The 72,089-nt window shown below is 45.2% G+C and overlaps 1 long non-coding RNA gene across 2 annotated transcripts; it reads left to right on the top strand.

Annotated features, from left to right (window-relative positions):
• The first annotated feature begins 19,898 nt into the window (after positions 1-19,898).
• On the top strand, positions 19,899-51,315 carry LOC106729427. 2 transcript variants are annotated; one of them, XR_004323775.1, is made up of 4 exons: positions 19,899-20,150; positions 34,167-34,350; positions 46,095-46,193; positions 46,831-51,315. It is a non-coding gene; the product is annotated as an uncharacterized LOC106729427 (long non-coding RNA). The 2 variants fall into 2 exon arrangements; XR_001365833.2 differs by lacking the exons at positions 46,095-46,193; positions 46,831-51,315 and adding an exon at positions 42,110-44,436.
• Positions 51,316-72,089: the final 20,774 nt, after the last annotated feature.

Genomic DNA, 72,089 nt, shown 5'->3' with positions numbered 1-72,089 from the left:
CCCCCCCGGGAGTGGCAGTGAAGCTGTCAGTCTCCATCAGAACTTCCTTTCTGGGAGCGGTTTCCTTCGTGTCACAAACTTGGCACAGTTCAAACCTCTGCTTCAAGAGTTATTTTCTTTGGGTTTTGCAAATCCTCTTTCACCCGGAGGAGACATAAATCTCCACATTTCTTTCTACCTGGAAATCACCACGGTTCTAAGGCTGTCCTTGTTTTCCCTGCTAAAGACATATTTGTGTGTCTACACCCCACAATTTTCTCATGTAACTTTCATTGAAGTTAATTGGCGTCACAAGATTAAGGCAGGCAGCAAGAGACAAAGAAGTCAGCACCAAATGAGGCCTGGCCGAGGTACTCCCTGCGCAAGGTTTAGGGCTGGAGGAGACTTCGTTCTAATGCAAACTGGCCTGGAAGGTATTTTGACTCCGTTCTCTTTCCTATGGTAATCAATACGGTCATAGTAACACGTAATACAGTCACTGAGAGCCACCGATCATGGGGCGTCTAGGATGCTCATCTCTGCACTTGTGCTTGGATTCTCACAGCCCCTCTGTGAAGGGTGTGGTGATCTGCATCTTAGAGATGCGAAACCCAAGGCTCAGAGAGGTTCCACGATTTGCCTGAGTGTGCGAACAGTACAGAGCAGAGTGAGCACTCAGGCCCCTGTCACCCGAGTGCACGGCAGGACGCTGGCTGAAGTGGGTGGGAAGGGAAGCCTTCCTGCCTGGGACTATTTCTGGCTGATGCCAAACCACTTGGAGAGCCCCTCCCAGGCCACCTGTTTTTGGGCTGGCTGGGCATCTGGGACCCATCCTGTGGGAGCCTGGTGTGAATGGTCCTAGTGCTCCTGGGAAGTGGGAGTTCAGCCCTGGCCACCTTCTGCAGTAGGGGGCAGGCTTTCCAGAGCCCGCAGCCCACAGAATCCACCAGTTCTTAACCCTTTTATGTACAAAGACCCATTTAACATTCCGAATATTTTTAGTATCTAATTGACAAAAACCAAACTGATAAAAAAGATGCTCTCTATTTAATAATACTTGGAAATAGGTCTATATTTTATACATCCCAACATCTATGCAAATTAATAATAATGATAGAGATATAAATAGGTAATTCCCAGAGGAAATACAAGTGGTCAATAAGTATATGAAAACATGATCAATCTGACTAATAATCAGGGAAATGCAAATTAAAACAACAATAAGACATCATTTCATTCATCAGATAGGGAAAAATTAAAAGTTTGATACTATCTAGTGTTAGCTGGGGTGTGGAGAAGTGGTTACTTTCAACTGTTTTCTGTTCACAGGAGTATAAACTGATGCAGCCAGTCTGGAGGAGAATGCAGCAGTGATTATTAAAATATAACACACACATACACACATTGGGGTTTGGCAAGTTTGCTTCTTGGTAATTCTTCTAGTGTACAAGATGAGATGAACTTTTAAGCACTATTAAATAGCAAAAACATTGGAAGTAAATTAAATGTCTGTCGATGGAGGAGTGATGACACAAACTGTGGAATAGTCATGCAATGGAATAGTACGCAGCCTTTAAAATGAGTGACCAGGTCAACATATGCTGACAGGGGGAGATTTCCAAAATACAGAGTTGAATGAAATAAACCAGCAAAGTGCAGGGTAGTAACATTTCCTGTGACGTTATGTGGCGGCCCTGAGAATGAGCTTCACACGCTTCCAGGTCGCATCACCGACTGGGGATCCTGATTGTGCACTTTGAGAGCCACGGCTGTGTTTGAGTTGAGGCCATGTTTCCTACGGGCTGCTGCCCGACAATGACTGAGTGTGAGAAGAAAACTAAAGGGAACCTGTTGCTGGGAGACATGGGACTTCTTTATTGGCCAACTTTGAGCTCAAGGATTCCCCAAAGGCACTGTACCTGCTCCCAGCTAACCTTTTCTCCCTGTCCTTCCTGGGGGTTAGACGGACATCATTGCCTGATGGTTATCTCAGCCTTCTTTCTATTTCCTTTTCATTCCCATCCTGCATATCTCCCTCCCTATGGCCCCTCATACAGGAATTTCCCTGAAAGAGGTTCCTACAGGCTTCATCCTATTTTGGTGTCTACTTCTTGGATGACCCGGTCTGGTGCACACCGTTCATGTAGTGGTTCTCAAACTTCAGCCTGTATTCAAATCACTTAGAGGATTTGTTAAACCAGAGATGGCTGGGCCCCAGACCTAGAATGTCTGATTCAGTAGGTCTTGGGTGGGGTCTGGGAATTTGCATTTTAACAAATATCCAGTGGTACTGATTGCAGAGGCCCACACTTTGAGAACCACTCTGGTAATGTATAACGCAAGCTGTTTTAAAAATATTTTTTATAGATTTGCCTGTATATGGAAACATGTATGGAAACATGATACCCAGGAGGCATCACAGGAAAGTTACAGCAGTGTCTTTCGCCGGGAGGTCGACAGATTGAAATCAGCATGTTGTGGTGTGTAGGAGCATGGACTCCGAAGCCAGACAGCCTGGGTTCAAACCCTCGTTTCACAACATGCTAGCTGTATAATCTCAGGCTGATTTTTAACTTCCCTGTGCCTCAGGTTTCTCACTGCAACATGCTGAGAAGTAATAGCACCAATCTCTAGAGTTGTCTGGAGACAAATATAAGGTGATGCATGGAAAGCGCTTAGAACAATGTCTGGGACAGAGAAAGAAAACGACGAGGTCAATTATTTTATTCTTTTTTTAATGAAATGAATGGTGAAGGCATCTTTAACTCTGAACTTTTTGCAACAAGAATTACTTGTATTGCTTGTATAATTAAATTTTTTTCAATAAAAAGGTGAAGAAAAATAGTCGTGTATGTATGTGTGTTTGAAGCATATTCTGTTTTCAATCTACATGCAATGTTTGGTGAACAAATGAAGGAAGAGCGTTCTTGCCAGGTTTTTGTTTACCCTCCACTCCCTGGGGGCCCCAAACCCATAAATTCTGACCCTTTAAATAAGGCACCTGCCACTGCCTTGCTGGATGAGTTTTTAAAAATTAGTGTAACCCAAATATAAGTTAGTCCCTATGTGACCCAGTCTACCTAGGGTCATGTTCAAAGAAATGCTATCCATCAGCCAAAACTAATTAAAGAGGAATTCCAAATCTGACTTACATCATCCCCACAAACAAGGGGGAGATCCATCGAATAACCTCACCAATAGTTCTTAAAATGCCCTTTTCGCTCTCTCCCCAGGGAAAGCTTGAGGGCACTTGCATGTTGTTAGCTGTGTTGGTCCCTGTCACCCTGGATTTATCAAGAAATCAGTTTAATTAAGCATGACTCTTAACAGGCCTCCTGTTTTTAATGTGAGCCACTGCTACTATAAAAGGTTCCTTTTCCTTGGGCACATAATCCTATTTTAACATAGAATTATTGGCCGTGAATCCTTCCTGTCTTAGGCAGATTATTAAGTAAATCATGTCCCATTCTGCCAAAGAAGAGGGGTTGTCAGGGAGTGAAAAGTTAGAATGGTCTTTTTTTGGGGGGAGGAGGGGTTGTTTTCTAAATTTTTCATACATTTATCTATTTAACACTTCTTAAAAGACATATTCTATTCTGGATCCAAAGCTAGGGGATATACATATAGTATCTTATTCTATTCCCAAGACTCTCCCTTTGAAGCATAATTATATCCATTTTTCCAATGAGCAACCTGAGATTTAAGGAAGTCAGATAAAAGCTTATTTCATTCACTCAGCTGGCCAGTGGCTGAGCTTCTGTGGTCGTTTCACCGTGGTAGCTCTTTTGCTGGACTAGGACAGAGCGGAAGAAAGCTCAGCTCCACCATTCTCTCTCTATACAATGTTGAGAAGTTTTCTTAACATCCCTAAGCCTCAGTTTTCTCATCTGCAGATGAGGTGGTGCACATCTAGCTAAGGGGCTTTTTGTGGAAATTAAATTAGTTTAGACATGAAAGCATTACTGAGCATGGATACAGTGTGGGTTTATTGTGAGCCTCATAGCATCCGTGTTAGTTTTTACGAGAAGAAAACCATGACCAGCGTTGCTGTGGCTGATTTTGCCCATTAGCTTACTTATTGCTCATCCCAACTCCCTTCTAGCCTATCTTTTTGTATTATAGAGGTTCTGGAGCTGAAAACAAATTTAAAAAGTACATTTCTCAGATTCCCTTGCAGCTAGGAATTTGCATACGGTGGCGAGCAGATGTGCCACACAAATCTTGGAAGTGAAGTGAGCAGTAGAAGATGGTAGCTGCATGCAGGAAGATCAGATGTGCCAGTGAGTTGGGTGTAGGCGTCCGTGTTTGGAGCTGGCTGTGCTGGGGTTTGTGGAGCTCACAGTTCAGGATCATAGGTTCCAATCAGTGGGCCACAGAGACCACAGGTTTCATAGCACAACAGCCCCATGGGAAGGGTTGGTGTTTCTCCTAGCAAAGTGGCCCTTTAGTTGCAATATTTCTTATAGCATCGAAATCTGGTTCTCAGCACTTCTGGAGTTTCTGTGAGCTACTTTATCTTCCTTAATAAATCCCTTTCTGCTTAAGCTGACTGGTATAGATTCTATTGTCCAGAAATAATATTCAAAGACTGACATGGTATCATCCAGGAATATGGAGCTGAAACTGTCAACTTTGAGTGTTCAGTTGTCCATTGGCATGTGGCCGGTGCTCTGAACTAAAACATTTTCAAATACATAAATATGACTCCAGGTTGCTCTAACAAGGCAAGGAGTATAAAATTGATGGGGAACAGAGATAGAGTCTGAATTTTCTCTGGATTTTTCATTTGATGAATTATTTTAACAATCTATAGTGTTTCCAAACTAATAGTACTCATGCACTGGGAGCTGATGACTGCACAGCTAATATGGGTATTTTAAATTTTAAAAACCAAGTTATAATTTGGCAACAAAGTAAAGGAAATTTCCATGTCCCTGAACACAAATCATTTTTACAGTGTTGTTCTCACTGCTAGTTTTAAGTGGAAAACCAAAATATGATATTTGGACCAAATTAAAAATATCTGCACGACAAAGAGATAGGGCGCACCATCCCATCGACAGCTAGAGCAGAGAGAGGGAACGGGGTGTGCAGTCAGCTAGTGCCCAGTCCCAGCTCTGCCACATCCTGGGTCACCCTGAGCAAGTTAAGGACAGACTATCCATATGGTCCTACTGTGTGGTGAGAATGAATTGAGACAGTGTCTGGGAATAGCTACCACATAATAAAAACCAAGCTGATCATGGGTCCCTCTTCCTGTCTTCCCCTTACTGATTTCAGCACGTAGAGAGGTATAACACAATCAGTTGCTACTTTTCTGAAATATTGTGTGGATTGAATTTTGTCAATATCAAGTCATCTTGACGTATGTCGGGGGACTCTGGAAGGAGCCATTGTAAATCTTGTAAAATAGAGCTCCTTTTGCGATGTGAGAAACGCTGCATGTTAATTTTTTACCTTTCCACGTTTGGATTTCTGCTTGGAGTTTCATTTTTTTTCTGTAAGGACAGGGTGTACTTTTCCCACAAGCTTCAAGATGAAAGTGTCCTTAAGAATGTTCATTGTTAGGTTTGGAGACTCAGGATTAGAGTCTGAGGGTGAGAAAAGCAGGCTGATCAAAGGAGAACTAGACCCAAAGTCTGCTCCATGGTGGCCCCTTTTTATAAGGGTACTGTGTGAGCACCTACCAGGGTGTTGGTCTGTCTCTGAAACCCATCCACCCCACCTCCTGCTTCACCCATTCTCTCTTCTGCAGTTCTTGGTTCTCTGTTAACTCTCCACCTTCACACCAGATTGTCCCTTCTGCCACTGTTCACTTTGGTGACCATTTTTTGACATGTCCTCCATTCTGACCTGACACTCCCTTTAGGCTTGATGACACCCTTGCCTTCCAGCTCCATGCAGTGGACTGGGGTCAGAGTCACTCCAAGCACACTGGGTGTTGGTCCTTGGGATGTGCTGGGTGGGGGTGCTGGGTACTTTCTCTGAAGTACTGTGTGGTAGACACCACTGGTTTTCCTCCAATGTACAATTTCCTTTACCTCCCCTAAAGACTTCACTTCCAAGCCTCCCTTGCAGCTAGGCATGGCCGTGTAACTAAATTTTGGTCTTTAATGTGTAAGGTCTTCTGGAGAATATATTTAGAAAAGGGAGCATGCTCTCTCCACCACTCTCCCCTTTGCCTTTTTTTTTTGCTAACTAGGGATGAGGATGTGATGTCTGGAGCAGGGGCAGCCATCTGGGACCATGTGATAGAAAAGAGCAATGAGGGATATGAAGCCTGGGGTTCTGATGATTTTGTGCTGCCACTTAGTCCTGACTGCTGCTCTGTGGACCTCATTTCTTCCTACTTAAGTCACTATTATTTTTAGTTTCTTGTTGCTAACAATTGAATAAAATCCTAATTGGTAAATAAACAGCAACTCCAGCACACCATGCAATGAGAGACCACAAGATCAGAAGTCTGGAGGTAGAATTTTTAGCCACTGTCCATCCATCATCTTGAGAATCATAGCATTCAGCCCCTCTGCTTTCCCATTAATAAAAGGGGTACAAAAGTGGTTCTTAATTCATTTTGAGCTATAGAGCCCATAAGAATGCTAGTGAAAGCTGTGGGTCATCTCCTCAAAAAAAGACAATACATTCAAGTAGACTAAGATTTGTGGACAATACTGGGAGAATTCTGGAGGACTCTGAAGCTAGTCAATGAACTCCATAGCAGTCTGAGCATCTGGAGTTAAGAACTAGCTAGAAGATTTCTCAGCTTTAGGATTGGAGAATAACTTTCAGTTTTTTGGTTGTAGATTATTGTTTTAAAATAGTTTTTGATGTCTTTCAAAAAGGAACAAAATCAAAATGCATCTGAAAAAAATTCAACCTCAAATGTCCCAAAGTAGATTTCTGGATATGCATATCTGTACAAAATATATCAATATATAAATATATATTAAAAACTATAGATGTGTATATATGTATAATTGTGTGCATATATACATAAACACACACACATATAGTTGTGGGTCTTTTTGTTTTTTGGGGGTTTTTTTTTGCTTCAAGGAATTTAGAGACGTATATGATGAGCAGGGGACCTTCTGCCTCTGTGTGTCTGGAAAGGGTCCTTATCACCGTGTTAGTCCCAATCTCTAACCCTTCAGGTTGACTCCTAATTGGCACCTTTCTGGCCGACTAAGCCAGGAGGCCATGGAGCGAATGGATTACACATGCTAAGTGACCCATTAAGCAAATCCCCCTGCTCTGGGTCTGGGTGCGTGGAGGAAGGAGAAAGGGACCCTTAGCACTTCTACCACCTAAACTGTATTTCTTCTTTAGGTAAACAGAGGTAAATCTCTGTCGTTGTCCGTATAAGATATTTTTAACAGGACTGCTGGTTGAGTGAAGTGAGCACTAAAGAGGAAATAAACAAAGAGAAGAGAAAGAAAGAGAGACGATCAAGGGTAAATGACAGAGATGACCACGTTTTGCCAGTTAGAGGTTGCTCAGATTTTGCAAAAACTCCATCTTCCTCATTTAGTTAGCTCTTTCTACACTGGAACAAACAGATCTTTCAAAAAAATAAAAGCTGAGTAAGAAGCTTGGCAGTATTCTTAGACCCAAGTGTTCCGTGGGTTAGGTTAGCTATAAATTAACCAGTCTGCAAAATATATAAATAAATGAATTGCTTTGTTCCGAGCTATCTCCAATAGGGCTTTGGCTGCTCGTGCTGAAGCCTGGTGGACGTTCCACTGCCCAGCGCTTTTATAAATACTAATGAGTGACATATTGAGAAAAATTGTACCTACAAAAGCAAAGACTTCTTCCATGCAAATCAGGCCCCAATTCCCCACAGATAAGGATCTTTTTGATGGAACACATGCAAAATCTCCAGCTCTTAATTCTTTCATTAGTATTCCAGGCAGATGGCTGCCAAATAACAGAGAAAACTGTCTGAATTGCTGTGTCTGAAACCTAATATTGATTTGTTTAATAGTGTCAGGAAGTCAAAATTCACAAATCTCCTGTCGATTGTTTATGAGGCAGTTAGCAGAGAATTGGTTGCCCCTGCTTAATTAATAACTCATTACTGAAATTTGATTATATGCTTGAATGCTTTAAATGGGTTCTGACACAGCATCTGCAGAGTGGTGCAGCGATGAGGTAAGGAGGCTCTGGAAGCTTCCCTTTTTAGGCTTTTGCCCTTAGGACCCAGGCTGTTTTCGACTTTCCTTCCAGGGTCAACCTCCCTCGTGTTAATATGTTGGTTGAAAAGGTGTTCTCGGGTCACATGGACTGAGTAGAGGGTGGGTCTGAAATTTGGGATGGAGACATTTCTAGGAAAAACACTGCTGTGAACATAATTTATTGGCCACTTGCTCAGAAGAGATATATGTGTGGTATTGTCTAAGAGAACACCAATTCTGAAGGTAGGAGCTCCTGGCGTTAGGGGTGGGGGGCAGGCGGTGATTAACTGAGGAAGAGATCGAAAACATTATCCCTTAAATGTTGCTGTTTCGAAAAATAGAAATCCAGGGTGTCTAGTCACCAGGTGTAGACAGACGGGCAGGATCAGAGCTCGGGGGTCCCAGCATTAACTGACCTTGTGCTCTGAGGCTGGGGGCAGGAGAGGGGTGCTGCTCCACGTGGCCCAGTGCCAAGGACAGAAGGGGAAAGATGAGAGCCCTAGTTAAGGTTACATCAGAGCACACGAGTGTCTCTGCTGTTTCTCCTGCTTAAAATAATGCCTTTGGGAGATAACATGTCTGAGGGCTGGGCTTGGGACTGCTCGGAGAGGCGGTGCTCCACAGATCTGTGATGTAGGTGCTGCCCCTCATGGTGAGTGTGCTTTCTACCAAAGCACTTCCCTTTAGTGGATAATGGGGTCAAGTTCCCGGACTAGCCCATAAAAATTATTTAGCTCCCAGTGGACTGACACTGTTAATTGGAGCATGTCTGTTGAATAGTATTGCAGTTGTGTTGGAGGCTAAATAGGACTTTGTAGGCTAGCCTGGGACCTAGCCGCCACCAGAAGATTATTGCATCATTTTAGAACATTGTTACTTTGGAAGAAATAAAGGAGGACATTCTAAATTCCAAACTACTGACTCACAAATGAACTTTTGAAAGCTAACCCTTTGTCATCAAGGGCTGCCTGTTTGCAGGCTTGCTCAGAGGTTATCTTCAGTCAGTGATGAGGGTGTGCTCAGGCAGGCCATGTCCTGTGGCCAGGAGCCTCAGGGAGCTTGTAGTCTGACTGATTGTAAGTGGATGAAGAGCAGCTTAAGATAAAATTCTGAGTGAAGGGCCACACAATATGGCTGCAAGATCTCAGAGGGAAGAAAGGTCACTGCCAGCTGGTCGGCCCAAGGGAGGCTTCTGGGATGAGGCAGGAGCAGAACGAGGCCTTGACGGGTGGTCAGATTTCATCAAGGGGTGGAGGAGCATTCCAGGCAGGCACAGGAGTGGTCAAAGGTAGGTTGCGGGGACGGCGACTGGCCAGGCCGACTGGAAAGGAGGGTAATATGACCAGCCCGTCTCCTGCCTGTGATCTTAATTGAAGCAGTCAAGCTTTCAAAATGAACAGTTGATCATTTGATTAAGAAGGGCCTTTGACTCTTTCGAGACCCACGGAGACTGATTTTTATCACCGTAGATCAGAAAGGTTTGCATGGAGGAATGCTGACCAGATTCAGGAGGGACGTTCTTTGCCGCTCCGAGGGGCAGCCTGAACTGCTCCTTCCGGATGCCGATGCCCGGGTCCCTCGGTGGTCGGGTGGGCGTTTCAGGGCGGAGACCGGAAATTGCCGGCCGCCCGCCTGCTCAGGGTGGCTGGGTCCCCGGGCAGCGCTCACCCCTGCCAGCACCAGGAACTTTATGGAGCCCGGCTTCAGAAGTAAAACCTGGGTTTCTCCCGACAGCTTCCAATCAGGAATGTCTCCGATGGCTTCAGCTTGGCCTAGCCAGCTCCAGTGCAAGGAAAGTTCTTCGGCGTCTGCCATGAAGCCGATTTGTCAAAGTGCTATTAAGGATTTTCAGTTATAAAAAAAAAAGGAGTCAACTTTTTTTTTAAAAACTCTAATTTATTATGCTTGATTACGCAGCTGGAATGGGAAGGTAGCTGCTGTTTGTAGTTAAATAACTCCTCGCAATTTCTTAAAGAAATGATCTTCAAAGCTTTAACGGGTCAGTGGCTCAAGTACAAAGGAAAGATTGATTTTCTTCCTCCCACCCTTTGTTCCCAGAGTTTAAAACAGACACGTTTGGGTAAATTAGTTTGTCTATGTTATTAATGGAAGAAGTTATTAAACTCCCATAAATATACGGTGGTATCTCGCTTAAGAGGCCAAATTTGCTTTCAGGAAAAAAAAAATCTCAAGAAGAAAATGTGGAGAAGTTCTGCTGGTTCCTTGATTCTCAGTGTTTTAAAATTTTCATTTCTAGATTTGAATTTGGATCACTAAGCTGGAGACAGGGGGCTGGCTCCAGATATCCCCTAAGTGGTGGAATAAATACCCAAGGATGGAGACCCTTGCACATTTAAAAAAAATAGTTGAATTTAATGGAAAACATTCAGAGGCCCGATTGTGGTAGGGGTGGGAGGTGTGTGTGGGTGGGATGCTGCGGGAAAGATACTCTTTCCACCAGGAAGGGGATGATAAAGGACTATGCGGCTTTTAAACCTGAGGGGCTGAGAGCATTTGATGGCTGAAGGGGGGAACGTTTCCCCCGCTCAAGGGGCCTTTGGGGGAGGGGGCTCAGAGAGGACTCAGGAGTCAGGGGGGCAGCCCCCAACCCAGATCCAGGGCCAGGATGTGAGGAAGGCCCAGCCGCAAGACCCACCCATGGGGGGCCAGGCCCAAAGAGCTGGAGGTTTGAGGCTCCGGTGTGCTTATACAGGTATTCCCCAGCTGTATACAGCACTTCACTGTTTATAGACCCTGAATTCAGTGTCTTCTTGAACTTTACAGTGACCCTGTGGGGCTTGTGGAACAAAGCTTGGGATCCTGATTTTACAGATGATCAAAATCGAACACGCAGCACTTTCCTCAGAGTAGAGAAGTAAAACAAAGAAAATTATTTGCAAAGTAAAGAAAAGCATGAAGAAGAAAACCCAAATCACTGCCAGAAGACATTTAGCGTTTCGGATTTTTTTTGTTTGAACTTTTCTCAGTGGCCACACCCACACTCACAGGCAGGCGCGTGTGCGCGCACACACATGCATGCACAGGAATGCTCAGTGTGCCAGGCACTATTATAGGTGCTTTTTATGTACTAATTAATCTGCAACTCCAAACAACTCTATCCAGTAGGTACTATTATTATGTTTATTTTACAGATGAGAAAACAGAGGTACAGAGAGGTTTTGACTTGCCTGAGGCCATGCAGAGGGAGGTGGTGGGAGATAAGGTTTGAGCCCAGACAGAAGGACTGGCTCCAGCACCGGCCACGTTTTCCTAACCAGCCTGCATTTGGCCTTTTTGTACACCTGTTGGCTTATTTAATATGGGTGAAATCATGCCATATCTGTTATATGCCTCACGAGCCTTTCTGATGCAATTAGAATTCTTCTAAAATGATTTTCAGTGGCTGCAACAGCAGGTGGGGAAGTTTAGGCCACAGTTAGCTGTTTTGCGTGGGATCCCACAACCCAGGACTGGACCTGGGGTCCTCAGGCTCACAGTTCAGCTCTCTTCCCACTGTGCACACTATGGAGATAGTCACAGCACAAAGCAGAAAGTATGAATCCAAAATCAGCCAGGAGGCACTGTCAGATTCAGAAGTGGCCTGGTGATCTGCAGGGGCTTCTGAGTCTGGATGAGCCCTGGGACAAGACTACTTTTCCTGTCACCTAGTGTCCCTATCTTAAACCACATGTGAGAAATTTTGAAATTCAAGACTAGGAAGAGCTCTATGTCCCTTGAGAAGCTGAAATGCTTCTTGGCTTTTCTGCTTCATAAATTTTCCCCTTTTCACTTTTGCCACCAGGAGGCTCAGCTTTAAATCTGAAGCTAAACTAGGGCAATTGTGTGATCCCTTATGACCTGCATGCTCTTCTTTTGCCCTACTTAGTCTTGATAGTCTACTCTTGTTTGCATTTTTCTCAGTTTCATGTTTTTAAAAAAATTTTTTATTGAAGTGTAATCAATTTACAATGTTAATTTCAGGTGTACAGCAAAGTGATTCAATTATAATTAGGGATTGGGGATTAACAGACACACATTACTATATATAAAATAGATAAACAACAAGGATCTACTGTCTAGCACAGGGAATTATATTCAATTTCTTGTAAATATATATAATGGAAAAGAATCTAGAAAGAAAAAATATATATGTATATGTATATGTTTTATGTTTACAGGTGCGTGACACACATTACAAGGTTTCCTAGAACAGCACCCTCCCTTGTGCAACCACCTGTATTTGCCCAGGCCTGGCAGCCTCACACGGTGGGGAGAACTGAGAACAATAATCGTGAGCATTCAATTTTGTGCTGTGTCACTGTTTATAAAGCTCACAAATAGCCACAATCCTACTTACTTGTCCTCTTAAAGGTCCTGGAAGGAAAGAACGATCATGCTCAGCCTCACTTGTGGAGCTGAAGAAACTGAGCTTGAAATAGAATTGGCTTACCCAAGGCTGTGTCCAAGCCTCCCTCCGATCCCTGGGATTTCTCTGGAAAGCACGGTGCAGCCTCAGTGCAGACATGGGCACCCTTCCCTCTCACCCTCTCCTAGTCTCACCTTGCCAGTTGTGTTGGTGTTTCTATGTGCACTCTGTGTCATGCTGATGGCACCTGAGCTGGTTGGAGTTATTGCACTGAATAACGTTTGTATATTTTAAAAGTTATCTATTGGTTTTTAACAAATTACAGTAAGTGAAACTGGTTTTCCATTTCCAATAGTAGCATGTTTTTTTCGAATACATGTATTAAAGTTATTAATAAAAATGAATTAACTGAAAGTAAAATTTTGAGTAAACAGTAAATGAACAGGCATGTGGGTATGACCAAACTGGTGAGAAGACCCTATTCTTGGCTCCTGCCAACTTGTGATCACATTTGCAGATAAAGGTACTTATCTCACAGGTAAGACTCTTGATGATTGAGTGATTGAGTGATTGAGCCATTCTTCCCATCCAAAGAAATGAATCTCTAAGATAAGAATTTCAGGCCAGCAGCAAAAGAGAGTCCTTAAATCTGAGAGACAATCAACACTTCCAATCAAATATCCAAGGACCATGTGGAGTCAGGAAGTTCAGGTTAGGTCCCCTTGGCTACCAAGGCAGGTCAGTTAACCTCGCTGCACCTCCGTTTGTTCATCTAAAGAATGAGTGAGCCCTGCCTGGTTAGGTTAAAGCTGAGGTTACTTCCTCCAAGACAGCTTGGGCTTGTTTCACCAAAAGTTGCAAATTTCCTCTCTTTTATTCTCAGCAAGCCCAGCCATACAAAGCAGTTCAGTCTCAGGTAGCAGATAGCTGCAAAGGGGCCATGAAGAATGATTTCTGTGAAGCACTGCGAGTGCTGCAAACCCTCCATATGCCAAAGGGAGGCTACTGTCTGAGCCTCAGTCTGCTCATCTCTAGGATGAAGGGGGTGGATGAAGTCACATCCTGCAAATAAATGGATGCATGGAGTGCTGTGTGTGGGATGCTGGGGCGATACCCAGGCTCTGTGAAAGTAAAGGGACCAATGATTGACCTGTAGCATTTGTAGCTGATGGCATGATTGCTGACGTAGAAGCGGCCCCAACAGCCAAGATCCTCTGGGCCACTGTGGTCTTGGGGACTATGCCCGTGGTTCTCTAATTCTAGTTGTTTCTAATTGTCTAAGAGGCAGAGCCAAGAGAAAGCCTGCTCGTCTGTCTCCTTTCCTTCCTTCTCTCTTTCCTTCCTTCCTCTCATCCATTCTTCCTCCCTCCCTCCTGGCTTCCTTCCTTCCCTCCCTTTTTCTAGCCAGTCTCCATGGTGGTAATACAATCCTCATCTCTTAGAAAGGCTTAGGCTTATGTGAGCCTTTTTTGGGGACCATTACAATTTACTATCCATTCTGAGATACTTTTGAGAATGAAAGGGGCACTCTCGATAATTCTCACATTTATAACCTGGGACCCTCCTGGGGAAGTGGCATCACTTGAGTTGACAGTTTGAAGTTTTCAAACTTCCCCATGCAGAAGGATTGCCAAAGGATAGTCCTGGGCTCTGCCTTCAGAGATTCTGATTCAGCAGGGCTAGGGCCTGAGAATTTGCCCCGTTCCCAGGTGGTGCTGATGCTGCCCATCTACGGACCACACTTTGAGAAGTTTAACTTGGAGCAAAAGTGTTCACAGAACAGTTCACAGAACTCATTTGCAATGTGAGCTAATCCTCACAAAGAGCCCAAGAGGCTTGGAAAGTTGTTATCAAAATTTCCGTGCTAAACTGAGGAACTGAGACTCAGAGAGGTTAAGTGATGGGCCTAAGGACACCCAGCTGCACTGGGAGAAGCCCTTGTTCAAATTCAGGTTCGCCAGCTCCCAGGCTCTGCTCTGACTCACCAGGTGCTGAGCATCCCAGCTCACAAGTGTGTTCAGAGCTGGTTTTGCTGTAATGCCTCCCTCTGGGTAAGTACTCTGACCCAAATTAAAACTGGCTCTTTTAAAGATAAATAAGTCACAGGTATATAATGTACAGCACAGGGAATATAGTCAATATTTCATAATAACTTTGTATGGTGTGTAATCTATAAAAATCTCAAATCATTATGTTGTACCACCTGAAGCTAATATAATATTGTAAGTCAACCATACTTCAATTTTAAAAACGCTCTTTTTGCTTTATAAATACCATTTCAGGTCAGCCAAGAGGTCAGAGATTTGGTTTAAGAAATTACTTTAGCATTCCTTTTGTCTATATGTTTAATTAATATTTTAGAGTTTTAATCATTTTGATTTAACAAGATTTAAAATATTTAGATAATCAAGTGTAGGGTATCTTCTACATTTTACATCACTAAAATGGTATTCCATTTTTATCACATCGGTCTATACTCAACTTCCATGCATTTAATTCTCATGTGTATTTTCAGAAATGCAAAGGAGGAAAGCCTGTATCATTCAACCTCTCTATGCCTTAGTTTTCTCATCTACAATATGGGACACGTAATAATGCCTGCATGATTAGGTAGATGTGAGAATTAAGTAAATTAATGCATGTTAGAGAAACTGGAAGTGTATGTCCTTGGAAGATACTGAATGTTTATAAATATCAGCTATTCTAATTTTTTAAAATATATTTTTATTGACGTATAGTCAGTTTACAATGTTGTGTCAATTTCTGGTGTACAGCACAACGCTTCAGTCATAAAGGAACATATATATATTTGTTTTCATATTCTTTTGAACCATAAGTTATTCTTGGCTGATTTTATTCCACTCATCAATGTCTTTTGTCATTTTTATTCCTGCCCATCAGTGAGATCTCTCCAAACTTAGGTCTCTTTTCTCCCTTTCTTTATCTCTCCAAATCTTGCCCGCACGTAGTAGGTATCTAAAACTTCCTTATTGAATGAATGTAGAGTTTAAAATGCTTAGGAATTCCCAGAACTAATAGAGCAAAACTGTGAAACCCAAAACACAAGTGATGGAACATTTCCTTGAGGCTCCATGGAGTTTGCTGGAACAGCCGCACTTGGCCACCACCGAGCTTCCAGCATCTCCCTTTCAGCTGCGTGGAATGTGTTGTGGGCTCTGTAGCACCGTTTGAAACATGAGGTCTTATGGGATTTCCCATGTGAGTTCCATCCTGGGCTTGGGAAGGCCTGGAATCCATGGATGAGATGGGAAAATGGAAAATGGGCTGGGTGAGTCTCATTCAGCCCTGCAGGCTGCTGATGGATTTGGGAGAGCTAAACATTTTCCTCTGGATGCCTGGCTATGAAAGGAAAGAAAATAAAAGCAAGAATCTCAGTGGATGTGGGAGATTTTGTGGTTTGGTCCAAAATCAGAACCAAAAGTGGGCATGAATCTCATGTAGGACAGCCACAATTAGACTTTTTAAAATAAAAATTCACATTTGCCAGTTGCTTACTGAGCAAAGAGGTTTCATGGTGTTCCGAACTGGTGACGAGGAATGCCCCTGACTCTCACCAGGCTGATGGGTTTCAGGGTCTCCAGCAGAAGCTCTGACATAGCCATAAACATGAGCAGACATTTAAAGGGGAAACCCTATCTGGCTACACGGGTGGCTGTACTTAGAACCGGCTGTGAAACGAACCACCCCCAAATAGAGGGGCTTCACAGGCATCATTTCTCTATGATTACATAGGTCAGCATATTTGGTTGGGCTCAGCTGGGCAGTTCTTCTTTCCTAAGTAAGTTTCCTCAAGCAGCTGTGGTCAGCTGCAGGTCCCCGAGTGGCTTTACTTCGGGGGATTGGTTGGACATCAGCAGGGCAGTGGGGACAACTGGGCCATTTATCTCTTATTATCCCAGCAGGCTAGCCTGGGCTCATGCTCATGTAGGTGCTGGTGGCAAGAGTGTGTGTGTGTGTGTGTGTGTGTATGAGAGAGAGAGAGAGACAGAGAGAGAGAGAAGCAGGGGGGAGAGAGAGAGAGAGAGGGAGAGAATACAATACCTTTTAAGACCCACTCTCAGAATTGGTACAGTGTTGCTCCTGCCACGTTTTATTGGCCAAATCAAGTCACAAGGCCAATCTTTATTCAGAAATACACTTGGCAAAATGCATTCCACCTCTTGAGGGAAGGAGTTGCAAAATCCCATTGCAAAGGAGGCATGGGTGTGAGGAGAGTGGAAAACTGGGGCCATTTTTGAAACCAGCACGGACTGGGAGGGCTGATCAATGGACAGCTGTTGGCGGAGTGAAGCCGATAAGGAAACTGCATGCTGAGGACTTGGAAAGCTCCACACTCTGCTTAGCCTCTTGGCTGCCTGTTGGGAGCAGAGACGGCTCCTAGGAGACTGAGGAATAGGCCCGTGTGTGCGGAAATGGGGTGAGGTTTGGATCCTGATCCACTGCTGACTAGCCATGTGGCTCTGTGGGAATCAGGGAATCTATCAAGCCTTAGTTTTCCCATCTATAAAATGGGATCACAATTTCTACTTCATAGGATTTTGTAAGGATTGGAGAGGCAATTGGTCTGGCGTATGGTTGGCACTGGAAAAACCTGCTGCCATAATGAGTTATGTATAATATCAATCAAGGAGCAAATAATAGCATGCATAATTGAAGGTAATAAATAATGAGTAATTAGAATTTCTCCCTGGAATTTCTTACCCTGGAAGGCAGAGGGACATCCCAGGTTTATACCAGTGAAGGCTGGCATCTTTATGATGAAGAGGCCAATCTGGCCAAGTTGCTTAAGGCCACCATGGCCCCAGTCGCCTCCCAGGGCTCTGTGGGTCTGGAGCTTTTGTTCCCAAGAGGAATCCCAGCAAGTGCCTACTGAGCTCTGGGTAACACACTCAGCCTGGGGTCTGACCTTGACTCTGCACAAAAGGCCAGATATGGTCAGAAGAGGTGATACTGACAAGGCAAGGCAGCTTCCTCGTGGCCTCAGGAAAACCACTCTGGTTTTGTCCTTTGACTCCCTATATGCCAGTGTCCCAGAGCAGGGACAGACCAGGACAGATAGCAGAGAATTACGTAGAGTTCTAGAACAACCATCTTGAACAGATTCTGTGTCTGTGCTACCCATATGGTGGCCACCAGCCATGCACGGCTACTGAGCACTTGAAATGTGGCTAATGACACCAAGAAACGGAATCTTTAATTTTAGTTAAGTAGTTCTATAGCCACCTATGGCTAGTGGTTGCCGTATTAGAAAGTGCATTCTAGATGGATGAGCCTCGGCAAAGACAAGGTTTTGAGGAGGCTGAACCACATGGCCATTGAATCTCAAGCCAGGCCAGGGTCTGGGTGTGGGTCAGCTGAGCAGCGGGGCCTTGGCAGACCCTCCGAGGTTGCTGGCTGGTTTCTTTCTATTTTTAAGTAGGGCTGAGAAAAGAGGAAAGCTTGCGACTCTGTGGGAGCTCAGGATCCAGGAGGGATTTAGCCTCTCTGTCCCCCTTGCTCTGTTCTGAGTGGCCACTTCTAGCTCCCAGAAAGGCCATGACCCTGTATACAGTGTCACCCTTTCCTGTGCCAAGGAAAAGACCTCAGTGGTCCAGTCAAGGGTACCTTCCAAGAAGAGAAGGGTCCTTCCCATCTGGATAGTTGCTTTTGAACAAAAAGGATCACGTAGTCCAATGTGGCTTTTGAAGACATTAAATTAGTGGATACGTGTGTACACACACACACACACACACACACACACACACAAGGTTTGTTTGTGAAGGAAGGTGCTTTGTAGACTTGGACAAGATGCCCCTGTCTGGAAGAACGGAAGGTTTTGCTTCTGCTTTAATTGGGTTCAAAAAGATGACAAACCAAATCTGCCGCAGGGTTAGCTCTGGAAACTCACACTGGAATTTATTTTAGGAAATTCCCCTCGTCACAGCGCAATGCTGCTTGCGGAACGGACGGTGGATTTTGTCTAGAGATTTTTTTTTTTTTCCCAATTGCTTTTCAACTCCAGCAGCAATAAATGACCCATGCCAATCAGTCTCTGTATGAGAGCTGAATGAGGGAGACTGCTCTCTGCCCACCTCACCCGTCTCTCAATCCCCTGAGAGTTCTGAAAGTTGAGACTCTGTTGTAGGCAAACATTCTAGTTTCCTTTAAAGGATAGACTCTTTCTGGATCCTTCGATTAATTGCGGTGGATACCAGCAGCTCCCGCATGAGCTTTTTGCAGTGGCGTGGGCGAGATTAGTTTTCTGCTATTGCCATAATTTACAAGGTTCACATAACCATGTAACGACTCGGTGATTACATGGAAAATATCGTATAAATACATAGTAATTACAAGTTCATGCAGATTACTTGGTATATACATTTGAAGTTCCCGAGTAGTTCAAAGATTAATTATCCTGTAACTGGCAGTATTTAAATCATTTTTTTCTCGTCTACGAATACGTTGAGGCGGACTTCAAGGCTGGCGAGGATGGGGATGTGATGAGTATGATCTGAAAAGAAAAAATGAAATTTGACAGGCATGGATTATTTAAAGCATGCATCTGTGAGCTGAACAGCCAGGACACTTTGATGCAAATCGTGGGGGAAAGAGCAGGGGGATGGTGTGTAGAGAAAGGTGCTGAGCAAAGTAAGGATTTCCTGCTGGCGACTTGAAATTTAAACAAATAATCATTTAAATGGCGGCCCGGCATTACGTTCCGAGTTGTGTGCATTAATGTCAACATCTGGTACCAACATTTTGACAATTCTATTAAAATGCCCCAGCATTCCCTATCTAACACCTGTTAGCTCTAATTTTCTTTCCTGAGAAGCACACCAGTAGACAGGGTAGATTCCAAATCATTTATCACTTTTAAAGTGCTTCCATATGCGTGTTGGACCCAGCCTGGCCCTAGGCAAACGTTTTCTGAATGCATTAAAATTCAGGACTATTTTTTTTTTTAAAGTGTAGACACCAATGTTTCATTGAATTCATGTCTGGTAATTATTAGCTTAAATTATGGCTCACACATGACTTGACAAAGTAGACCATGAATTAAAACACGCGCGCACACACGCACACACCCCAGAACTCTTCAATAGATGTGACCAACTCTTCCTTTGCTTGTTATTGAGATGTCAGTCAGTAATCATTAGGCAAACACTCTTCATGGAGGGAAATGCGAAGAGGCCCAGGAGTCCCAAGAGACGATCTAAAAATGTCAAAAATGTTACAGTATAAATGAATGACACCAACAAGAGAACATGTGGTAGAGATGCAACCAATTAGTTAATATATTACAAGTTTCAACCTCTGAGCAAAACAGGCAACAAAAATTTCCTGACAAAAGGCTACAGATAAGATCAGGTTGATTCCCAGACAATACCATCTCCCTGAACTGGAGCAACCCTCCAGCAGGCTGGGAGGGAGGGATGATCGGGGCGGTGGGTGGGTGGTTCTGGGGTCTGTAGGGTGTGAATCCTTAGGAAAGGACTGGCTGGACTGCCGGGCTCTCGCGAGGAGAAGCTGAGTCTGAAATGAAGGAAGACATCCGGTGTCCCCGCATCCGGCTCACCGTGAAGCCAGCCGCCTGCTCCTTGCTGGGGCTTCAGAATGAAAGTTAGAAGGTAGAATGACATCTTACTGCTGTTTTCAAAGGAAAAGAGGTGCTTGTGAAAGCTGACGGGATGGGGACTTTGTACGGGCAAGTGCTTGTTTGTTGCTTTTCAGAGGAGATTTTAAAAACTAAATATTGTCTATTACATAGTTTCTCTCTCTTTCCTTATACACACACACACACAGACATAAAGAAAAGATGTTTCAAGCAAAAAATCTGCCAACATACATACACATACAGAAAATATGTTTTAGGCAAAAACACACGATATGCACTTGGCTAAGGATTTGAGTAGGTCCTTTAGAAATACCAAAGAAACACAGAACACAAGAAAGAAGGCATGAAAACCTGAGTTCACCAACTCTAAATGTAAAAAAATTTGTAGACAGTTAAAAATGTCTGCCCCTGTACACACGCGCACCTACACTTTCACACTTCCTCTGTTTACTAAATAACATTTCAGCACAGTTTTCATCTTATAAGGAAAGTGTTTGAAACTTGGAATAAGTGCACTTAATTAAAGGAAGGCTGTGAAAATGTGCACTAATCTGATATGACTAATAGCAAAGTGCATGAAATTGCTAATTAGAATTTCATTAAAGGTGCTGCTTTATCAGACTGTGAATATCACAACCTTTAAAATTCTTTCAGGAGAGCTTAATTCCTTTTCAAACAGAAATATTCTTTAAAGACATTTGATTTGTTCTGAAGGAATTTGTGGTTTAGGCTGGAACTTAAAATGTTGCCGATATTCCAGGAGGTGATATCAGAAAAGGAATACAGATCAGGGACTTTGTTTCATTTGCCTGATGAATCCCTTTCTACCCCACCTCTGTGGATTATTGTTCAAAAACCCAGTCATGAAAATAGAGTCGAGTCCTTGGTTTATTCCGCATGTAATTTGTTTTCTGCTGCAGCCAAACGTTTATCCTCTCCCGAAAGAATAAAGGAAACAGTCCTTTATAAAATTTTAGTCATTAAAAGTAAAATTAAACATTATCATTTTCACACGCATTTAAAAAATAAAAAGGAGCAGACGGTAAAATATTTTTTTCTTTAAAAGACTACTCATTAAAGAAGAAAAAGAAGACAGCAGCTTTTACTCTTTCTTTAAAAAAAATCCTCTTAAAATATTAATAACATTTCAATCATAAAATCGCACTTTTTAAAATTAGACAAGTCCACTGTTACCGATAGCAAATGCAGTTTTACTCTGACTTGCTTTCCTAGGTTACAGGGTTTAATTTCCTAGGTTTTCACAGTTTAATTATCCCGGGCACTAAATCAGCATTTCAGCTTGCTTTTTACCACTCGGATTAAAAAAAAAATTACCTTTTTATTCTTTAATCTTCTCTATTTTCAGGTTTATTTATAGATTTATAGATATGAAATAGATCACCTCTATTTTCATATCCATAAAGCCATATAACATTTTTTCTCTCTGAACACAGTTCCCAATGTTACCAATTATATTTTTTAATTTGCAGTTTTGCCTTGTTTTTCAAGGGTTCTTACAATTAGTAACTGGGTTCTTTTTAATATTCAAGCTTGATTGAACAGTTACATTTTGTTACTGAAAAACCATTAACGTTAATGGAAACTACAGCTCACTGAAAGCAGCGGTTTACTTTTACAGAAGTTGTTAAAAACCTAGCTGGGCTTCAAATTTGCTGAACACACCAGTTAACAGTGATGTAATCTTGCAGAATTGAATATTTTAAATACACTTTAAAAGCCTTGGTTGAAAAGCTAATCAGTCATATTTACCTGATGACCATATCTGAAAGGAGAGAAAATGAGAACAGAAGTAACTTTATTTGAAAAACAGTGTGATTTCTTTGGACATTTAAACAAATCTCAAGTGGCTTAATTACAGTTTTCTCTGATTTTAGCTCCAGCAGGAGGAATTTTCACGGCATTTAGATAATTTATCAACTGGGCTAGGTAACAGACAAAAGATTACATTTTCCTTTCTAACATTTGGGAGGTACATTTCTACAATAAATGCAACGATTTTAAAAGATCGGTCTAGACTTAAATGAATGAAAATTATGCTCGTTAACTGTAATGTCTGGCGTCCGAGGTGGGGTGTCAGTCTTGCCTATCGGTGGGCCACCGTGGTCAAACAAAGCTGCTTAATTCGACTGTTTTAAGTTTCAAATTGAGAAATATTGTCCTAATATGGCAACAATGGGGCTGTTGTCCTTTCAAGCACTCAGCGATTGCAGCCTCCTTACGGCTCGTTTTATGCAAAACGAATGGCAGGTAATTGAGATTTAATTCTTTTCAAGTAAATTACAGTGAGTGCGTGACACAAAGCCGCGGCGGACCCTCCTTTCTCTGTCAATAGTTGAATTAACGATGGCAGGAGTAAAAACAGCAATTCGGCACCACAGCCCTCCCTCGGCCCCGACCCTTGACAAAGGAGGACCTGCCAATCAGGCCGCGCCACCTCGAGGCTGGGAATCCTCGGGGCGCCGAGGTTCCGGGATGGAATGTTCCGGTGTCTCGGAGCAGGGGTCGAGAAAGCCGAGGCGCCCGCGGGGGTCAGCGTGCGCGCTCCACCGGCCGGGTGCCCACCGCGTGGTCACCGCGGACACCAGGGGCTTATGGTGCTGGACCCGCGCGGCCGAGCTGATGGCACAAAGGCTTCCCCGGGGGGCTGGTGATCCTGGCGCTCTAATTACAGGTTAACCTGGCCAGGCTGGCCTCCCCGAGAAACACCCGGGAGGGCTTCCGGAGGAGGCGGCGCCTCCGAGCGAGAGGCAGGTCTGACAGCCGGGTTTGCCAGCGGCGCGGGGTGGCTGCGCTCTGCGCGCTGGGGTCCGAGGGGCCGAGACCAGAGCGCCAGTTCCGACCCTGGTGAGAAGGCAGCGGATGGGGTAGGCCTGAGGGGCGGGTCGGGAAGGGACGGTCGCCAGAGAGGGCGCATGCCTAGTGTTTGTTGCCTGCGACCCCAGGATCTCCGTAGGCTGCCTGGGCGCAGGAAGGGGTTTGGCTCCTGGTACACACTAGGTGCTCAGTAATCACTGAACTGGCCACTGACGTATGTTGTGACTGATCACTTCCCATTGTATTTGAACGAAATCCCAACTCCTTTCTGAGGCCCACGGGGTCTGTGTCCCCTAGCTTTTGCCTGGGTTTGGAATGCCAGGAAGGGAATTCTGCCCGGTGGGTCTTAAATGGGTAATTTTGGGTGGGTTAACCTCTCTGGCCTCAGTTTCCACAGCTGTAAATGGAGTTAATAATGGAACCCTACCTTCAGGGGTCCTTATGAGCATTTAATAAGCTACCAGTAAAATGCTTAAAATGGTGCCTGGCATAAAGAGCCCAATAAATGTTAGCAGGGCTTACTCGCCTCAGTCACATCTACGTTTCCCTTTTCCTGGACCTCCATAAATGAACCTGTGCCTCAGGGCCTTTGCACTTGCAGGCAGAGCTCTTCCTCTGCCCTTGTCATGGCTTCTGCTTCAGGCCTCAGCTCGGCTGTCACCTCTGAGAGAGCTTCATAATCACCTGGCAGTCTTGTCCATCACTATCACAAAGCAGTTTGCTTTCTTCCTAATTTTTATCCTTTCTCCATATATCTTTCTCTAGTCACTTATCATATATTGTCTGTTTCCTCCCCAAAGTGCAAGTTCCATGAGAATGGGGCCCTAGTTTGTCATGTTGTCTGCAGGTCCCAGCACCTCGATCAGTGCCTGCTCTGCAGTAGGTGCTCAGTAAATCCTGCAGAATGGATGGATGGAGTCACAGCCTCTGACCGGTACATCAGAGTGGTTGAACTGTGTCATCTCTAAGTGCCCAGTTCTGTCATTTGAGATTATAAGTGATGTCATTGGCATGGAAGTTGTATTTTCAAAATTAAAAACATAGTAGTAATTTTCTAAAGTGATCTAGGTTTTTAGGAAGGGCACTAGACAATTGGAGACTTTTCTTGATGTCACCATCTTTCTACCCTGACCAGTTTTGACCATGAGGCTGGAGCCAGTCTCTGGGAGCTCTCCCCATGGCTCCCTGATCCTGGGAGGTGATGGAGGTACCTTCCAGATTCTTCCCTAGTCTACGCCCAGGAACCCTGTAGACCTCCGCCTCCCAGCACAGCAATGCCCACCTTACAGCTACCTGCCCTTCAGTGCCACCCACCAATGGCTACATCATTTCGCACTGGCCTTTTGTCCCCAAACCCCCCTAGCCAGAGCTTTTCTGCTCTGATTGCCCTCTTTGGCAGTAATCACAGATTCACACCTGCTTTTCCTTCTTGCTGGAGCTAGCTGCTTTAGACTGGCTCCTGCTGGGCTTGCCAGACCATCTGAAGGAGCCAGCGAGGCCGAAAGCTCAGCCCATGTTTGGGGAGATGAGTCAACTGGCAAGGATCACAGGGTCACTGCGTCTCTGTGTCCAGGCTGGAGCCAGGGACAGAGTATTTCTGGAAGCCCTGGCCTGCCTTCCCATCTCACACTGTTTATTTACTCAGTGAGATTATAAACAATGAGTATCTTGGACCTGGTGTGACCATCCTTGGTGGCCAGCGCCTGTTCCAGCATCTTACCTTTGGGAGAGAATTTGGAGAAGACCTCTCTGGCTATCCGGAGGACAAGAAGGATAAATACTCAGCTCATTCACAGATGCAAAACGAGTTGCTTAGCACCACTGGATCGGGAGCTGGGGACATAGATACAGTGATAGCGGACACTTGTTTAGCACTTTCCGTGTGCCAGGAACGGTTCTAGGTGCTTCATGTGTGTTACATCATTAACGAAATACTCGCATCTCTATGAAATCGATTCTATCATTATCATTTTTATGCAGGAGGAAACAAACTCAGAGCAGACAGAGAGGTCGCTGAGGTTACATGGCCAGAAGTGATGGATCTGAACTTAACCAGAGCCTGCAGGTCTAACCAGCACACTGCATGGCCTCTCTGTCTTAGTCTCCAAGATGGATAAGTTGCAGCCCCGGTTGTCCAGGGGCACCAGAAGCAAATGGAAGGTAGCTGGGTGGGTGGGTGTGGTTTCCCATACAGGGGGTCAGTAGTGATGCATAATGGTTCTTTCTACACACCTGGCCCTGTTCTAATTGCGTTACACATGTTATCAGCTCTTTAAGTCCTCGCAGCGCCCTAGGAGGCAGGAAGGAACGTCACCCTCATTCTACAGATGAGATGCAGGGAGATCCAGCAGCTTCTCAAGGTCTCAGGGCTTGTAGAGGGCAGCGCTAGGATTGGAACCCACAGGGCCTCTCTCCAGGGCCCGTGCTCTTACCTCTGCCTTGTGCCTGGCCTCTGCCTGGTAGACCTGGGGCCCCTGTGCTGGTCCTCAGGCAGTGAAGAGGGTGCTGAGCCCCTTCGGTGTCACCAGGAACACCCTGAGCTTGGAGCCCAGAGCTGCTGCTCATTCCCGGAAACTCTTGGGGAGACTCCGTGACCTTGTCTGTGAAATGGGGTCATGAGGTCAGCTCTACCTACCTCCCAGGGCTGCTTCGGGGAGTGAGGAAGAGAACGGACTGTGAAGAACGCTGTGGAGTGTGAACGCTGGCCAGAAACACTCAGTTCTGTGGGCCTGGTCTGAGCTGGGCAGCCTGGGGAGGGACACAGGTGACTGATCTACCTTCACGCTACCTTCATGCAGGCCCATGAGAAACGAGGAGGTGATTATTTTAATTACAAAACAAATGACTATAAATGAGGTGTCTCCTTTGATGATGCAAATGATTAGAGAATTGTCTGCTCCTTCCACCCCTCTTTTGTCATTTTCTAAGAGGTCTGTATTCAAAGGCCCCTGGGCCAACACACGTGCCAAGCCTGGTGCTCAGAGATTTATGTGCTCCATCCCCCCAGGCCCTCCTCGTTGCATCCATTTTACAGGCTGAGAAACTGAGGGTTTGGAGGGCGAATGGATGAGCTGGGCTCTGACCCAAGTCCAGCTGGCTCTAGTCCTGGCACCTTTACTTCAGCACTGGAGGGTCCCGGCACAGACCGGTGTGGCTGCCCCTCTTCTCTGTTCTGAGCTTTCGGCTTTAGTTGCACTTTTGTCTGAGGGTCTCCCTCCCTTGATCTCAGTACTTTTATGTCCTTCACCCTTCCTCAGTCTTGGGGGCCCACCACCCACACAATACCTCTGTTGAGTGCCTGAGGGATGATTCCACACCCCCTCCACCCACCCACCCACCCACCCACCAGCTTGCTGCTAGTGGGTAAGAGCTTGAAGTTCAACACAAGGCACACGAGGCACAAGGTGAGGAGACGTCTGTCCATCCCCAGGACCTCACCTTGTGTGAAGCGGCACCCCAGAGTGCCAGGGGGCCCTGAGTACAGACCAGGCTGCCTTGGTTCCCTCTACGTTCACTCCAGGCCTCCTTCTGGCCCCAGTAGCTGCATTTATTTTGGCTTAAATGACTGAGTGGTCAGGGATAGTAAAATTGTAACTTCATGAAACCATCAGGCGGATTGAAAGGGGTTGTGAAGGGGATGCCAGCTGCTTGTGGGCTTGCAGGGCCCACTCTGCATGGGCTGGTGGGCTTTGCTGTGGGAATACAAGTTTGCAAGTGGCTGGTGACTCTACTGGTATGTCAGCGTGCCCATGGGCGGATGCTGGCCAGCCTCAGGAGGTGACTTCCGACAGGGAGAATCAGGCTTGGGCTGCAAGGTGGTGGCATGAGGATGAGGGAGACACATTCTCTGTTTGCCTTGAACCCATGGGGTGGCCAAGGGCGGCTGCAGGCTGTGAGCATGTACAGGAAGGAGTGTTTGCCTTTGGAACTGGCATAGCCACTGGGGATAGAGTCCCGGTTCCCCCACTTACTAGCTGTGGGGCCTTGGGCAAACTACACAGCTCCTCTGCACTCCATTTCCTCGTCGGTAAGGCTGGGATAATAGCTGCATGTAGCTCAGAGGGTTATTGGTAGGGGGTAATTATTCAGTACGTGGAAAAGCGTTTTGAATGGTGTCTGGCACAGAGTAAGCAGTCAATAAATGTTAGCTGATCTTCAAAATACAAGCTCAAGATTATCTTCTCCCTTCCCAGCTGCTTTCCCAATCAAAATACACAATATGCAAAAGTTGTAAAATGGGATGCCTTTAAAGCTGTATGTTGTCAAGAGACAATACTGATGTGTCTTCTCGGCCCCACCACTCACTCCTGTGTCATCCTTTGTAAGTGACAGTTTTCTGAACTCACAGTTTTCTTCTCTATAAAATGGATATAAAATTTAAAAAAAATCTAGTATTAATTGTGGGAATTTTGTGAATAATGTACATAAAGCAAATGGCACTTGTCATCCTTCTTCATCCCCTGCGCTTTTTCCCCTCTGTGCGAGTTCTTTCGGAAGCCTATGAGATATGTTCTCCAAATCAGTTTTCCTTCCCTCCTGGGGACACGAGAAGACTACATTTCCCAACTTCCTTTGCAATCAGGGGCCTCACGGGACTGAGTTCTGGCCAATGGAACGTGGGCAGGAGTAATGCATTGTACTTCCAGGCCTGGCCCCTAAAATTTCTTGCAAGATCTTTCGTGCTTGTTTTCTCCTCCACCTGCCAAGAGAATGTGGCCCAGGGTGACCTTGGGGGCTACAATTTGAAGATGGTGGAGCTCCCCAGCAGAGCTCTGCCCTTCACTGCATACTCCTTATCAGCCTGCTTGGACTGGGACGTGTGTATTAAACCTTTGAGATTTAGGGGTTATTTGTTACTGCAGCTAGCAGTTAGCCTATCCTGACGTATACAGAATTTTATAGAACCCCTACCTAGTGTATATCCCTGCATACATTTATATAAGATTTTGTACATATTTTAGACTTCCTGGCTCCAGCCCCCTTAAATGCATCTATATGACCCAAGGTAAAGACCTTAATGCCTTAAAGAACCAAACACAGCTGTTGTTATTTGTGACGGTGATGACATAATTCCTGAGAGCTTCTTGGCTTCAGAGCCTCCCTATAGCAGAGAGATTCGGAAGACAACTCCTTACCTAAGGGATTTTAGTAACAGCCTCCCCTCTCAGGGCAGAAGTCTCCTAAGAGGACATTGCTAATCATGCAGACACTCTTGTCCATGCTGCAGTTACCAAAGTGCCTGCTCTCCTCCTCATGGCATGTCCACCACTATCTGATGGGTCATGGGTTATGGGATCAGGCAGCCACTCCTCTCTGGAGCCCCTAAGACTAGGCTCAGGCCCCCTGGCATCTCTGCCCTCCTTCTGCCTGGGGTGAGATGGGCTCCTCTGCAGCCTCCCTGCATTAAATCGAGCGCCCCCTGCAGGCCAGGGCTGGGCTGCATCCATCCCCTTTCTCAGAGCCTGCTGCAAGGTTGGGGTGCAGCAGATACCATTTGTTTTGCACAGGATTGTTGATCTCAGGGGTCAGGCACCATCTTTACATGTCCAGGAAAAAAAAATCCTCAGCTTGGGTAAAGTTTATAAGAATTAAAAATAATAATGACTTTAATATATTGAGCATCTGTTCTATTCCAGGCCTCCTGTTATTTCTTTAAGTCCTTTTTCATAATCCTGTGAGGTGAGTTTTAAATAGCCCATGGTCCGGGTGAGGGAGTGGAGGTGTAGAGATGCCAGGCCCAGGGTCTCAGGGCTGCAGGGGGTGGGTTGGAGACTCCAGCTAGGCTCACTCCAATGGTAAGAACAGCTAACTTTTCCTGAGCCTTTACTGTGTGCCAGCAACCATGTGCCATAAGGGCGTTATATGAATTATTTCATTTAATTTTGATAATTTTCTTTATGGAGAAGAGACTACCATTATTTTCACTTTCCAGGTGAGAAAACCAAGGTTCAGTGAGGTGAATTATCTGTTTTTCCCAAGGTTTCATGGTTAAAAGAGGTGGTGCCCAGATTCAAGTTCAAATCATTCTTCCTTTAGAACTTGCACCTTCACTCACTCGGCACTTTGCTGAAGTGGAAAAGTGTGATAGGAACCAGGAGAACTCCTCCAGGGGTTGTGCCTTTGGGTTGACAGCCTGCTGAGTCTGCAAAGTCTGACTACGTGCAAAGTCTGACTCTGTGCCCTGCTGTGACACAAGGGGCCCAGACTGTCCCAATGTGTTGGCGTGCTGGGAGAGAAGAAAGCTGGGATGCCTATACCTGCAACCTGAATAAGTCAGTGCCCTGGAAAGGGTAGATTTTGCAAACCTCAGAGGAGAAAGAGAGCACCCAGGTAGGGGCACGGATGGCTTTACCAAGCAAGTGGAATTAAATGAGCCTGATCTACCTGAATTTGAATCCCAGCTAGCTGAGTGACCTTGAAGAAGTTATCTATCTTCTCTGAACCTGAATTTTGCCATGTGTAAAATGGAGATAATGAAATAATAATATATAAAGTGCTTAGAACACAGGAAGCCCTATATTATATACTTACTTACTCTTTTCATGATCAAGGACTGGTGGACTTTCAATAGTTGAAGACGGGAAGCTTAAGGCACCAAGTGAATGTCAAGAGCAAAGCTTCTGAGTCCAGAAAACAGAGGGTGTTTTCTGAAATGATAAATAGCTCAGCTTGGCTGGTTCATATGGGAGCAACAGAAGATGAGGCTGAAAAGAGAGGCCAGGTTGATGAGCACATGCTTAACTCAGTAGGCAATAGGGAGTCCTTGAGGGTTTTTGAGCAGGGGAGTGTCATAGCTGGAGCTGGATTTTAGAAAGATATCTTGGCTGCAGAGTGTACAGTGGATTGGAATGGGACTTATGGGGGAAATCCCAGTCGAAAACGATTGTCATCAGCCAGGGGAGAAGGTGGTGGCAGCTGGCAGGGCAGGAAAGTGTGAATTGGCACTCGTGGCAGGGGAGGTCCTCTGGAGCTTGGCGCTCTGTAGACTCGGCGCTGCTTGGGGTGTGTACGACACACACCCTTGGCCGAGGGCAGTGCGGCCCTGGTGCTCATGCAGGTCTGAGTGAGTGGCTGGGTTTTCCCTTTGCAGGCCCAGGCTTGGGAGGCTGTCCCTCCGGGCATCATGTCAGCACTGGTATCTTTGTTCCAAGAAAGAGACAAAAGAAAGGTAGAGAAAGGGCAGACCAGCCTCCTTTCAGTCCTGAGAACCCGGGGTCCCTGGTGTCCTCAGAGAGGAAAAGCCCTTTGATGGTCCAAAAACAGGTTCCAGAAGACTCACTCGGAAGGGAAAAAGGAGGCAGGCTCCTTTTGGGTTTTCATTTAGGCTTTTGAAAAGCAAAGCAGACTGGCGAGAGCCGCCTGTCTGAGGCGTGTTTTATCTTAACCTTTCCATGTAATCCTGAAAGCCCACCTAATCAATTGAAAATCATAAAATATTAGACTTAATGCTGCAAAGTGCTGCTTTTTAATTCACATAACAAGCTCCTAAATAATTCAAATAGCAAACAGACCCGGCAAGTCAATGGTGGGAGGCTGCTTGGATCAGCGGGAGAGTGTCAACACATGCCACATTTCCCGGATCGACTCCATTTCAAGAACCCTATTAAGTTAATTGCCAGGTTTCTGACAGCAGAGAGCATGCTGGGAGCACAGCAAGCTTTATTAGCCTCCGTGGCATCTGGAGACATCAGCCATTTTGCCCCTACTTGCAGGCACTGGGAGCCGCATGGAAAAAAGTAAATCAAATTATGAGACAATAAATGCTTTTGGCAACACGTGGGCATCAGATTCATTGGCGAATCCAGGAGTTTGGGTGTCAGTTGTAGGCTTGTTAAATTTTTTACAGCAACACCGTCTATCTGTTGCAAAAGTCTCAGAGGATGCCACAGAGTGGTTACATCATTTGGCACCAACTGCATGGCCGATGCAGGTAAATATTAGTGCAGTTGAGAGGACCCCACCCCCTAAATAAACTCGTGGGTGGAGACAGTCTTTATTAGAGCGGGAGTTGGGGTGGGCATTTAGAGAGGCCTCAAATACCCCAGCTGTCCCCTGTAGCCCACAAGTTACACATGCAGGTTTGTTAGCAGACCTGCCTGGATTTGGAGACCCAGTGGAGACACCCGCAGGGTTCTGGTGATGGTCGGAGATGGGCAGGGAAGAGAGGATGTGTGAAGTCAAGTCCCCACCTTCTGTCCAACTGGACGTTCCCAAGCAGGGCATTGCTTCCATGGCTTCCTGCTCTCCCCTTGGCCGTCCTGATATACACTGAGTGTGGAGTTGTGGGAGGGCATCCTGGCAGCTTGGAGATCCATCAACAGGTACCACGCAGCAGGGTGGGGCTCTGATACCTCCAATACCATTTTTGATACATGAGAAAACACAGGCAGAGAGAGATTCTGCGACTGTCCCAAGGTCACTCAGCCAGCCGGTTCTCTTCTGTTGCCTGACATCATCCCGTTTCATGCTGTATCTTTTTCAAGTGTTGTGGTGCCCACCTAGATTAGATCTATGTTATAATCCTGGTTCAACCATTTACGGTCTGTGTGACCTTAACTTGAGCAAAATATATAAATTTACTTATCTCTCAACCTTGTTGGCAGAATGAAGACGGGGTGCTTACCAGATGGGAATTTTATGGAGAGGATTGAATTAATGATGTATGTTAAGCGTTAAAGCTGCAAGCTCTGTAACCAAGCTCTCAGCGTACTCTCCTCCCATCATCTGTGCCGGGGCCGCATCTGAGTGAGACACAGATGAGTAAGATTATTCGTGCTTCTAGGCTATTCTTTACAAACCAGCACTCTTCCAATTGATTGGCTTTGCACATCTGAATTCTTACATCGTTTACATACAGGGAGGCAGGTCTTTTTCTTTCTCATTCTCATCTCTCCTTGCCCCAGTCCTGAGATCCAGCCTCAGTGTCTGCAGAAATGACACTTCTTCTGGAATCAGGCCCTTGATAAGATGGAAATACAGTGGGAAAGACCCTTTGTGAATGATGGTGTGAGGAGGCTGGAGGCAAAACTGACAGCAGGTAGAGAAGTACAGCAAGTAGACTGACAGTTTGGATCCTGGTTCTCAGGCTCCCCTGAATTCATGGGGTTGCTGCGCTTTGATGCCAGAAGGGGTGTCAGAGATGGACACCCCCATTTCATTGGTGACGAAACTGAGGCTCAGAAAGAGGTGGAGACTAGTCTGAGATCACACAGCTAGTTAGTGGTGAAGCCAGCGGTCGGAGGTGGGTCTCCTCCCTCCCAATCCTGTCCTCTTTCCAATTCTCAGACTGTCAGGATCGACTTTCCGGGCATTTGTGCTGATTCCACCTTACTTGGGAAGACATAGAGTGAGGCCATTGGCCCGAGCCTTTATGAGGCTTTACCTCCTGCCTTTATAAGGAGAGGATGTGCCATTGCCCCAAGACATCTCTCTCTGAAAATGATATCAATTCATAACGATTTGGCAATAATCACACCTATCATACCTGAGGGCTGAATTCCAGGTACTTTTTTTATAGATCCATGGAGCCCTTTGGGGTAGGAGTTACTGCAACCCCCATTTTTCAGAGAAGGAAACTGAGGCTCAAGGGTTAAGTGGTTTGCCTGAAGTTACACAGCTCTTAAAAGTCAGAGGTAGGACTTGGACCAGGGTTCCTTTTGACTCACGTCCTTTTCCTGTGGCAGCATCCGCCCTCTGCCACTGGATTTTGGCTTAGGCTGGAGGTCTCTAGATGGTAACGCAGGGACAGATGGATAGACCCAGGGTCTAGCACTAGCCAAGATGGGTAAGCATTAGCGAGAAGGTGCTGTTGGATGCACATCCTGCACCATGAGGTTCTGCCCCCTTTCTCCTCGGTTCTGCCCCCTTTCTCCTCCTCCTACTTGTGTACCCTGCCAAGAATAGTTTGGTAGCCAAGGACCCAGAGCTTCCCTTTCACACAGTCCCTAACTAAACATAAATATTAGGATTAGGTTCAGCTGCATCAAACAGAGAAGTCCAGTAACAGTGGCTTAGATGTACAAAGGTTTCCCTCTGACGTATAAGAAGTCCTGGATAGGCTGGTGTGGTAGCTTCATGATCACCTGGGGCCCAAGCTATGTCTCTCTTCTTGCTCTGCCACTCACAACATTTGGCTTCCATCCTCAGTGTTTCAAGATGCCTGCTGGAGGTCCAGCCATTGTGTCCACATTCCAGGCAGCAGGAAGGAAGGAAGAGGGTAGAGCAAAGGAGGTCTTTTGCCTGTCGTCCTTTCCCCCTTTCAGAGACCCTTCCCTGAAGTCCCTCCCTATGAACTTCTCTTGTTTCAGTGGCCAGAACTTAGTCATGCGGCCACACCTTGCTGTAAGGCTGGGAGTGGGGTCTGGGCACATTGCTACCTTAATAATACAGAGGCTCGTGAGTGAGGAATTATGGGAGAAGCAGCAGGCAGACTCTGCCACAGCCCCATTCTGTGGCACCTCTCCCGCTTGCCAGCATGCTGATGACTGAGAATGATGACTTTTTGAATCAGAGAAAACTAGAGTTCGCTTTGGTCAGAGTTTTGTAACACACTTGGAGATAATTGGAAACGCCCCGGGATGCCGCAGGCCTAGGGTTGGAACCACCGTGCTGTCTGGGGCTCTTCGTTCGGGGATGGCAGCAGCTGATGAAATCAACAGTAATTCACACTGTCAGCGACTTGCGTCCCACATTGTCCCCTTTCAAAATATGGATATGTTTTATTTCTCTGGGTTTCTTCTGTTCATGACACACTTATTCTGTGAGTCTTCCGAGGTTGACTGGAGGATAGCTGTCCTGTGCTGGAGAATTCAGATGACTCCTGGGCTGTAGAAACAAACACAGACACCACCCATGTTGCAGGCCCTGTACACGTGGCAGGTCATGTGATCCTCACAACAAGGAGAGGGATTATGATCCCATTTTTAGATAAAAAGTAGAGGCTCAGAGAGACCAAGCAACTTGCCCAGGACCACACAGCTAGTGCTATGGGCTGAATGTTTATGTCCCCTCCTCCCCACCCCACATACACTGTAATTCATATATTGTAGCCCCAAACCCCACTGTGATGGTGTTTGGAGGTGAGCCTTTGGGAGGTAATTAGGTTTGAATGAGGTCATGAGGGTGGGGCCCCCATGATGGGACTGGTGCCCTTATAAGGGGACGAAGGTTGCAGAGCCCTCTCTTTCTCTGCCAGGTGAGGACACAGTGAGAAGGTGGCCATCTGCAAGCCAGGAAAACAGCTCTCATAAGACACAGGCCCTGCTGGCACCCTGATCTTGGACTTCCAGGCTCCAGACTGCGAGAAATAAGTGGCTGTGGTTTAAACCCTCAGTTTGTGGTGTTTTTGTTGTTGCAGCCCAAGGGGATGAAGACAGCTGGTAAGTGTGAGAGCTGGGGGTCGTGCTTTCCATCACACCACGGGGCGCTTGGTGGCTCCCAGCCGTCACACTCAACCCCCATTGCAGACCATGGCTCCTTGTGACAACAGGTGTCCTGGAGACCTCCAAGCATATGTTGTCTTCTAAAGTCTTTTCTTTTCTCCGCCTCCTCCTTCTTTCGCCTCAAGACCCTCCTCTCATCTTGGAAAGACCCCTGCAAAGTTGATGCAGAAATCCAGGCCCATCACCTGCCCTCCACACAGGCTCAGCCAATCCCGTCTCCTTGCTGGGCCCCATGTGGTTCATGCTGTGGTCCAGCCCCCGTGTTACCCCATCTCCGCCCATCAAGTTATGACCCACATCATCTGCAAACTAGGACCAGGGTCTGTAAATTGGAACAAAACCTAGGCTGTCCCCACCCCTGGCACGGGTCCCCAGCTCCGTGAGTGAAACCACGGACTCTGAGGATAGGAAGAAAAGCTCTCTTCTCACAGCCCTGGGAGGCAGGATGAGCTGTGTGCAGCAGCTGAGGCCCAGCCTCGCTCGGAGTTTCATATACATAATCTAAATATATACTTTGAAAATTGAAAAGTGCTCACGTATAGACTGTGGCTGCAGGGAGGGAGAGCTCTCTTTGAACATGTCTCTTTAAAGACAAAACTTGCCAAGTGTTTTCTTGCCCTCAAGGAGACACTTGAACGTGGCACCAGATGTAAAATGGAAATTGAAGTGTCTCTCCCAGGCCACCGTACACGTATAAAACGGGCATGGTCTATTCTGAGCACTCATTAATAGCTGGTCTCTGAGGGCCCTGGCAGCAGCCAGAGGCTTTTACTCATTAAAAAGGTGGCGAGGTAGAGTTTTGTGGCTTCCCCGCTTCTCGCTGTTTGATCCTGGCGTTTAGATGTCGCCAGCAGGCCCCAGATGAGCGCCCCTCAATTGCCGGCATGAGTGACAATTTTCTGAAGGGTTCAGGAGTGCCACCCACTCATGGATGGGGCAAGAAACCCTTGCTGTTTATCAAGTGGATGTGTCTTTCCTCCAGGTGGGCCCACAACAACATTATCTCAGGACAGACCCAGAGAGGACAAAGCTTTAGCTTGTCAGCTAGTACAAGATATTGGCGATTCTCAGCAGAGCATCGTGGTCCTCTCAGCACCACCGTAAATGACACAGACTCCCCCCCCCCCCCCACCGGGCATGGTCCTGGCAGGGAGGCCTGGGGTCCTCAGATGGGTCTGGAAGGAACCAGACCCTTAGAATTGCAGGTGCTGACTGACAGCCCCCGGGCCTCACGCCCAGCAATGCCCACTTGTGGGAGCCGCTGGTTTATTTTAGAAAAAGAGGATCCCTGGCTTCTTTTTTACACCCCACCTCCCTCTTTGTTCTTTGTTTTGACTCTCCCACTGTTAGGATCAGCATTTTGTCCTCTTCTCCCACTCTTGTGAGGGGAGTGACACTGTCTTGTCCCCATCAGCACACCTGTGAGGACGCTGGACAGTTTTCCAGCATCCTGAGGGCTGCCTCTCACCCCAAAACCTCCAGGTGGAGGCAGGAAGCCTCACTGGCCTCCACAGTTCTGCCTCTTCCACGTCCACGTCTTCTCCTGCTCTGGACCTTTGCTTCTGGTCTCCTTGACTTGCTGCCACTGTGCTTCTTGCGGCAGGCTCAGATGTCACCTCCTCTGAGAGGCCTTTCTTAATATGTCCCCTCCCTCCTCCCCCCTCTGCTCACTGTTACATTAAAACAATTCGAAATGGCCTTGTTGACTTGTAGCTCCCTTGTTTTTTGTGGTCTCCGCACACTCCGAGGGTAGATCCGGGAGGGCAGGAACTTCCTGTCGTGTTCACCTGTGTCCCCAGGTGCTCAGGGCCGTGCCTGATCCCCCAGAGGTACTTGCTTCATTGAATGGGCCAAGAAACAAAGGAATGAATTGAAGGGTCCTTCTGTCCCCAAACCTGGTTCTTCATCAGTCTCCTGGAGCAGCCCTTCGGGGACTTTCGTTGTGACCCTTAGTAGCTTTCTGGGCTGTGGTCCCCAACTCTTGCGGAGTTTCCTGCAGGAGTGCTACAGGGCTGTCCTACATGGCGCACAAAGTCAGGGTCGCCCCAAGGGACCAGAGCGGAGATGAAGACAAGACGAAGGTCATGGTATCGAGTTCCTGTAGGGAATGTCTCCTTGTCTGTTTTTAATGGCTCAATTTCCAAACTGTGTTGAGAAATTCATTAATTTTTATCCTTTATCATTAGCAGGTAGAAAATTATTATTTTTGAAATGTTAATAATAAATTGAGTTGTTTAAATTGAACTAAATTTCAAAGCTTTACAGCCTGATGTGTTTTCTGAGGGGCAGGAACAGGGTGATAATAATGGAAACCAGCTGGGCTGAGGCTGGGGTGCAACTGTAGGGGGCAGGGCTAGGGGAATCCACTCTCGTGGAAATGTTATATGAAGGATGGGGAAGTTGCCATGTGAACAGCAGGGAAGAGCATTCCTCGGGGGGGAACAGCATGTGCAAAGGCCCCTTGATGTGCTGGAGGACTGGAGAAAAGCTGTGTGGCCGAGAACACTGTAAACAGGAGGAGGGTCAGACAAGATTAATGTTGGAGAGGTAGGCAGGGGCTAGCTCCGTGGTTCCCAAGGGGAGTGGTATTGCCGCTAGAGTTCATTTGGGATATTTGTTGCTGGGAGGTACCATATATTCAGTGAGTAGGCACCAAGGGAGCAAGACTTCAATTAGGGCATCTAACAGTCCTACAGAAAGATGGACTGGCCAGGGTCCTGCTGATTTGAGGATGTCCCAGGAGATACTCAAGTAGGTGAATTTCCAATGATCTGAGTCTGGTCATAACTCTCTATTCATAGAAACAGAAAGTCATTTTAGCACAGTGTTAATTATATATTGAATTTTCTAGGAATGGAATTACTGTATAAATTAAGGGATGATTGCTCTGTGTTTTGTTTGGATCGTTACCAAGCGGTGTTCGCCATGTTGGGAAAATCACGTCACCCATGGCAACATCACCCTTGGTATCTGAGTCTCCAAAACAACACCCCTGTTGTCAGTCTGTGTTTCTAGCTGTGGCATTCACTATGGTTTTACACACAAATACAAGCCTTTGTGTTAATTAGTGAAGTCCTGTCGGAGACCTTACCTGAAATACAAGATGAAATACATCTTGTTTTATTACGAATTACTTTTCCCCCCCTTTATATTAAAGTTAATATATTATTATGGTGAGGAAAACATCTTGTGTGTAGATAGATTATATTACCCCTGAATTCTGTTTTAGGATAGCAAAGGACCATGACAAAATATTGTCTGAGAGAAGTCCCAGGGCTGGATCCCAAAATTTTGTGTGACTCTTGATACAGAGTTTGGATTTTATGCTGAGAAGCCTCAGGAGCCATGGCAAGATTTTCAGAAGTGATGGGTTCTTTCAGGGCCGGTGACAATGACATCTCCTCTTTTCCTCTTTGATCTTCCATTCCTCTCCTTCTGGCACCTGGCACAATGCTGGGTACCCAGCAGGCACTCTGTAAATTAAAGTGCTACCAGCCAGAACAACCTCGGCCCATGAGCTAAGCAGGTCTGTACTCCTCCCATACAAATGAGATCGCTGAGGCCAGGAGGGGTGGAGCTGCTTGCCTGGACCAGGTAATATCTGGTAAATGATATCAGGTAGATAGGGGTGTATGTGTGTGTTTGGGTTGGGGGTACCTGCCTCCTTTTCCTGTCCCCACCAGCAGTTCTGTATGATGTCCCTGCTGGCCAGTCTACTGCTAACCACTCAGCCACCTGCCCAGGCCCAGCCCTGCTCATGGGCCTTCCTGTCTCGCTCCTGTGACTTGACCGAGGCTGCTGGCATCACTGTGTCCCAGGAGCCAGCTTCTCAACCTCTAGACCCCAGGCCAGGATCTAAGAATATCTCCGAGAGTATTCTCCACTCCTGCAACAGATGTGCCCACAAATTACCTGGTCCCAGGGGGCTGGGGAGCAGGCGAGGAAAGGGCAGCGTTTTCCTAAAAGCATTTCACAGTTAATGTGCAAAGTTACATCACACATTCACGCACAGGTCCACATTCTGGGAGCTTATTTCAAAACCAGAGGCAGGTCAGGGATCTCGAGTGTGTCCTTTACAGAGAAGGCAGTGGGGGGATGTAGACACCCATGAGAGTCAGATGCTTTCACACATGCAAGGGCAGATGGGGAGCGATGGATATTCGAGGGACCCCTGCTCTGCAAGGGCCCAGTGGGTGCCTCCACGAAAGTCTTCTCACTTCTTACCAAGCAAAACCCTGCCCAGTGCACATGAGCAAGCATGTCCTCATCTGACAGGTGTGGAAAATGAGGCCAAACAAGGTCATGTGTCTTCCCATCACTTATAGACCATGTGACGTGGGCAGAGCCTGAACTTGAACCCAGGTTGCTGGACTCCTAATCCCACATCTTCCCCACCACCCAATGCAGTGAGAGATGTGAATGGGTGTGATGTACACTGTATGTATAGAGTGTGGATGTATAGACACACCTAGCTACACTTCTAAAAGATTTTATTAAAGTGTATATATATTCTTTTTCAGATTCTTTTCCATTATAGGTGATTACAAGATATTGACTATAGTTCCCTGTGCTATATAGTAAATAAACTTACTTACAAAACAGAAACAGACTCACAGACATAGAAAACAAAATTATGGTTACCAAAGGGGAAAAGGATGGGGAAATAAATTAGGAGTATGGAATTAACAGATCCTACTAGACATAAAGTAGATAAAAAGAATTTACTTAGGTACATTTTTTTTTTTTTAATTTGATGGGTCTGGGTACTTTATTTCTAAGAGCCACAGAAAAAGCTCTGGAACCTATGTGAGATTGCAGCCAGTAGACAAAGAACTGTCCACAGAACCTGTGAAATAACAAGTTGTAAAAATGAATAAGATTGAGTTCACTCCACAGTCCTATCGAGTTTAGCTCATTCAATTGACGAATTAATTGTCTTGAATTATTGTTGGTAATTTTAGGGTTTTTAAAAATTAACTCGAGGGTGTTTTCACATTCAGAGACCATTTAGAAGTCTATTTGGTTTCATAGCACAGGGAACTATGGTCAATATCTTGTAATAACCTTTAATGAAAAAAAAAACGAAAATGAATATATGTATGTATACTGCATAACTCGGACATTGTGCTGTACACCAGAAATCGACACATTGTAACTAACGGTACTTCAGTTAAAAAAAATTTGAAAAAAAGAAGTCTATTTGTTTTCTAAATTTAATATTGGAGACATGACAGTTATAAAGTTAAAACCCTAGTTCTTCCTTATGCGTTTAAATTCTGCTTATAAAATGTATTGTTCTATTTATTTTCCTAGTAGTTTTTTATTGTGGTAAAATATGCAAAACATAAAATATATCATTTTAATCATGTTTAACTGTATAATCCAGTGGCATTAAGTCTATTCACACTGTTGTACATATCTGCACTTTTTTAAGAAACCTAAGAAATCTCTTCTGAAAATTCTAGCCAAGAACAAACGGATCAAAGGCTTCTGGGAGACAAGCCAGCCCCACGTGCCCCCGTGTCCACATCCCAGGGTCCAGGGAGCACTTGTAAGCACGTCTCTCCTTGTCTAGTAAGGTGTGTATTTCTGCCGGGTTCTCTCGGTCACTGAGGTCACGTGGCTTGTTACCACCGAGAGAGCATCTCAAAGCCAAGCTGCCTCTTCCTCCCTCTCTATTTCAAAGCAATGTTTCCACAACCAGATTTACATTTTCAAAAACCCTTCAGATAATCACAAACCCAAGAAACTTCCACTCCTCTGAGGTTTAATTAGGAGAAACTGTCTTTCTGGTACTTCTGAGAGCCCGGCTCTGAATTTCTCAGCAGAAAGGGAAGGTTCACGGCAGATGAGTGGGAGCAAGGGGGACCTGTGAACAGCCTCCCCCTCGCCCCCCTCTCTTCCCTGCAATGGAGAAAAAGATGTGTTGCAGGTCATGAAATCCCATTGCGAGTGTGCCCTGTATCATTAGGACCCAGAGAATGGGGACGATCAGAACGCAGGATAACACATTAGCGATAGATAATAGAGTCTAAATAAACATAATCAGCTTTCCTCTACGTCTCCGGACCAAAGCTTATCTATAAATACCCTAATGACGCCCAACCAGCCAATTACTCGTTTCTTGGAAGAGCCCCTTATTAATGGCGTTGCAGTGAGGGAAAAACATTAATTATTGGACACAGTGGGATCTTTTACGTTCTGTCTGGTCCGGACAGCACCAATTAATGCAACAATTATTATCAATGACCGTGGCAGCCTACTGAGTGCAGCCAGCCCGGGCCGACTCGATGGGGTGGGAGAACACGTGTGCTGGGGGACCAGTCACCCACGCTCACTTCACGGAGCCTGCTGCTTCATCACTGTGGAGACTGCTGGAACAAAGCAGACGGTGGCCAGAGTGTGTTGGCTTTTCCTTTTAAGCCTCAGGATTGTGCTCCTGGAGTGCTAAGTAGGGGAGAGGAGGAGGAGTCAGGAACTAGTCTGTTGTGTTAAGTTGCTAAGTGAAGCCGGGCAGAAGATCGGAGAAAACAGGCCACCTTCAGGGCATGAAGCACCTGTCTTGGGCCCCACTCACTCTTCCAGTCCCTTCCTTCTCGTTCATTGTACTGCAGCCTCACGGCTTCCCTCTTAGCTACTCCAATTCAGCAGTCTGCCATCCTGCCCCAGGACATTTGCACAAACCCGAAGGAGTCCCTGCGCTTTGCAAGGCTGGCTCCTTTCTGGATGCAGTATAAACGTTCCCTTCATAGAGAGGTCCTTCTTGAGCCTAGGCCCATAATACACATTTCCCTTAATGTCAGTCACTGCTTGTTTCTATTTTTTATACAACATCTATCACAAATTAGCACAGGGGACTGTATTCAATTTCTTGCAATAAACATATAGCAAAAAAATCTGAGGGGGGAGGGTATAGCTCAAGTGGCAGAGCGCTTGCTTAGCATGCATAAGGTCCTGGGTTCAATCCCCAGTACCTCCTCTAAAAATAAATAAATCTAGTTACCTCCCCCCACCAAAATAAAATAATTAAATAATATAATAATAAATTTAAAAAACATAAAGTTAAAAAAAGAATCTGAAAAGAAAATATATATGTATGTATATGTATAACTGAATCTCTCTGCTGTACACCTGACATTATAAATCATCTACACTTCAATAAAAAATGAAATAAAAAAACCCCAAAAAATTATAATATACTTAACGGATATATCTCATTACTTTCGTTGTGTCTGTTTCCCCCACAGCAATGCAAGCTCCATGAGAGCAGGGACATTGTCAGTTTTCTCCAGCATCTGCCTGAGTGTCTTGCATTTAGCAGGTGCCCAACAAACATTTGGTGGGTGAATGAGTGAATTTGTGCATTGTGTAGAAACAGATTATACTTAAGGGGTTCCATGCAGATACGACAAAGGCTAAACTGGCTATTCTCTTGCAGAAATTCCATAGGAAAAAAAAAACCCAAACCGTTCTATTAATAAATAGCAATAATGATGTCTCCTGCAAACTATGTCGACCCTACTTCTGCACTTTAAAAGTGAGTCGTGTTTGAAGGGCCTTTGACAGGCTGTCCTGTAAAATGCTGGCCTCCATTATTATCCACATCATGGAACTTTATTGGAACAGGTGAAAAATGAATCTGCTCTGCCCAAGGTATAAAACAATTGCAGGAACGCTTTTATTTTTCTCTTCTCAGTGACAAGAAGAGGATCTCTTCTGGGAGGCATTAATTACAGAGCACTTTGGAAAATTGGTTCAGTGAAGGCATGGGAGAACTCCCCAGAGCCTTGGTCAGGGCTCTGAGAAGAGGGTGTGCCCCTGGTGGCTCTCCTGGAGAAGGAGCTCCAGGCTGTTTGCACCAGAAGTTACCCTTTCGGAGTGTTAAAGCAGCTCATACACCTTATTCAAAGTCAGAGCCAAGTTCAAGAAGCTTATTTGACCTCACTGAACCTCAGCAATCCCTGGGGCCACTAACTGGGGTCCAGCCTCGTGTGTCATTGACTGAGATGATCTCCTCCTGAGGTTTTCTAACCAACGTGGAACAGTGGAGACTTAAAGGCAGCCACAGGAAATCCTTGGCTGACGGCTGCTGTACAGATGTGGCCATGGCAGGCACTACCATTCCAGCTCTCCTAAATAACAGTCTCCAGGGAGACACTTAGAAATGACAGGGACACTCAGGGCATCTGTCAGGGCTGTTTTTGCTTTCATCTCTTCTGGAGAGTGGCAATGACCTCAACTCACAGTGATCTCACCCCCTCTGCACGCCTCCAATACATTTGGTCTTGACCCTGCCTTTGGGCCCAAGTGTGGACTGTCCAGCATCTAGGCTGTTTGGGGGCCGGCAGATTGTAAGCTGCTGGAGGGCAGGGTCTGCAAGGTCCCTACCCTGCTCAGTGCCAGCTTGGTGATGATAGCTCGGTGGTGTTGAGCAGAAGGCTGTTTCAACGCCACGTTGCATTGACATTATTGTAATTCTCTCCCCACCTCCACCCCCGCCTCCCCCCAGACCAGCCTGTGACTCCTGGAGAGCTGGAACCACGAATTATTGTTCCATCTCTGGTGCCTGGTGTGGGGCCCCAGCCCCCAAAATGACTTTCAAACTTTGGAATGAGCCAGTTGATGGTCTTAGAATGAAGCTGCCCTCAGAGGCATGTCAGAAGAGGCGATCCCTGCTCCAGAAGAACCATTCTTTTCTTTCTCCCTTGAGAAGGAGCATTTTGGGTTACTGTGAGCCTCTAGATGCCCAGAATGAAAATAAGAATGAAGCATTAGAGTCAGATGATTGCAAACAAGGAGGCCTGCTGATCTGCGTTCGAATCCTGGTCCTGCCACCTACTGGCAGCAGGCATTGGATGTGGTACTGGCATCCATCTGGCAGCTTGGCTTCCTTGTGTGTAAGATAGAAATGGTCACAATCTCATCATGCTGGAGGGGTGTTCCACGGGGTGATGTCAGTAGAGTGTTTAGTATGATGTCTGGGACAAAATAAAGCTCCAATAAATGTTAGCTGTTGTGGTTATTTCTGCTCTAAATGGAGAAGTTCAGCCCTGGGACTGAGGTCAGCTGACAGATTTGTAGGGGAACTAAGGCTTGTCCTCAGCCTAGAGGATGCAGCAAAGACAGAGGTTGATTCCGTCCCAGGGAATCCGTTGCACGTTAACCATCGTGGTTTCCTGCCCACTGGAATCTCATTTATTCTGGAGAACCTGGCCTGTGTCCTGCAGAAGGACACCTTACGTGGACGCTGAGTGTTTGACAAACGAAAGGAAGGATGATGACCAGGGAGCGTGGACTGCTTCCGAAGGCCCCAGCGACGGTGTTTGGGGTGTATTTCACTGCTCGCTGTAGTCCCCGGACTGTGCCGGACGATCATTAACCATCTTTAAATCAACCAGTGCCTGCAGCCATATGGAAATGCCCGTGTCAGAGGATCCAGATCATAAATCATGGGCTGCAATTCAGATTGCCTGCTGTTAGGGCTTTAAATCAGGACTCATGTTTAAAACTACTATCTGCTTTTTCTGCTTTTGGCATCTTGATATGTTTGACATTTCTTAATCAACTCATGGTGTAAAAGTCCCATTACTATCAGCGGCTCAGGGGGACGACTGTCTTTTTCTCCCAGATCCCTCGTCACCCCCCCAGGCAAATGTTGTGTACACTGTGTGTAGCTGTCTTGTGTGACTACCCCGAAGATACTTCCTAAAATCAGTGCAGGCATTTTAGGTGTTGTGGAAACAGACAAGCAGAAAGGTATTTTATTTATGTAGATTTGATGTGTAGGGCGTCTAGTTGGTGCCCCTTGGTATCCTTTGATTCAGATTCACCCTTCCTTGTTTTATTCATTCCCTCCCTTCTCCTACTACCATTTCCTACTGTTTCTCAATATAGTGATTCTCGACTTCCTGGAAAGTTGAAGAATATGGTAGTCATTTAAAAAGTGTAAAATTCCTAGAGCGGAGGGTATAGCTCAAGTGGTAGAGCACATGTTTAGTATGCATGAGGTCCTGGGTTCAATCCCCAGTAACTCCTTTAAGAATAAATAAACAAGTAAACCTAGTTACCTCCCCCCACCAGAAAAATTTAAAAAAATAAATGAAAAGTGTAAAATTCCTTACCCAAAATTGTGATGTCTCTTCCAATGATTTCCGTTATTATTCATGACAAATGATTTTGTTTTTGAATTGAGAATATAGTTTATTTCCAAAACAATAGCATGAGTTCTACATCAATGTCCAAATCCTCCACCGTACAGTTGTCAATTCTGGGTCATAAGTAGAAGTACGGATGGAAAGCAACTACTTCCGGTTTTGGGGGGTTTATGGCCTCATAACACTTAAAGAGTAAAACTCCTTCACCGCTTGCTCACTGCTCTTTACTTTTTCTCCGCATCTGATCTCACTTCCATCATGCTCGCTACCTCATGACATTTTGTGACAAGTTCAGTATCTTCGTCAGTGCGGTACCTATCTGTGAACCTTATATAATTGGGGTCCCTCACGTCATATGTGTACCTTACCTAATTTCTCTAACCATGAACCTAATTTAATTGGAAACCAGGAACCTTTGAGCTATCTAATGACATCATATGGCTTTTATTAATTTCTGCCTATTTGCTTAGTTGCCCATTTCTATGCTTATTCTAAACTTTGATGAAGAAAGGAAATGTGGAGAAGGCAGGTAACAACAGAGTTTATTCAAGCAACAAATGAAATATTAAATGAAAAGAAATGAAGTCAGTAATAAATGAAATCCACAGACATATGAAGCCATGGTACTGAAGACTACCTCTGTCAAGTACCGACAACAACTTTCTTTACTAAAAATATGCGGGAAAGTCTCCTGGGCTCTGGGTTGCCTCTGGGCAGGGTGCAGGTGGCGCCAGCAGACCAAAGGTACGGGGACGCCCTGCTGTAGCGAGTGGGTAAGAAAGCAGACCCTGAGGTGACTGCCTAGCCATGGGATTTGGGGTAAGTTATCTAGGTTTGTGGGACCTCTGATCTTTCATCTATAAAAAAGGAGCCAAAATTATCCCCTATCTCATAGGGGAGTACTGAGCTTAAATGAGATAACTTGTGTGATACACTTTGCACAGTGTCCAGCTCCCAGAGTCCTCAATAAAAGAAGGTTAAATGCTTTCCTAATAATTAGGACCAGTTAAAGATGGCATGGGCTTCCTTAGGGATGGGCTAGGGAGTCCCCGGCCACTCAAAGTATTTAAGGGGAGGCAACTGGCTTCTCAGAGTTTCTCCTGCTAACGAATTACCTAGGGTGAGTGCTACCATTTGAATTCTGATTTCCATAGGTTCTGGGTGGGGCCTGAGTTCTGCGTTTCTAATGAGCTCCTGGTGATAGTGATGCTGCCAACAACCACACTCTTACGTGGTGGCCACTGGCCACATGTGGCTATTAAATATTTGAAATGTGGCTGAGTCCAAATTCAGATGTACTATGAGCGTAAAATGCACATAAACAGCATATAAAGAAAGGACGTAAAATATCACAATAATTTTTATATTGATTGCGTGTTGAGGTGATGATATCCTCCATACATTAGGTTAACTCATGTATTAAAATTAATTTCACCTGTTCCTTTTTACTTATGTATTTAAGTTTTTACCATGGCTGTTAGGAAATGTAAAATGACGTGTGGCTTACATTCCATTTCCACTGGGCAGCGCTGAGCTGGATCATCTCCGAAGGTCCCTTCGGAGCACGTGCACCGAAAGTCTCTGGTGTTCCACGTGGTCTCTAGGCTGACGTCCACTCGTGTCCAGGTGTGCGTCCCCTGGGGAACGGGTGGCCTCTTTCCTCCCGCTGCTGAAGTCAGTGAGCGGGGCAATGACAGAGCCCAGGGGTCTGCAGCCTCCTGATTGCCTGGGGTGGGGGTGGGGGTGGGGGGTGAGGCGGGAGCCTGTGTGTCTCTCCACTTTTCTCTCCCTCTCAATCTCCCTCAGAGCTAACAGGCAACAGAATGCTGTGTCGCTGCAAGGGGTAACCAATTTCCACCATGAAAATGCCATCTCTTATAACTGCCTTTCTGGAGAAAAGCCACTTCGTCTTTAATCCAGAGCTCCTCACTGAACTTACCCCTCCCCGCCAGAAATAACAACGGCTGCCTGGGGAGGCTTTCCCTTTGGGAGCTGGGTGTTTGGGAACCCAGGGGGCAGAGGTCCTGGCAGTGCCCGCGGACGCAGTGCCGTCTCCTGGAAGGTCACCTAGCAGATGTGGCTCTGAGTCACCTGAGGGTCTGGGGAACTGACCCGCCACCCTGCAAATGACAGGGCTGTCAGAGGCGGGGGGTGGACCTGTCGGGGCAGGTACTAGCTCAAGCCCCATGACTGCAGACTTTTAACATCATGTCTGATCTCTGGTTCCCACATCCAGCCGCCACTTTTCTTCTTGTTGTTGCAGTGCATGGTTTTTGCAGGCATAAAAGTGAAACTGGAATTTGAAAACCACCTGCCATTGTCATCTCCACCATTTCCATCTTTCCTTGTCTGTTCATAATGACTGCTGGATACGAGGTTCTGACTTTTGCACAAGGAACAGGCTGGAAACCTCCTCACATGACTTTGCCCAGCCATCTCACTGGACGAGACGCAGCGCAGTAAGCAGTGAGGAGCTTGAATGCAGTCCTTGCTCCTTTCTAGCTGGGGACCTCGGACAAGTGATACAGGTGCTCTGTGCCTTGGTTTCTTTTCTGTAAAATAGTGATGGCGATAATACCCATGTCCCACCTCGGCAGAGCTCTTGTGAGAATTACTGAATTAATGTGATCAGGGGCCGAGAAGAGTTCCCCTTGCCTGGAAAGCTGTTATTCTTGGCTAATAAATGCTCCCTGAATGGCAGCCTCTTTTTTCAGCTGGCAGATTACTTAGAAAAGCCCCCAAATTGCACACCTGGTTGAGTAAGTCAGGTCCTGCGTGGCGGTGATGTAACATACCTATTTTTGGTGGACTCAGCAATTCAGGGAGTGACCCATCTCCCTGCACTGCACCAAGGTCATTGCAATGGATTTCATCAACCAGCAGGTTTGGGAATGCACCACAAGTTTCGAGTTTTCCTGCCATCCTGCCACTCTGGACCGCTTTCACTTCAGGCAGCTCAGGTCGGGGCTGGGAGGCGGGGAGGGGCGCTTCCACGATGACATCCATGTTCACAATGATGGCATCAGAGACAGGAGGAGGGGCAGAGTACACAGTCCCTGCTTGACTCCCCAGGGACGTTGGCCACGTCACCAGAGGAGTGGGAGGGCTTCTGTTTGTCTGTTCAGCTTGGGGCCTGGAAAAGGGAGGCTTGTGTTTCCAGGTGTGTTTAGGACCTTTTGAAGGTTGAATGACAGCGCCCTGGGGGAACACGTGTTGTGAAGCTCCTGCTGTAGGGAGGACCACGGCTCCCAGTGGAGGGCGAGATGGCTCCTAAACATCTTGTTGGGCACCTTTGTCTGGGAGAATTTCTTAAAAAGCCTGAACTTGCACTCCAGGGAGACATCGTCGTGGCTTTTTGCACCACTAATCCAGGTGGAGTGAAGGCCACTGGGTGAAGGCAACTCTAGCAAGTACAGAGAATCTGGAGGTTCAAACTCTCTTTGGAATAAGGCTGAGTGTGAATAAAAGTGTATAGACATACAACTAGCTTGTTAACTAACTGACCCACTGTAAATCGAGTTGCCGGCAATGGTAGTTGGGTCAAGGCACATGAGGTGGATGCAAAGAGCAGAGCTTTGGGCCCGACAGGCCTGGACTAAAACCCTGCTTCACTACTATTGGCTGTGTGGTCTTGGTCAAGTCACTCAACCTCTCTGAGCCCCAGTGTATGTGTCTGCACCATGGAGGACAATGCCTACCTTGAAGGGCTGTCAGAGAAATAGACAGCAGGCAGCCCCAGACCTCCTGAACCGCCTGGCGCAGATCCAGGCCCTGCTGGCCCCACGTGGCCCTCGGCTCACTGGTTGCTTCTGATCTTCCAGGTTCAGCTTAAAGGTCACCTCCTCAGAGAGGTCTTCCCTGATCACCCATGGAGAGCACCCTGCCTGCTCCTCCCACTTCCTGTTACTTTCCATTGCTTCCTCTAGTTTGTTTCCTTCTCAGCTTGAGACACAGTCTGCAATTTTCTTGTTTGTTTGTGTTTGCTTATTGTTCTTTTTTGCTTATTGATCACTGGCTGTCTCTGGCCACATGACTGAGGTCACCGAAGGCAGGGGCTTGATCTGTGAGTTGGGACTGCTTTGATCAGTGCCCGGCTCACAGCAGATGGCTGGGGTCTTTGACCAAAGATCCTTGTATCCAGGGCTACCTTCTGAGCCTTGTTAGACCTTGTTTTTTCTGCATCCGTGATACCGGGAGCCACTTTAAAGGGTTGTGATGTAATCAGGATGCACGGAGATACAGTGTGGGTTTCACTGAGGACAGGAAGTGAGTGACACAGAGCAGAAATCAGTAGTATGAGATAATATCATGAGATGGCGTGCAGAGTAATCAGTGCCCCCAAACAACAAACATTTTTATTCTTTTTCCCTTTGCTTTTTTCTTCTGAGTTTGTACCTTTTACTTGTAGATACAAGTCATACAGAACGCAAACTTTGGGATAATAGATGTAACTCTGAGAAATGAGAAAAGAGAAAATTTTGATTTCTCAACTTATAAAACCTGTGATTTCATTTATAATGTCAGAGGAAGGGTCCAGTGGGTGAGTTCACCCATTAACATGGAAACTGACCGAACGAGTCAGTCTAGACGGGGAAGTAGCACCTTTGGATTTACTGGTATATTCCATCAGAAAAAGAACACAACTTTTGTCCTCTGTAAGTTTATATAAGGACATTTCTTCATGAAATCATCTCCCTTAAAAAGAATTGATTTCCTCATCAGTAAGAACTATGGAACAGAGTGGATTTCTCTTTTTACCTTGAGTGGCAGGAAGCTCAAGGTTAATTTCAACATGCAATCATGATATTAACTCTCAGTTGATACTTCTACTCATTTTGGTGTTTTGAAAAGAAGCAGGATTTAAGTAAATAAATGCATTTTGTAAGTGTGATTTGCTTACTGAAACCCTGTGTCTGAGTTTTCTGGGATGGACAAACTGCATGGACACTTCCTAATTTTTGCCACGGCATTTGTTGAATGTCTCTGTGGCCTGAGCTTGGCTCTCTTCCCTTGCTCTGGTCCGTAATTTCCTCAGCTGTTAAAAGAGGAGTCTACACTGAGAAGGGTCGTTCTGGGCACTTGTAGATTGAAAATGCTTTCACTCTTTCAATGTTCTAATGAGCAGTGCAGCCCTCTCTTCTCTGTTCCGCTGTGTCTCAATGCTGTGAAGCAGGGATTCTTTTCAAACTTTCTTTTTAAAGCTACGTTGTCTTTTGTCCAAAATAAAACTGATGGGGAGTCCAAGAACACGCAACACATCACAGCAGAGCTCTTGCGGTTGAAGTGAGGGGTGGGGTTATGGGCCAAGAATTCCACCCCTCTCCCCTCCCTCTTACAGACCCCAGGGCACCTCAGAGGCATCCCCAGACTTCCAGGGAGCACCGTTTGAAACCACAGTATTACAGGATTGCTGGACACAAGCAGAATGGAATTCACTTTCTAAAATCTACCTGCTTTAAACCACACCTGGATTGTAAGCTTCTCGAGGGCCAGCAGGATCTGGCACCTGTTGAAAACACAGGTGTGTGTTACTCAGTGAATGAATGAGTCCAGCAGTCTGTTCTCGGTTCAGAGATCCCGCAAGGCTTTGCAGGTCCTGGAAGCAACTCCCTGCAGCCCTTCAGCACCTTGTAAGACCACAGAGTCCCCGACTGCTCGGGGAATATAGAGCGTGTGCTTTTATGGCCTTTGTATCAGAATGATTTGTGACTTCTCAGGTGGAACAGCCAGTGACATAATTAACATTTCAAAACTCTGCAACCACAAATTTACTTTCTTTTGAATATTTGGGGCCGTTTAAACAGTAGCTTCGGTATTAAATTTGTACTTTGTGGGATCTGGGGAGGAGGGACATGCGGTAGGGAGGAGCAGGAGGGAAGAATTTCCCAAACCTGTATGAAAAAAGGATGGAAAACATTGTTGAGATTTTGCTTAAAAAAAATCCAAAACTGTTTTTTTCTCTTCAATTGAAATACTGCTTTAAAGCATTGGCAGGCTTACAGAAGTGAAATGAAAAACAAATCCCACAAAAATCCTGGAGTACCATAAAAATAATGAATAAAGTAGTGCAAAATGCTTTGATTTTAGTAATGTTTTTCAATAAAGCTGGTACATTCCAAACAGATTGTATTTATCTCACAGGAGGCCCTCTGCACTGTGGCTTAAAGGTTTATAACAAATTTGGTGGTCTTGCTTGGGATATGATAATAAGGACTCACATAGTAAAACAAAAAACCAAAAAACCAAAAAAACATGGCTTTGAAACTGGGCTGACCGGGTTCGAATCCCTCCTCCCCTTTATGTTACCTGGGCCTCTTTCAGTAAGTGGCCATCCTGTCTTGGTTGAGTTTCCTTACCTGAAAAAATCCGAAGAACAATGCCTGTCTCAATGGGAAGTTACATGTGGGAATAAAAGTAAAAGCTGCTGGTGGGGTGTGTGGGCACTGGGACTGAGTTTGTCTGGGTAAAGATGGTGATTCTGTATTTGTGTCCAGAGCGCTGCACGTTGTCTATAATATCACACAAAGCTCCAATTCCAGAGGTGCAGGAAACTATAGCTGTGTCCTTGTTTTGTTTTCAGTTTCCATGGCTTTTTTTCTGATTATAAAATTAGTATATATTTACCAGAGAAAGCTTGAAAATTAAAGGTGGATGTTAAGGAGGAAGAGAAATCACCCACAATGCAGTTTGGTGCAGCCATTGTGGAAAACAGTATGGAGATCCCTCAAAAGACTAGGAATAGACTTACCCTATGACCCAGGAATCCCACTCCTGGGTATAAATCCAGAAGGCACCCTTCTTCAAAAAGACACCTGCACCCCAATGTTCATAGCAGCTATTTACAATACCCAAGACATGGAAACAGCCTAAATGTCCATCAACAGATGACTGGATAAAGAAGAGGTGGTATATTTATACAATGGAATACTATTCAGCCATAAAAATGACAACATAACACCATTTGCATCAACATGGATGTCCTTGGAGAATGTCATTCTAAGTGAAGTAAGCCAGAAAGAGAAAGAAAAATACCATATGAGATCGCTTATATATGGAATCTAAAAAGAAAGAAAAGAAAAAAAAAAAAAGAAAGGAAAAAGACAAATGAACACAAATACAAAGCAGAAACAGATTCATACTCATGGAATACAAACTTGTAGTTGCCAGAGGGGAGGGGGGTTGAAGGGGACAGACTGGGAGTTCAAAATTTGTAGATACTGACAGATATATACAGAATAGATAAACAAGATTATACTGTATAGCACAGGGAAATATATACAAGATCTTGTGGTAGCTCACAGAGAAAAAGAATGTGACAATGAATATATGTATGTTCATGTATAACTGAAAAATTATGCTCTACACTGGAAATTGACACAACATTGTAAACTGACTATAACTAAATAAAATTAAATAAATCACCCACAAGCCCAATAAAATATTGGTGTTTTTCTATGTATAGAAATACAATTTTTCTTTGGTTAATTTCTATTTTTTGGCAAGAAAACAGTTTTATTCATTGAGATTTTCAAATAAATTAGAATATGCTTTAACATACTTTTCTTCCCTTATAATTTCTTAGAAGACTGCATTTATTAGTACAAAAGTAATTAATGAGTGTGCATTGTTAAATACTTAGAAGTGAAGGCACAAGAAGAAATAAGTATATTAACTATGACCCAAGTCACAGAGATAGTCACTGTTGACATTTAGTTGTATACATCTTTCTTTTTTCAATTATATATATATAACATTTTGTATGTAATATATATAAATTTTTCTTTCCAGTTTTATTGAGATCTAATTTATACACAAAATTGTATAAATTTAAGGTGTATAATATAATGATTTGATATAGTATATATTGTGACATGATTATCACAATGAGTTTAATCACCTCACGTAGTCACAAATCTTTTTTCTGGTAATGAGATATATAAATTTAAATGGGAAACTTCTTGAATGATCACTATTGTTGACTGCTTTCTTTTGACAAATATTGCATATAGAATCCTTCTAACATCATTAACTTTTCTTATATGTCATAAGTTTTAATAGTTGATATTATTTCATTGTTGTATATCATAGTTTATTAATTCCCTGTTATTAGATTGATTTCAGTATTTTATTATCATAGGCAATTTTGCAGTGAACTTCTTAATAGCTGAATTTATGCTATATCTATGATAAGTTTTTTAAAATAAATTTCTGGACATGAAATTTCTAGTGGACTTACATGTACATTTTCAGGTCTTTTGTTAACTTGCCCTCCAGTAAGTCTATACTGATTTCTACTGCCACTAGTATTACATAAAATTACCTGCTTCCTTATACCCTTAGGGTTATGATACTGGTAATATCATCAAAAAGAGAAAAACTTTGTTAATTTGTCAAAAATTATCATACTTGATTATAACTTAGATCTATTATTTTATGCATTATCTTCTGTATCTTTTGTATATTTTTATTTTTCATACCAGTTTAATTTGTAAAGCAACATAAAGAAAATGAATAAAATACATTAAGAGTACAGATAGATTAGTTTTGACAATTGTACATACACATCTGTGTAAACACCTAGATGAAGATGTAAAATTTTTTTTAACACTCCAGAATAGAATACAACCTCCATTGATCTATTTGTTTATTCTTGTGGTAATGCCACATCAAAAAAACATCATGTACCTTGGAATAAACCTTAAAAAAGATGTGCAAGATCTCTTCTCTGAAAACTACAACACATTATTTAAATAAAGAAGACCTAAGTAAATAGAAAGATATACTATGTTCATGGATTGAAACACTCTATATTGTAAAGATGTTGATTCTCCTAAAGTTCATCTATAGATTAAATGACATCCCAAAGAAATTGTAGAAAACTCCCCCCCCCGTGGAATCAACAAGCTGATTTCTAAAATTGATATGGAAATTCAAAGGCCAAGAAAAGCCAAGGCAATCCTGAAAAAGAAATGCAAAAGTGAAGGACTCATACTACTAGATATCAAGACGTTATGAGAGTAATTACGAAAAGGAGTAGACTATGTAAAAGACTTGAACAGACATTTCAAAAAGTGGATATTAAAATGGCCAGTGAACATATAAAAAGATTCTAAACTATATTAGTCATAGGGGAAACACAAATTAAAACCACAATGTGATACCATTATATACTTGCAAGAATGACTAAAATTAACGCAGGCATATCAAGGGTTGGAAGGACGTGGCACAACCAGAACACTCATCTACTGCTGACAGGAATATTAACTGGCCAGTCACTTTAGAAAACAGTTTGGCCATTTCCATTTAATTTAAACATATGCCTACCTATAATGCAACAATTCTACTTGTAGGTACATACCCAGCTGAAATGCATACATATATTCACCAAAAGACAATTAACATTCGTTAATGAGAAGTCCACCCAGCAGTTGAATGGATGAATTGCAGGATATTCATGCAATGGAGTATCATATGGCAATGAGAGTGAACAAACCACAATTACAAGCAAAAACATAATAGTCAACCAAAAAAGCCAGACCCAAAAGACTACACACTGAATGATTCCACTGATACATACAAAATTCTAAAAAGCCTAAACTAACCTATGGTCTTAGAAGTCAGGAGACCAATTACCCTTTGGGATCTGGAGTGGCTGTCAGTGCATGATGGCGCGCTGAGCTGACGGTCATGTTCTGATCTTAACTAGGTGCTTATTATATGAGTGTTTCCTTTTTGAAAATTCATCGAGCTGTATACTTAGGATTTATGTACTTTAAATTTTGTACATTATTTCTTACTTTTTCTTTTCCCAAGGGGGAAACAAACCTCAATGGCAGTGCTGTGCAATCTTTTTGCTTTGGATTGCTGAGGAGCATTTTGAAGCCAGACAGGTTTATGTTTCTTGGGTGAGGTCATAGAATTTTCCCTAACCTAAGACTAGAACATAAGTACCAGAATATTTCTATATGTTGGCTATATTAATTAATATTGCCTGCTCTCCAGGTAGCCCTTTGTATCTCAAGACTTATCTCTTCTCCTTCTGTTTCTTCAGTTTTATAAGATTTTCTTCCATTGCTTGTTAGATTGCTGTATCTTCTGTCTCTTTGGCTATCTACATTGACAGTCCTGATAAGTGATAATTGAATCTATTGAATCATTTAAAAATTCTTTCCTTTTAAAATGTTCATCTCTTTATTCTGGGAAAATTTCTTGACCTTATTTTGTATTCTATTGACTTAAAATTTAAAAAATATTCAAACGCTACTACTTGTGGCTTTCAATTCAGGAACTGCACTTTACATCATTTAATAGAATTTCCTGATCTCTCGTGTTCTTTTTAAATTATCACTCGCTCTTGATACAATATTGAGAGTATAGATTAGATAATTCTTAAAATTTTCTCCTGCTTCTTGCAGTACCTGTTTCTTATGAGAGTATTTTCTCTGATTCCTCAGAGTGGTCCTCTCTTTTTGCACTTCAGAAGCTTTCCTCTTCTAGTTTCTTTCTCCATCTGTGCATTCTGACAGAGATGCTCAGAAATGGGAACCAAGATAGGGTCTGTTATTCTATACATCTTTCCTGTGTACATACTATTTGCCAGACCATCCCCTAGGTCCGGAAGATAGAACTCTCTAGAAGAACTCTCTAGAAGCCATTTCTGTTCCATGCTCTTATACTCTAACAGGGAGTATTGAACACGTGATTACACGGATGGTGCATGTTGTACAGATGAAGAGCAGGATCTTACAAGAAAGAAATTTAACCTAGTCTTGGCAATTGGTACCTGGGGTCTTCTGGAAAGATTCCCTAAGGAAGTGATGGTTTAGGCTAAGATTCAAAAATAAGTGGCAGTTAAGGAGAGGGCAAAGTAAAGGACTCCTGTGTACAAAAGTGCTGAATGGCTGGTGTGGTTTCTCTAGCTATGCAATTTTTTTTATCCTTTCTACATTGAATGTGTATGAATGCATCACACGTATACATGCCCATGTGGGCAATGCATGGGATAGGATGCTGTCTTGAACCTGAAAATATTAGCTGTGTCTGGGATCACAAGCACAATTTGAAATCCTTTCCCATCATCAAGTGATTGAAGACCCCAAATAACAGTGGCCAGAACTCCAGCTCCTCTCTAAAACCACGGGGGTCTGGGGACCCTGACACCTTGACAGATGTCTTCCTCCAGCATTGACCTGTTTGCTGTGAGGGCACAGAATCTTTCTATTGGGTGATCTGCTCGAGGGTGGAGATTTCAGTGTGTGCAAATGTGCAAAATGCAGTGAACACTTGGCAGTAAGTTTTGTGATTGAGTTAGTCACACAGCTTAGCCACATTATCGGTTAAGTAGGACACTGTGGGCTGGCCTGGAAGCTTTAAAACCAAAAACAATATTGTATTTCTTTTGGAAGATAGATTATGTGGTCCAGACAAACCTTGGGAAGCCAGCGCACTTGGGACCTGGACACTTCCTGTAAAGCAGGAATATTTTCACACTGAAAATCTTATTTTCATATATGATGTGAAAGACTGTACACAAAAATAGGATAAGAGGATGAGGGCATTGATTTTGCTCCCACTGTTTTCTGGACAGATGGTGCTAAACTATGTCTAGAATTCAAATATAACAAAATTCGCCTGACATTGAGACGTTATCACGTCTTCCGTTTCTTTAAGCCTCTTTTAGGACAGAGAAGCTTCTCCAGTCTCCTGAGCCAGATCTTCCTGTGTCCATGGGAACTACCTCACTTTTGGGGTGCGGGGCTCGTGTGTGTTCAAGAAGGAGGATGAGCACACATTCCAGAGTTGGCAACAGATGGAATGTTGACACCAGCTTCTTTTCCATCAGTGCAGCCCACTGAGAGCTGATGGAATTTTGGGAGGCTGGGGATGTGGGTTTTGATCTTTGCAAATACCGGTCATGAAAAATGTTAACTCCAGACATAGGTGAGAAACTCATTGTCCAACTTTATGAAACTGAACTTCAATAGTTAATAGGCCAATAGCATACTGGAGAATACGCGATGGCCCCGAGGTCTCCAAGGGCTGGGTAGTGGCATTTCCCTGCAATTCCAGTAAGCTCAGTCATCTAAGTAGCCTGTTTGTCCCCAAGCTGTATGGGGCCATTCCCATGCTTATGTAGTAAGAAGGCAGAGCAACAGAAGCCATCCCTCCCCTGGGATGCAGACCCACTGTGTGCTCAGCAGTCTTGCCCAGGCCCTGGCACGCTTCCCAGTGGTATAATGAGAGGAAAGGTGGTGAGACTGAGCCTCTTCTTGTGGGTCCTCAGTTTGTAAATTCTTCACCCCCATCCAAATCCCTTTCTTTGTCCATATGATATCATGTTGTGGTATTTTTCTATCCCTGAGCTACATCCACCCCATTTTCTTTCTTAATTGAATTATTTTGTCTTGTTAGGATGTACCCAATTTTGCAATCTGCATTAAACTCTTTAGGAAATAAGTCAACAAGGCACTATTTAAATGTATCAAAACAAATACAACATGGCAGGATGCGTTCCCCTTCGCCTGCCCACCAACCCTGCACTTCCGGGAGGCTGGCTGTCTTCGTGTAAATAATAGGAGGGGATTTCCTACATTTCACAGCTTATAACTCAAGGATGAGAAGGAGTCATAAGCCCTTCTAGCCCAAAAAGGCACAAGAACTATTCTTTCCAGGTTAACTTTTCAGTAAACTCGGAGGCAAAGCATCCTGAGGATTTTCCACTTTTCCCTTTTCTTTTTGCAGGAACTTTGATACATGAGGGGTGGGGATGGGAAGGCAAGAGTGTAAAAGGACCAAAAACAATGATGGGAGAGGAGGAAGAGGGCAGGAGGGAGAGGAATGAGGGGCATTCTCTCTGTTCACTAAGGGGCCAGTGACATCTTCATGGTCTAGGAGTCAGACTCAACTCCCCACCAACCCACAGGCTCTCTGGACTGAATTACATTGCTTGAATCAGAAGTAAGGAACTAATAGAAAGTTCTTTGGGATTCTGAGTGTTCTTGCCTGGCCACAGGAGGAAGCCTCCTGCCTCCTCTTTGCCCATCCATCCTTCCAGCCACCCCCAACCTTATTTCCATCAGAAGCCTGGCATTTAGGAAAGAGTCAATAAATGCTGGTTCTTATGATTGTTATTTATTACACTTTGTCCATTTCAGCGTCAGTCACAGGCGGGGCCATTGCTGACCTCGTCTTCTAGGAGGCCAGGATGGGGGGGGCTACGGACCACATGTGAGACCATGCTATGCATATCTATCTAGCCTATGTATCTAGCCTCAGATGGAAAATGCAAGACTTGCCATTTCTTCCCATCTTCTCTAATAGTTCCTGCTTCCCAGTCAAAGGAGAAACTGTTTAGAAAAATCAGGCCACGATTACCCCCAAGAGAAAATATGTTTTGAGTCTAGTGAAGGCCTTTGCTGAGTGACATTAATTACACTCGTTTAGGCTTGACATTATTAATTAACCTTCTCAGCTGTTTATATTGTAGCCTCTTATTAAAACAAAATGATTAAAACAAATAATTAAAGAATATGACTACCACCTTAAATGCGTGCATCGTTTTAAGCTTACAGAAGGCTTCTCTCCACCATCTCATTTGATAACACGCAGTGATTCTACAACGTGAATATGGTAAAGCTTATTTTTTTTTACTTTTGGTAAAATATACATAATATAAAATTGATCATTTTAAAGTGTACAACGCAGTGGCATTACGCACATTTACAACATTGTGCGACCATCAGCATTATCCACCTCCAGAACTTTTCCATTATCTGAAACGAAAACTCTACACTCAGTAAACAATAACTCCCCATTCATCCCCCTCCCCAGACCCTAATAACCTCTAATCTACTTTCTGTCTCTGTGGATTTGACTGTTCCAGGAACCCACGGAAATGGAATCATGCAATATTTGTCCTTTTGTGGCTTTTTCACTGAGTGTAATGTCTTGAAGGGCTATCTGTGTTGTAGCATATATCAGGATTTCGTTCCTTTTTAAGGCTGCATAATGTTCCATCATATGTACACACCATATCTGTTTATCCATTCATCCATGGATGGACATTTGGATTGTTTCTACTTTTCTGGCTGTTGTGAATGGAGCAGCTGTACACATGGACAAGCCTTACTGTGATATGACAAATGTGGTTAAGTGATCCACCTAGTCTCATGGAGGTAGAGGCCGGTTCCCAGTCCTGACTGTGTGTTAAAATGGCCATCAGAATGTCAGATTCCCTGGAGATGCAGCCTGGATGGAGCAGATTCTTTAAACTGAATCCATCTGATTCTTTTGTGCAGCCAGAATCACTCATGGCCCTTCGCAGGCTTTCTCTTTTGGGTTCTTCTCTCTTTTATTAAAGCTATCCATCAGAATCAGTGGATCAAAGTGGTTTCTCTTTATATCATTTTAGTCCATAGAGTGGAAAAAATAAAATAAAAAATTTTTAATTCAAAATTCAAGCTTAAATAAACCCCCATGCTCTCAACACTGTGAAGCCCAGCGCTGGTTTGTTGGCTAAATATGTGGACCTATTTGTTTCTTTCATTTTAATCATCTCGTTTTAATAACACGCCACAATACAAACACTTGTGCGGGTGTAATGCAGCTTTGCTTAAGAAGTCTTGTTCTGTTCCCCGAAGCTTGTTGTTCCGTCTGGTTAAATGCTTATGCATTAAAATGCTAATAATTAAACTGTTACGACTGACTAATGAACTCCGCCAACGATAAATGATGGTCTTGTTAGATTCACCGCACAGCCAGCCTCTTTTTGTACTGAGAAAGTTAAAGGTTAAAGTGCTCTTGAAACCAGTGAGTGGATCGAGATGCAATTACAATTTTTCCTTGAAACTAACAGTCACTACAATAATGTTTCAATTCCAACCCAGTAAGAGTAAAAAAGAAAAAAAAATAGAGGTGGGGGGGTGCTGGGGTGGGAGGAAGACTCTGCGCTCTATTCACGGAGAAGGATGTGGAGCTTTCTTTAGCCCACAAGGCAGATGGCATGGTTATTCAGACGGAAGCCTGCTGAGTTACAACATCCGGCCTAGAACCGGTCTTCCCAAGAATGCAGACAGAAATAGTTTTTCAGGACACAGCGGCAGGTGCCCAGCGTCATGGGTACGATTTGGACCGTGATGGCTAAACAATGCAGAAAGTTTCTCCCCACTTCTCCTTGCTATTTGGAGGAAGTTGCTTAATGTCTCTGGACCCCGACTTTCTCATTCTTAAGAGCAGAATAATAATTGCAACTCTCTGTGGCAAACATTTGCTTGGTCCTGCTGAGCAGTTAGTTTCCGCCCTTCCACTCACAGCCTCCAAGCCAAGCCTTGCTCCTGGGCTTTCCATTCACGCGGTTTGTTTTGGTGGGAGTTGATTCCAACCCCCAAGCCCCAGGGGTGAGCACGTGACCAGGCCCGGCCAATCAGAGCCTCACGTCCATCTGGCCTCCACTGCGGGGCATCAGTCAGCGCAAATCCTGGGGCTCCAGCCAGGGCTCTCCCTTTATGGTGGACTTGAGCCCACAAGGATGTCACCCTGGAGTAGCTGGGGCCACTGTAGCCGAAGGCCTTCTTGTCACAGGCTAAACAGAGCTGAGGAGAAGAGGTAGATGCTTGAAGAGCTCGATTCAGACTTACCCTGGGATTTTTCAATGACAGAGCCAAAATTTCCCTTGTGCTCCCCGCTTTAGCCAGGTGGAGCTGAGTCCTGTAGCTAGCCAGGAGTGTTTTCTCAGGAAGAACTGTGAAGCTCAGCCTCAGCCCCGCCTCCTCGGGGGGCCCCTCGGACGGCCCCAGTGTGATAGGAGCTCCTTCCTTTGACTCACAGGAGTCACAGGGTTCTGAGTGGTCCTGGGGCTGGCATTTATAGAAGCTTTATTTCTCCATCAGGTCTGGGAATTCCTCAAGGGCAGGGTTACCACCTCCCCCCACCTCCACCCCCATCCATGTGCTCTTCCTCAGGTCCTTAAAGCCATAGGCAAGGTGAGCTGGACTTGGTCAGCTCGGTGAAGATGCTGAACTGACCAAATTCTTCAGTGACAACAAAACCATAAGGCGGGGCTGGCTGAGAAGACCCTAAAGACATCCAGGGCTTTCCCTTCTGGAGTCCCTGTGCCCTTTTCCAAATATGCCTTTTTCTTTTTTTTTTTTTTCTGGAGGAGGAAATGGAAGAGACCCGTATCACTTCTGTTCACTTCGCACGGTACCTGCAGGTGGACTCAGTAGGATCCTCTGACTTTGGAGAAGCCTCCAAAGCAGGAAAGGTGGAGACACTTAGCCCTGGAGGTAGGACTCTGCCAGCTGGCACAGAACTGCCCTGCTGCTTTTGGTGAAATCAGAACTAGTATCAGAGACAACCTGAGGGCCTGTGACACAGGACTTCGCCTGCTGCGTTACTATCCCTTCTCCCTGTTTGTGTTTTGAGAAGAGCTTAGGAGACGAGGTCACACAGCACTGAGGATGCAGCTCCAAGTGTAGACTATGAAAGGCAAGGGAAGATGCTACTTTGGGGACCAAGGTAGGTAAGCTCTGCTTCACCTCCTCCAAGAAGCCCTCCAGGATTCCCTCTGCTAAAGTATCCTTGCCCTCTTCTGAACCCCTCTCTGAACTCTCTTTCTGCCTCAAGTAGAACTATCTGCTCTGCCCATGATGCCCACAAATCTCCCTTACTGTATTACCATATGTCTGGAAGCAGGACTCACATCAGATTCATCTTTGTGGCTTCACTGTACCCAGCACAGTGATGGAACATAGAAAATACCCAGTAGTTATGGTTTTTGAGTGAGTGGACAAGTGCATTTCAATTGGCTCCAGTGGAACAGGTCACTTTGTTTTTTTTCTGGGGAGGATTATTGACCACTAATCATAAAATCAGTAAACATTCATCAAGTTTTTACTGGCTTGTGTTAGAAAATATTTTTACAGCCATCATTTCTATTTCTAATCTTGTTTAGTGACCCCACTGTGGTGCATCATAGCTGCATTATTAATGGGAGGAAGCGGGAACCACAAGGTCCTGTCTCTCTTCTCTGGGAGTCACGGCCACCAGGAAACAGCCCCCTTCCTCCTGGGCAGCCTGACGCTCTGTTGGTGACCTCTTCCTCAGAGAGACATAGGCAGAGAGGGAGAAATGGGGTAGAAGGTTTACACAACTCAAACCATATAGTTTATATCTTCTAGTGGGTCCCTCCTCACTGCCTGATCTTACCTCACTTCACTTCCTTGGAGTAGGACCCTCCCTTCCCCAGATCAGGGCAAAGCTTTTTGTGAAATTCTTCACTGATGCAGGATACAGCTTCTTTGTAGAATTTGACATAATTGCAATTTCACATGGTTTTAATGATTCTTTAATTCATAGTCCCCTTCACAAAACCAAAAACTCCATAAAGGCAGGAACCATGTCTGTTATCCTCACACCCACCCACCCATCCATCCATCTATCCATCCACCCAAAATAAATATCTTTGTGTTCCATCCACGTGTCAGGCACTGATCTGGCCACTGAGGAAACTGCAGTAAACAGGACAAAATCTCTACTTGGATGCAGCTTACATTTGGGTGGGTGGAGAGAGTCCATAAATGAGAAATCAAATAAATGTAGGACATGTCCAGGATAATAAGTGCTGTGAAGAAAAATAAAGCAAAGTGGTGGTGGTGGTGGAGGGGGTAGAGTGATGGGCAATGGGGGCTCCATCCCCAGGATCTCAAAGAAGCCTACAGATTTGTCTCCCAGGATTTTCTTCCAAAGGAAAGAAATTGTGGCGGTCGCTGGTTCCCAGCTGGCAGCTGGCCCATTTTCTACTAAGACCCCTGGGTTCCTGCTTCTGTCCCCTTCTTGAGAAAGAAGCAAGTGAAAAGAGAGAAAAATATAGTAAAATTTCCAGTATCCTGCAAAGGGTCTGGCATTTAGTGGGCACTCAACATTAGATGAACGAATGCATGGATGGATGGATGGATGGGTGGGTGGATGGATGAAAGGGTGTCAACGTGGGGATATTTTGGGGAGGGGGGCTGGAGGCTGTGGACAGCCCCCAACCCATCTAGAGGAGAGGTGGGCTTTGGGAATGTGGGTGCCTCACCCTGACCTTTGCCCACTGCCCATGAAGGGTACTCTGGGGAAGTTGAGATGGGCCCAGGTGGCACCCACAGGACTCCCTAAGTCTCCTGAAGCTCCCCTACCCCACTCCAGTGGCATGAAAGGAAGCCACACCTGGTCCCTGGGTCAGTGTACTGGCCCAAAGCATTGAAGCAAAGGGTGGGGTCCCGGGGTAAGGCCCTAACCTGGTAACCACAGGAATTCCTCTTCCTGGATCCACTCAAGTGCAACAAAGGCTTGAAAGGCAGCTAAAGTCAGTTAATAAGAAAGCTGCATCGTGTACCTGATGAATTTTTTAAATCAATTATGAAACAGTCTCATTGATCATTTGTTAACATCTTGAAACCTTTACAAATTAATTTTACTGTATTAAAAAAAACTCTCACAGTCTGTTAACTCCACAAATGTGTTTTAAATTTGTTTTTGAATGCAGCAATAAGCTCTGTGTGTGTGTGTGTGTGTGTGTGTGTGTGTGTGTCCGTGTGTCTGTGTGTCTGTCTGTGTGTTTTAGACTGACCGTTCTCACATAAGTTACTCTGCATTTGAATGGGGCCCACCTGCCCATTCACAGACAGGCTGGGGTTTGGCTGTCAGTGTCAGCGACAGTCCTGTCCAGAGGGGTGGCAGCTCTGGTACAGTTGCCCCGTGTGTCTGGCTATCCTGGGCCAGCAGGGTGGCACCTCTGGAGATGCTGCTTGAAACTGCCACCCAACTCAGGGCCAGCTCTTCTCATGGGGCAGAGTTAGTGGCTGATGACTGTGGCAAGCGGCACCAAGAGAAAGGGACAGTGTGAAGGCAGCCTTCCTGACCCCCAGAAGGCAAAGAGGCACGGGCAGCGGAGCTGGGAGGCCCGGCTAATGAGGGGCACCGAGGCCGTCCGCAGACGCCAGGCTACCCAGGGAAGCTGGCAGCGGTCCTGTTCCGGTGAAGTGCTGTCCTCTTTTAAGCCGGTGACATGGGAACAAACCAATAAGAGGGGGCGTTGCCAGACCCATGAAGTGAAATGCACGGCCATTCTAACTTTGGCCGAGTCCATGTCTGAGTTCTGTTTTAGGCACCCTGTTTGGAGAAGGATGCAGAGATCCTGGAAAGAGGCCAGGGGGAGGCAACAATCACTTAGAAGTGTTGAAAGGCGGGATTAAAGGAGCTAGAAGTATTTTGCATTTTGAGGGGGGAAGGGGCCGGTGGGCTGGGGATGTAGAGAGATGGGGACAGCTTAATGGCTACCCAAGTTCAAGTCTGCAGAGGGTTTGCAAGCACGTCACCAGTCATTTCCCTGGAGAAGAATGATGGGCATTTTTTTTTTTTTTGAAACAGGAAGGAATCAAGTTAGACCTGGGGAAGGCTGTCTTGAAGTAAAGGTGATTTATCACAGTGATGATCCCTGACTGAGGTTCTAGAATCTGCCTCTTCCTGAAAACCCTTAAGAATCAAGCAGATGTCTCTGTCCTCTGAGCAGTAGGCACAGCGTTTGCTGTGGACCAAAGTCTCAGTCTGATCTGACAGTTTTTTAAAAATTCAACTTTTCTTGTTTCCCATCTTATATTTCTACATAATCACATTTCTCATTGTCAAATATAGCTACATTAAATTTGTATTTTTAAATAAAGTTCTTTTCTGACTGTATGCTTTTTATAGGTAACTTTGAAAAACAGAAAAGTGTAAAGCAGAAGAAAAAAATTGAGATAGTGTTAAAGTTTCCTCTGAGGCTTTATTTTCTGGACACATAAATCTATAGAATTATTTCATCTAAAGGTTTGTATCTTGATTTTTTCCAATTTAGCCATGCTTCAAAATGATTTTTCCATGTGATTACAAAACCCTTCAAACTTTTCCCCACCTTAAATAATATATTTTTCTTTTTTTGTTTACAAATGAAATACAAAGTAATACAAACTTTAAATATTTCAGAATTACATAATAGGAAAAAGTGAAGGCACCACTCCTCCTATAAAAGTACCCCCAGGGATAATGGCTGTGAACAGTTTGGGGCACATTCATGACCCAAAACATTTTTGATGACTGTATAGTATTCCTTCAAGTGGATGTGCTGTTTTATTTACTTCCCTGCTCCTGCTGTTCGACAGTTACATTTTCAGGTTTTCACTGAATTTCTGTTCTTCACTTGTTCACTGTTGATGTGTTCATGTGTTTAGTAACTGTTGGGGAGCTCCGTGTGCACTGTTTGAGGCCACAGGAACAAAGCAGGGAACAAAACAGATGAAACCCATGACCACTGGGAGCTTCCAGTTCAGTAAAGGAAACTTGGCCATAAACAAGTAAACACAGAGCATGCCTGAGGTGCTGTGTGCCCTGGAGACAACTTCGCAGGGAAGGGGGCAGGGAGCGCCTGCGGGGAGGGGTAGAGGGGCTGCCATGTGTGTTCCTGGCCTGAGCAGGGCTCTCAGCCCCAACCTGAGCTCATGACCCTGGCTGAGCTCCACAGAGGCCTGTGCAGGCCCTGCCCCTTCCTCTCTGCTGCTGGATCTTCACCTTCTGCCTTTCCTATCTCTGTTACAGTCTGGAGAATTCTACCTCATGCCTTTTCTTCCGTGTGAAAACTTCTCAGAAATTAACATCAGCCCTTTACTTTGCCCATTTTCTTGCCTGTACACAACATAATTAAAACAACTGGGCTGACTGGCAGAGACCACAATCCCATCAGATGAGCCAAGCCCCTCCCCCAGGACCCCGATTCTACCTCCTCAGAAACGATCCCCCAGCCAGGGCCTTCCACAGCCTCAAAGCTTGGTTCCAGGTGGCCAGAGTAGGGGACAGGCACCCCAGCCTTGCCTAACTCTCAGAGGACCCCAAAGGCAAATCTCCTTCCCTGGTCTGTGTGAGAAACACATTTCCACCAGCACTACGTCCGGCCTCCCCGAGCCTCTGACAGGAGACAACACAGCCCTTCACCCAGGGGACCAGGGCAGGAGGCCCCAGCGGCCTGGCCCCGAATCCAGAGAAAGCGTCTGTCCTGGGCCTTCCCTGCCTTGACGACAGCCATCAGCTCAGAACGCTACCTGTTTGGGTCACAGAATCACTTAATAGTTCACTTAAAATCACCAAAGGATAAGCCCATTGGAACACTGAAAACATCAATTTGGTACATTGTAGAATACAAAAATAGAAAGTTTTTAAAAGAAATTTTGTGAGACAGGAATAAAGTACATAAAGAAAAGCTGTCTCCATCACTCCACGCCCCACTCCCCACAGCCCTCTCCGGAGCGGTCAGTGTTCCCGGGCAGGAGGCCCCACCCCGACTCCTCCTCATTCACTCTGTCTCCCAGTGCTCGCGCACACCTAGGGTTTTATCTGTGGTTTTCATGGACATGGGATCCTACTTGATAAATTTCTCTCAACCTATTTTGCTTTGAATACTTGATGGCTCTGCAAGTTGGTGAATCTACCTCGATCTTTTTTTTTTTAAGTTTATAAGCACCCACACCCATATAATTTGCATATTTATGATTTTATTACTATGCTGATTTTTGAGTGCAGGCTCTTTTTTAAACTTGCTTCCCTTTCTATTCTCCCACCCTCCAGCTCCAGCTCACACTAATGACCTGTTTTGTGTCCTCGAAGGACCCTTTTCAGTGCTCATAGAATCATACACAAACACATAGAAACACAAGTACAAGATGATACACGTGTTACACGCGCACTGCCTCTTGCTTTTCTCGCTCACCGCTTTGTCGTGGAGAGGCCCCCACCTGCCCATATCTGATTATCATTATCAGTTCTCATTCACTCATAGTGGGCATAAGTCCTGACTTATTTGGCTGTACTTCTATTGGTGGGGATTCATTTAATTTTTAATTTGGATTTTTGGTTACTACGAACAGCGTGGTGCTAAATAAACATCCTTCCGTGCTTATATGCAGACCTGTACCTTTAGGTAATTGTGCTTTTACTTCTGTGGAATAGATTCCCAGGAGTGAAAATTCTGAGACCTTTGACATGGTTTAAGGTTTAAAAGGAAAAATACTAGAGCAGGAGAACGAATGACGCGTGGCATGTAAGCCCCAAGTTTGGAGCTTCTGAGGTTGGGATGTTTCCCATGATTTAATTTACGGCCCTCATTCCTAAATGATTCAGTTCTGCCTCCTAGAGATAGAGCCATGGGGTCCCACGACTGCTCAGATTTTCCCTGAGGCTGGGATAGGAGAAAAAAATACTGAAGTAGGAGCAGGGGCCTCTGACTTAGCCTTGTGAACTTGGAAATTTACCCAGCCTTTCTGCACCTCCATCTGCAAAAGAGAAGCCCAGCTGGTTTGGTGCCGAGGGCCGGGCCGTTGGGGTCCCCTGGGCAGGAGGAGGTGAAGGTTTGGGAAGGTGCAGGCACCATGCCCTAGGAAGGCACCAGCTTGAACTTGCCTTGGCAGAGGCTCAGTGACAACCGAGGCTCCCTCTCCTTTCCCAACCTACCACTATGGCCTCACAGGGAGATTCAACTTCACTTAAAGTTCCTTTTCCTTGATGGAAAAATGACTGCAATTGAACAGAACAACCATCGTCCGTTTTAGCATCAACACATGAATGAGTCACGACGGATGAGAAGAAAAACCACAAATGCTTAAGGTGATTTAGAAAAAGAAATCTTTGTTGGAGGCAGGCTGATACAATCTCCACCCATTCGTTTGGCCCCGTTGTTGATTAACCACATAGCTGGACCAGGATGAGCCAAGAGGTGGAGCCGGCCAAGGGCCCGTCCGTGTCCCACACTTCGTCCCACGTATACAATGGAAGCTTGGACGAGAATGATGTGCTGAAATGGGGCGTAACACCCACCTGGTGTCCTGGCATGCGCATTGTGAGGTGTGTCATCGGTGTTACAACCTGGGGGAAGGGGCTGAAGACGGCTGTTCTAAGGGGCAGGTTCGCTTTGAGCCAATCGAGGGATGCTGAGTGCACTGAGAGGAAAGGGGGCTCCATGCAGTTGACTTTGTGGAAATGGTCTCTCAGACATCACAGGGCTTCGTGGAAAGAACAGGGATGAGCTATGGAGCCTGGCTCTGCCACCAAATAGCTTTGAGGACCTTTTTGGAGGCATCTCACTTCTCTGGGCCTCAGTTTAACCACCTGGAAACCAAGGCCATTAGACTCAATGAATTCCAAAGGGACTCTCGGCTGTAAAACTCTGTTTTCTTTTTAATTAAAAAGAACATTTCTAAAAACATGAAATCATGTTTATTACAGAGAAGTTATAGAGAAATCAGAAAATATGAATGGATCCAAGAAAAAATGGAACAAACTATTAAATCTGAAATCACAGTAGCTAGAATAAAAATTGAAAAAAATCTTAAAAATTGAAATCATATGACTGAGCAATAAACATTATTAACCAACTCATGTATCTCCTCATAGGCTTTTTAAAATAGGCATATGTATCCTAGTATTTATATATAAAGTTTATACTTCTAGTAATCAGGGGCTCATTCTAGACATAGAGCATTACAACATGTTTAGTTGTAACTTAGCATGACACATGGCTTTCTTTCCACGTACGCGATAAACTTCCTTTCCTGTCACTGTCAACCTCATGTAAAACGCCTGCCGAGTTCTTCACATACAGATGCTCCAAATTTTATTAATGCCAGACACACTGAAGACATTTTGTATTCTCCACTATTATAAATAGTGCTGCGAAGAACATCCTGGTAATTACCTCGTCACATACCTCTTTAAATTATGTCCCTAAACAGGATGGTTAGAAAGGTATGAATGCATAGTTAATGGATGATGTGTGCCAGGCGCAGAAAGCAGAGGCCAAGCGGGGTCCAACATGCTGTTTAGAGGCAAGGAGAGGAGGGAAGGCTGAGTCAAACACACTAACCGTGATTTTGTTGAAGGAAATCTCTAACTGTGCTGGCCAGCCGGGCGTGGGTAGAGCGGGTGGGGATTGGGTGGCTGGTTAGCGAGATGCTTGTAACACTGTTCATGTGGCGCACCCGTGGGGAAGGGTCTATGGGACGTGTCCACAAAAGCTTTCAGAAATGCGCACCGAGTTGCGGGCATTGATGAGGGGGAGGTGAGTAATCCTGTATTGCTGGGAACTCAGGAGAATGTTCTCTGATAACAATCACTGCTCAGCTATTCCCCGAGGAAAGAACTAAGGGGTTCTCCTTCATTGACTCCCGGAATGCCAATTCATTGCCCTCCTCATTATGAAAGGGAAGAATTAAAGTTTTGGTCTCATAAACAAGGGCTTGCAAGATTACGGAGATAACAATGTCAAAGCACTGGAGTTCCTTCACGAACAGAAAAAATGTGGGAAGAGAATGGGGCCAGCAGCTCTGATAACGCGGCAGATGTTGGTACCAGCTCCTGTGTGTGGCATGCACTGTGATTCAGAGGGAGCCTCTCTGTACCCATTTCACAGATGGGTGGCCTCAGGACGTGGAGGTCCAAATGACGGGTCCAGCTCTACGCATGAGAGCCAAAGCAGAGCTGAAAACCCATCCTCGGTCCAAGGTTGACCATCCCTGCCTTGCCAGCTTTACTGTTGAGAGGTTGGAATGAGGTAATGTCTCAGAACGTCCTTTGTAAACTGTAAAATATTATATGTCTATGTGAGAGATTACTGTGACTTATAAAGCAGAGTTATAAAGCAAATTTTAAATGAAAAACTCAAATGGGCAGGCTGTAGAAGGCGAAATCTTCATATTCATTTTTCTTCACGGGACAGTAAGAATCATGAACTTGTATTGAATTCTGCTGTGTGATCTAAGTACTCCTAGGATGTTAACCCATTTAATACTCACAAAATCCCTGTGAGGTAGGTGCTATGGCTAGCCCCATCCTACAGACGGGAAACTAGGGTACAGACAGGCTAAATAATTTGCACAAAATCACGCTGTCACTGCGTGCTGCTGACTCTCATAGTCTGGGGTGCATTCCTAGATCACATAAAAATGTACTCATGCCCAGAAAAAGAGGACTTGGGTTTGACCTGACCATGTATGTGCTTTTGGGAAGTCTAGACCCACCCAAAGGTTTGCACCCCCCACCCCATTTTGCCAGACCAAGGCTGACCATGCCAGCTAAGGATCCACTAGTGCTCTCTGGGTCTTTCCTGGAACAGAAAGAGTTAAGTTGACCCACGACCCGACCCGGAGGACCCTGAGAGATTTTCCTTCTGTGCCACATATGTAGATGGGCTCTGAAGGCGGACATCTCTCCTCATTGGCAATCATGAATTTTTATGAAGCCAGTCCAGAATTCCCAGAATTCAGCCGGGTGCACTTTGCAGACCCTAAAATGCTGTCACCATGGAAGGTTTCATTGCTTGCACCTGCTAAAACATTTGAGGCATTTGAGAGGCAGTGAAACACATTTGCTTTTCATTTTATCTGACTTTGGAAACCTTTGAAGTGTTTAATAGTAGAGCCCAGGAAAGATCCCCGCCTCTTAATCATTTACTCGTAAGGCACATTCTCGGCTGGTAGCCTGTCAAGCAGAAACTGACCTGAGCCCAGTTTTATTAAGTGTCACATGCCCAGTCACTGTTCATTAAAGGTGTTTTAAGGTTTGAATTATGTAATTTATGAGAAAAAGAAATAAAAATTCCATTGTTTTATTAATATGTAGCCCAGGATCTCTCGCGCATAACAAACTTGGAGGGAAGTTGGGCGAGAGGACAGGAGGGGGGGAGGCTGGAGGTGGCCTTCCGTTCTCCGGCCTTCCTCGGCCCCCGCCCTCCCACATCCACTCCATCCGACCCCAGGCAGGAGCCTGGCAAGCGGGCAGAGCTCTGGGAAGGGAGCCATCCCAACCTGTCCTCCCACCTCCCCTGCCTGAGACCTGGTGACATAGTGACCACAGCTCCCCTCTTCCCAGCTCTTCTGCTTCTTTCCCAGAAAGGCCTATGACAAACAAACAGCAGGAAAAGGCATTTCTAGAGTGACCCCAGGTGATGATGTGAGTCACAGTCATTGAGAATTAATGCCCCTTCCTCTCAGCAGAGCTGGGAGAGGGTGCGGTGCCTGGCACTCGGCTGGCCACCTGCTCTAGGTGAATGGTCTCATTGGATCCTCACCTTACCTGAAGGAAAGGGGTGGCTTTCTCCATTTTACAGAAGATACAGAGGAGCCAAAGTGGGATCTCTGGGCTACCCTTGTCCTTTCCTCTTGGGCGCCTAAGGCATCCATAACCAGGTCAGCTTTCTTGGAATCATGCAGCTGGGCAGGCCGGGAGGAAAGGATGGGCTAGAACAGGCAGTGTGTGCTTTATCTGGACTTGGGCTCTACGCAGAGGCCCAGCAGGTCCCCAGCAGGGTCAGCAGCCTTCACGAAGGACACTTTTCTCCCACAGACTCACCATCCGTTCTCAGAGCATTCACAAGGAGGCTTTGCATGTGGGTTGCTCCTGGCTGGGTCTCCCTTATCTGACACGGTGGGATCCACCTTCTCCTGAGGTCCCCAATCTCTTCTCTGGCTTACAAACAAAGGTTTCTCTGGCTTACAAACAAAGGTGAGGGAGCCAGCCCCGCCTGCTCTGTGGTAGGGTAGCTTTGAAATCCTCCAGTGTTGTTTGCTTATATGCATCTCCCTCCCTCCCACCAGCACAATAAACCACCAACAGGAGGAAAGTCATTTTCCCAAATGCAGACGGCCCAGAATATTGAGATTGTGGTTAGGAGTTGAAAGCTGGTGCAGCTGAAAGTATTTCTCACCCTCCACATACCCCCGCCCCAACTTTCCCCATATAGAGAGAATCATGAACTTGATTTTGATTTTGAACTTGATTTTCTTAATCGAGTGACTCATGTGCTACAGGTGCACCAGGCTTTTCCCCCTTGGTTCAAATTTGTGAATTTTTATTTCTAAAAGGGGATGTCAGGTGCTAAGGCTTTCTAAAACATCTCACAGAAATGGTGTAGAGTTTTGAGAACAGGGGCCCTTTAAAGTCTGGGTGGGGTGAGGCAGGGCATGGCTAAAGCTAAACGAACTCTTGTTTGAGAAGCTCTGAGCTCCCAGCCAATGCAGAGAAGGAAAGGCCCTGTGTGCAAGAAGAGAGTTGGGGGGCCAGGTTTTAAAAATTGATGTCAATCATTAACCCACTTAATTTTGAATCACAATTCCACTGATATTTCGATAGCACTGGCTGCTGGCAATCTGGACTGTAGGAGCTGTTGCCTTGGACCTGCCAGGCCAGTTTCCATTAGCAGTAAAACCACAGGCCTTTGCTTGGCCACAGGCTGGAGAGTTCTGATGTCTCCCGGTGCCCTGGGGGAGCTCTGAGCTGCTTGTCCCAATGCCAAGAGGGCCTTGGGTAGAGTCTCCGGAAGGAGTCATCACGAATCAATCAACTCATTAATTCTGCACAATTTTCAGCAGTGCGCTAGGCACCAGGAAGCAGAGGAGTCAGTGGTGTCAGACAGCTTGAGAGACAGGTGAACAGCGTTTGATACACACTTGGGTGGGGTACGAA

The sequence above is a fragment of the Camelus ferus genome, chromosome 11 (assembly GCF_009834535.1).
Source record: "Camelus ferus isolate YT-003-E chromosome 11, BCGSAC_Cfer_1.0, whole genome shotgun sequence".
NCBI lineage: Eukaryota > Metazoa > Chordata > Mammalia > Artiodactyla > Camelidae > Camelus > Camelus ferus.
The sequence above is the reverse complement of the archived record's forward strand: the minus strand, read 5'-3'. Positions and strand labels throughout refer to the sequence as shown.